The sequence below is a fragment of the Ochotona curzoniae genome, unplaced genomic scaffold (genome assembly GCF_017591425.1).
Source record: "Ochotona curzoniae isolate NIBS_2020 unplaced genomic scaffold, NIBS_Ocur_1.0 contig_4501, whole genome shotgun sequence".
NCBI lineage: Eukaryota > Metazoa > Chordata > Mammalia > Lagomorpha > Ochotonidae > Ochotona > Ochotona curzoniae.
Genome location: NW_024466307.1, coordinates 14894874 through 14966962, shown reverse-complemented (window position 1 = coordinate 14966962; position 72089 = coordinate 14894874). Strand labels below are relative to the sequence as shown.

At 36.8% G+C, this 72089-nt stretch overlaps 1 pseudogene; it reads right to left on the bottom strand.

The window, feature by feature from the left end:
• Nucleotides 1–26070: 26070 nt before the first annotated feature.
• LOC121160219 lies at nucleotides 26071–26676 on the bottom strand (annotated as a pseudogene).
• Nucleotides 26677–72089: the final 45413 nt, after the last annotated feature.

The window sequence follows — 72089 nt, the reverse complement described above, 5'->3', positions numbered from 1 at the left end:
CAGACAGGAGGAGAGACAGAGAGGAAGATTTTCCATCCTTAAGTGCCACAATGGCCGGTGCTGTTGGCATTTTCCAGGTGATCATAATTTTATGTGTCTTCCTCCTCATTCATTATTCTTTAAATCAAAAGAACATGGACATAACGCGGATAACTACTGGCAGAAGGACACACATATGTAAACCGGTAGCGTAAGACAGAGCTGAGCAGTTGAGCGTCTGTTCGTGTCCAACGTTTTCATAGGTTATGATCGCAATCTCAGAGTCTCAAAAGCATGTTAAAAGTCAGCAGTGTGAAGTGAAGTACCTTTGTACACAAGGAAACCTTGCAGTTAGAAACTTTAAAAACCCATTCTGTTTGTTTGCCATTTGCATGTAGAATCCCCATGCGTGAAGCAGAGTAAACAGTTTACTTGAGTTTGTCATGAAAAGGAAGTGTAATATTTGATGACAAAGCTTGTAATGTTAGCTTTAACACCCAAGAAGTTAAATTTGATTCGAAAAGTTAATTATATGCGTAAAGAGAGCTGAGATGCTAAAAGCTAATTACTCACAAAGGGAAATTAAATCTAATTTTCCAACTGACAGTTGCTACCTGGCAATATTTTTATTAAGCAAAACAAATTCCAGTAAACTGCAAAGGGAGCTCTGAAATGTTAAGGGGGAAATCAAATTCTTATAAATTATATTAGAGGGCAATGCACATTTATGATAGCAACAGGTTAGCCCATTTTTCAATAAATGTTTTTAGTTTTGTGTCTGCGGTTGTCGATTGTTAGTGGCTAAACTAGATCATGATATTGCAGCACAAAATTCTTTACCATTTCCATCCCCATCATTTACGTAGTATCCACTCTCACTTCATTAACAAGGCCTTGAGACTCTATTTAAAGCGTTTACTCCTTAAAGGTAACTCTCATTTCAATTCAAGATACAAATGGAACAAAGACAAAATTAACAAAAATGAAAACAATCCTATAAAAAAATAGCATCCTAATGATCTCCCAACTGTCTAAAAATACTGTGTAAAGGCTTAAAACAAACAGCTTTCCTCCAAGAGGCTGTCTCAGGAGAGCAATGTCCTCCTGCCAGATCAATGAGTTGTGCCAGTGGGTTTTATACTCTGAGCCTTAAAGAGCTCCCCTGGTCTTCTGCAGTTGAGATACTGGTGCTGAGCACGTCTGAATATGTTTCCGCGTGTTAGAGTCAGTGCATGCATTCGCGGTTATGCAGCGAGTGGTCCAAAGTCTGTTATCTTGTTTTCAAAGCCAGTTGCAGGTAACCACTCCAAAGAGCCCACATCCATTTGTGCCTAAGACAAAATGCCATAGCCAGGAGTGACCACCAATTTAGACACACTGCACACAGGCCTTTCCACTTCTTCAAGTGAAGAAGTAAAACTGCATTTAAAAATACATGATAAATACTGCCCTGTTGACTGTCATTTGTCACAAGCTTTCAGTAACAAAGATGGATGAGTGGTCCCTGTCTCCGTTTTACAGGCTCTAACAGTTGAGCTCGGCTGGTGGTTTGTATAATAGAAGCCTGAAAGGGAACAAGGAAAATAAAGCAAAATTAAGAAATGTTTCGCATCAGTGAACACGATGATACAGTTTGTCTCATGTGAAGCCACTGACATTCAGAATCATCTCTCACTCTGTCTCTCGTTCGCTCTCTCTCTCTCTCAGACACACCACTGACCTCACACTCTCTATGGCACTAGATGGAAGCATTCAACAATACTGCAAATCCAGACCCCTTTCCGGAAAAACCATGATGCCTCCTAGATTCTGAAATGTGGAATTTGCAACCCTCATTTTCTCAAAAAAGAGTTTTCCTATCAGCATGTGTACCTCTTGTTTGTCTTTAAACAAATCTTACTTCCCTCTTATTTATTGATTGATTTTTTACCTAAGTCTTCTTGAATTAGTTCGTACATGGACACGAGTCCCTCTAATACAGTTTCTGCAAGTCAGTCCCCCTGTGGCATTGTGCATTAGCTTTCATTTTTTTTTTAGCCAGTAAAAACTATTGCAATATATAACAAAAAATGTGATAACAATTTATTCATGGTCATATATGAAAGGAAAGCCTATGTAAAGATTGTGTGTGGCAAAGTTATGCTTGATGTTAGAAAGAGTTATCGACTCTATTATAATGAGTAAATATAATATACCTAATCTTGCTATTCTTTAAAAAAAAGAGAGACATTTATTTTTATTCGAAATGGAGAAAATGAGAGACAGGAAAAGCAATATCTTCCATCCTCTGAGGCATCTTCCATCCTGATTCATTTCCCATTTGGCCACAGGGGCCATTGCTGAACTGAGCCTAAATCAGGAGCCGGGGGTCTCTCTGGGGTTTGCAAAGTAGAAGGGATCCCAGGAACTGAGCCTTCTGCCACTGCTTCACCAGGCAGGCAGCAGGAACTAGGCAGGCAGCTGGAATTTAAGTGAATCAGCTGGAATCAGAAACAGTGCGCAAAGGGTTGAAATTTAGAAACACAGTATATTGGTCCTTTACATTCTAAAAAAAAAATTGAACATACTACTTTGCTATCTAAGACATTATTATCATCATCATCATTATTATTATATTATCTGAATGAACTTGCTGGAGTAGAGTCAGCCTCATTTGTACCGCTGTGTTACAATGCCTCACCTTGCCTCTTTGATTTCAACTTGTATTCAGGAAGACATGCATATGTTAGGAGCAGCTGGGAATACCAGTGTGAATAGAAATGTTCAAGGTCTTTTTACGTTGAAGAAAAAAAAACCAAGTCTACTAAGATCACTGCTAGTGAAATTTCTATTCAGGCAGGATTAATTTGTTTCTGGCTCTTGAAGCTTCACACTAGATTTAAGAAAGCAGATTGGTATAAGTTAAGCCTCTCGTTACATAACTACAGTCTTCATAATTCTTTCTATATTAGCTTTTTATAACATTTACTATTATCCACCATCTGCAGGTGTTTAGCCCTGGGTTATAATAAGCGTTTTTCAGAGATGTGCTGCATTCTCAAAGCTTGATGACAGCCTTTTTCTCTTGCCCCATTGTCAAATATGGTTTGGAGAACAGCTCTTAAATATTTTAGGAACGTAGATGAAATGTCTAAATCAACCAAATGAATAGACAAACGTCGTTTTCAGTCCATGTGGATTTTGCTTGAAGCTTCTTCACGCGGATTTCCTCACAAAGACTCCAGAACTACATTTTTTCTAGAATTTCTTTGTCAGAACCTTCACTAACTCTGAAAAGCTGAACTGCAATGGTGAGTCATACAATGGCCATCAATTCCATAGCCATTTGCTTCCACTTTAGCATTTAAATTTGTAGCAGAAATCTAAATGTTTAGCTTAATTGCCCTACTATGAAATACGGAGATTTATGAAAAGACGCTAACAGCTTGTCCCTGTACCATCATTGAAAAAGCTCACTGGGAATCCAATAATAGCATAGAGAAAAGCAAAAGTAGAAAGAGGGTAAAAATTACATTTAAATCAACATGGCCATGGGTTTCCATGGTACAATGAAAAATTAAATCAAACAGCAGGGTTCTTTTCAATTCAGGCCCATAAGAAATTGGGCAAGATGCAATGTTCTTTATTTGTCAGACAAGTGACGCAGTTAATCAGTGCTAATTGCCCAGGATTGGCCTCTCAGTTTAGTCAGTTAATTAAGGTACATTCTAAAATATACTGACCAAACCTCCCTATGTGGTAGGTAGGCCGAAAAATGAAAGGCATATATTGTGGGTCTCTCTCTCTCTCTCTTGGAAAAAAAAAAGAAATCAATACGGATTTAGTTGCAGCCGAATTGAGCCATTTTGTCTGTGGTCTTTTCATCTGCAAGGCCCCCCTGGCCATCGGTGTGGGAAAACATTCATGGAACGAATGCATTTAGCAGAAGTAATCATCATCGTCGTGAAATGCTTATCAGAAATGAAGACAAAATGCAATTAGGCCAGATTTACAGTTGGACCAATAATTACCACTCAGATGTTTTAGCTGAATGGAAAATACATGATTCTAAACCATGACATTTGTGTCTGATGGCTTTCTCCTCCTTTCTCTTGTGATCCCTAACACTCCTACATTTTCTTTTCTCTTTTTTTTTTTCATTTATAAAATATGTCAGTCATGATGTAGCACAGCTGAATAATTATCATAGAGTCAAATGCTTGCAGATGGTTAATGGAAACAGAAAATTAAATGAACAGCAGTAAAGAAACTCATACAAAATTAAAGAACTCTATTGCAAATTTAAAGGGTCATTTGGTTTCATCAAAAATCAAATAATATGAATATGTTATCCTTGGCATGAAAGAGACTATGTTAAATTGTTTTGAGAGCTGAAAAATGAGCAATCAATGATGTGATAATGAAATTTGTGAAAAAAAAAAATCCTGCAGTATTGAAATGTGTTATAAATTGTCATTTAGTCTCTGTAGAAGGACGCCCACATTGGGAGATCATTTTTTTCTACTCTAACTTATGATTTACTTAAAATTGTTGAGCTTCTGATGAACTTGAAACAAGTCACAAAGTTACAGAAAAAGAAAGGGAAGTGAGATTAATCCAGGAGATTCCTCTCTGAGTGACAGAAGTTTACCTAGGTATGCTTACAAAAGCCTTTCATTTATTTGAATGAAACCTAATGATCTTTAACGCATTCATGGTATGTCCAAGGACCAGAATCAATTGATCCACAGACCCGCAAGGACTTAAATTGGTTTAGGCCATCTAAGCCGTCATCTGCCTGATATTTTTGAAACATGTATTTAATAAGAATTCCATGAAAAGCAAAATTGTCATTCAGGTGAAATATTGCTATTAAAATGTGTGGTGCCATTCAGGAGTGAATTTCAGTTATAGAAGCTTTAAAAATAGCACATGTTTACAAGGCACTACATTCACCAATCACTCATTTTTTTTTTCATTATTCTCTACATACTTCAATATACCTGCAGGTCAATATAAAATATCTTCAGCCCAGTACAAAAAAGAAAAAAGAACAAAACGTTTTTTTCTCTTTTTTGGTTGCTCATATCATAAAAATAAATAAATAAAAGTAAGTATATATAAATGACTCGTCGTTGAAGATAACCTAGACATTTCCAACATTGCCATGAATGGGTTCTTAATGACTAACAAAATTTTAGAGGATGTTTGGAAGTGACTCAGTTTTTCATATTAAAAATAATATGGAAAAATAAATATTTCTGAAAGCATTAGAAAGGTTAAAATAAAATACTTGATAAATCCCATGAGTCAGTCTTCTCAAGTGCAAAACAAAATGTACCATGTCTTGCATTAACGAGAATGAAAAACTTAACAAATGTACTTGCTTCTCAGTGATACTTGATTTAAACAACTAAAACCTTTTTTAATGTTTTTTTCTTATTGAAACTGAATTTTCAATAGATTATATGCAAAATTAAGACAGATACAAATATCGATCCAACATTTCATCTCGCTGGTTATAAAATCCTTTACTTTAAATACATGTCAAAAAGTAAAGTTTAGTTTGTTATGGTAAGATGACAGGATACATAACTCAGTAATTTCAAATAAGTTGTACAAATAAAGTAAAATAAAATATTCAAATTTATTAAGTACTTTTTATCTATGGCTTCCAACCATTACGCCAGTTTTGCATTTAACACTTTCTGCCCTTTTTCCAACTAATGCTCTTTAATGCATTCACTTTTACAAAATATAAAGTTGCCATTTGAAATGCTGCTATGTTAACGCTAAATGTAGCTGCATTATCTACAGAATACTCAAATAATATGTTTTGTACATCCAACAATGAAAGGTAGGTGTTTATAGGTGCAATTTGGAGAAGAGGCAAAGCCATTAGTATTGTTTAATACTTGTTAATTTTCACATTTGCTTATAAATTACATTTTATTTTACTTCTCAAGTGACAAATGAGAGATACAAGTGGCAGAAGTGACCATCATCATTTTCATGCCTGAAAAGGATAATTTGCACAAATTTTTTTTTGGATTATTGAAATTCCGTGATGATTTGCTGTTCAATGAAGAGAAACATGCAGTTCTCCAATGCAGATATGACGCGGCTTGGTACCGCTGAAACAGTTCAGCATACACGATTTGATCAGCATGTTCTCTTTTCCACACATCCTTAACCAGGGTTATATCACAGGTACAAGCTTGAGGGAATGAAGGTAAAGCTGTATTCCTATTTCAGGTAACCCTGTGGGTTCAGAATAACACTGGAAACTGAGGAAGATGATTCTGCAGCAATTTGAGATTCTGTGGTTCAGACGGATGTAAGAAGCCTGAGATACAAAGGTACCAAGAGGTACAGAGTAAGGACAAGCATTCAGGTTTGCAGTTAAGTGGTTCCTCAAAGGTGCTTGGGTTCAGCTCCTCATTCCAGCCTCCTGTTTGTTCCCAGCCTGAGACACAGTCCTGATGGATCAAGTGATTGGGTTTATCCACTACGGAAGATGATTCAGAGTTCCTGTCTCCTGATTTGGGTCCAGCTCAGCTCTAGCAGTCCAGGGTGTTTGAAGACTGAACCGATAAGGCTGCTCCCAGACACACTCTTTCATCTTTTTTTTCCTTCTTTTTAAAAGCAGTCAACATTTATTTCTTTGACGGAAGAAAGTGAAAGCCAGTAATGTGTCACCATGACTGGGATTACTCCCGGGAGGACAAGAACATTGATTATCTAGATCGCTCAATTCACAGGTGGGTCCCTCCTGTGGAATTACATTGCACCTCAAGGAATTGCCTTAGGAATAGTTTTTTTTTTTCCTTTCTTCAGTCTAATGTGCTGAATAATGTGGGTATAGACACCCAGAAGCCTCATTGGAATTGCAAACATGTGTATAAGTTGAATCCAGTTTCCATGACCTGATGACATCAAAACAACTGTTATTACCTCCTAATTCTCCCTCTTTGCTTTGTGTTCTCATGACTGCCACTTCTGAGAGCTAAGCCTAGTCAACTCGCCAGCTGTGGATCTTAGTCTCAGAGTCTGGCACTCAGTAATTCCATAGAACATGGCTTCTTACTTGACTATTATTCAGCATTCATATGCAAAGAGAGATGAGAGAGAAAACCTTTACCTTGCTGCGGCATAGCTAGGTCTGAATTCAGGTGAAAAGGTGCAAGTGACTTGTTCATGTTTGCAAAGGGTGTAGAGACTCTAGTCAGACAACCTCGGGGATTTATTGGGCATTATCTGAAATGAGAATGAAGACAATGGGTGGCAATAAAATATGAAAGGCATTACAAGTTATGCAAAGGATTTTGGTTTTATTGAGAAGATGTTTGAGAGTCAGTCTAAGACAAATAAAGGTGCAATGTTGAAAGCAGTTTGGTGTGGAAAGGCTTTGCAGTGTGGATTAGAATCAGGGATGACATCACATATCCATGTCTTGGAAGTTTTTTGTCAAACAGAAAGGGTGAACACATCCTTTCCTTGTTTGTTTCTCCCTCTCTCCCTCTCTATTCCTCTCTCTCTTTTTCTCTCTCTCCTTGGCTTGTGCACTCTAACTCTCCTCATCACCTCAAGCCATTGTCTTTCTTTTTCCTTTTCTTTTCCCGTGTGTGTGTGTGTGTGTGTGTGTGTGTGTGTGTGTGTGTGTGTGTGCGTGTGTGTGCCTTTTAAGGAAATGGGTATATAACTTCATGTATACATTCTAACATAAATCTGGGAAGATGTGACAATCTCTCTAACATGAATTACTGTGCCATATCTGCTAACAAATATGCAAATTCCCTTGCATATGTCTCATAATATAACTTATATTTCTGTATCATGAAAATTCTAGTGAAAAATCCAAGACACATGGGAAGGCAGCCAGAAGAAAAAAGCAAAAGAGTGTGGTTAAAAACAAACAACTGAATGACTGGGTTCTGGAATCACCTGTGGTTAATTGCTTTTCTTTAATTCAACCTACACTTCCTGTTCCCACTATGTCTCCAGGATCCAAGCTGACTGACAAAACACCCAGTTGCAATAGTGACTTTTCTGTAACTAAATGAGTGCTTATAAAAGGCATCAGGAGCTCACCGCATTCCGTTGCACCCCAGAAAACGACTTCAGCATCCTTTCCTTCTAAGACTCAGTGGGATGTTGTCACTGATATGATACAATCCATCATCCTTCAATACGTTAGCAAATGTCTCAGCAGGTTATCATTGACATCCACATAGAAACCTAAGAAATAAATTCCTAATCGCCTCATCACTATTACCAAACACAAGAGGTTCTCCCATCACCTTCTTTTACTTTTTTTCGAAACGAATAAAGTGTATCATTCAGATTATCTTGCAAAGATCTCTGAGTGCACAAGCAAAACGCCAGCCCAGAAGGCAAATCACAATTAATATTAAATTATAGACAATGTATTTGTTCTTTAGAAAAAATCTGAAGTCTCACTGTCAGAGTGCACATTGTATCCTACTCAGTTTGGATTGTTCCTAGCCCATGAAATAAAAATGATTGTGCTTATATTCTGTCACTTAGAATCTGGTCTTCCTAAGAAAGATGTTATGCAAAGACATCTGTTGAAAGATTACCATGTTGGGCCTGGGGCAGTAACCTAGTGGCTAAACCCTCTCATTGTACACCCACAAGGCCCTGTTTCCCAACCAGCTCCCTGCTTGTGGCCGGGCAAAGCAGTCAAGGACTGCCATTGGGACTCTGCACCCACATGGGCGACCCAAAAGAGGCTCTGGGCTCCTGGCTTCGGATTGATGCAGCTTCCTCATTGCAGGCAGTTGGGGAGTGAATCATTGGACAGAAATTCTTCCTTTCTGTCTTTCCTCCTCTCAGTATGTCTGACTTTCCAATAAAAATGAAACAAATCTTAAAAAAAAAGATTGCCATGTTAAAAATATTTGAGTTTAGATAGCTGCTTATCATTTCTAATTTATCTTCTTAAATAAACCAATGGAGACCTAGCATGAAATTCTTACCAGTAAAGACGAGAACTTAGAGGCGACATTGCATTATTTAGATTTCTACACTACTTGCTAAGATGTTCACTCCAGCTTATTCATATACTGAAGTCCTTGATTTTGCTACATGACTCGTACTTCCTGCCAATGCAGGGGCTGGGAGGCATTCATTGGGTTAATTCCTCTCACCCTGTCATGCTGGAGACTTAGAGTTCACAGACAGTGGGTTGAGTCTGCCCAGCTCCAGAATCTGTGGGCCTGTTGGACAGGATGCCAATACATGGAAATAGTGTTTCAGTTCTTCTGTTTCTCTGGCTCTCACATAAAATGAAATAGTATGATAAACCAAAGGTTACATTCCCACTCCTGTGGGAGTCACTGCAAACAGAAGTGTGGGTTTCCTATTTTCCATAAATACTTTGTGTGATCCTGACAGAATTTTCATTTTTATTAAGCAAACAGCATTTATTTTAAAAAGATAATAATAAACTCTTTCAAAAGATAGATTTTTTTTCCCCAGGCACAGACGTGCAAGCATTATCAAATAGCCATAATATTTCAATATATCCAGCATAATATAGGCATTTAATATTAAACAAGAGTATTTGTTGTTACCCCTAGATTTCTAAGAGTACATTTTGACTGGACATTGCTAACTGTCAACAGGATTTGAACCCTTTTTTTCTTTTTTTTTTTCTCCATGTCTGTTGTTTTTTCTTTTCTTTTTTTTTTTTTCTGACACAGCTACACAAATTAGCTTATAAAAAGGTGAAAGAGACTTCTACTGTAATGTGAACATCATTTGGTGGATTCCATTACTACTCTTTAACGTGTTGGCTACACGGGGTTATTCTATTCTGTTCAGGAAATTGCTACTTGGAAATTCAGGTTTCATTAGTAGAACTTGGATTAAGCAATAAGACCCTGCAATTTCCTCCCACTCTCCAAAGCTCCTTGTTGACCAGCTGGTCCTTTCCCAGGAACTACTGCTGAGAAGATGGTGATAGGGGTGGGAACAAGATCAGAGCTCCTTTAGAATCTCTCACCATCAAGCCGAGAAAAAAATAGCTCCTAGGACAGCAAGGGAATTAATGTTTATCAGATGGAATAGTTGGCAGTGATTTTGTTCAATCGAGGTCATTTTGATGATGCAGCTGAAGGACTGTCTGATCAAAGAGGTTATCAAAGAAGCAGTGCTAAAAGTTTCAGAGAATTCTTGTTTGATATAATTACAGATTTCTACTCACAGAGGAATTAAATGATAGAGCCAGTTTAGTTGAAGCTGTGGACATTTAATTGCATAATAAGGGCTTAGATTCTAAATTGCATACTTAGGTAATTAACCAGATAATTTACTTTGAGAATCAGTGTTTTGACAAGGCATTTAAAATTATTCTTGTGAAAGTTTTAAATGTTAGCCTCGAGAATAAAATTTTTGTCCCGGTTTCTTATTTGTGATTGGGCAAAAACTTTCAAGGCAATTTGATTTAAGTGGAAAATCTCATACCCTTGTAGGGTGTAGAAATTTAATAATGAATAACAATTGCAAAGGCAATTTTAATTAATGGCTCATAATTTATGGCTGAGGCATAGCGTCAATCATGCCTTTACATTATCGCTATGTATTCCCCTCTTTTAATACAATTCCAATTCCCTTTAACTTTGGAACTGCTTAATTAACTTGCCTGAAATTCCTTTCCAAGAAAAAGAAAGTCATTCTGTGAGTTACACAATACAGACTGCGTGCCATTCCTGAACCCAATATTAAAGTCCCTCATTAGTTTGAACTGTATCTCTGAAAGAGATCTCATGCCTGATGCAGTGCAGAGCCTAATATATTGTTGATAGAGTAACAGGAAACTACAAGACAACTATGATTTTTGCATATGAATACAGGCTTCGCAATAAGCTAGCTTGTGGTTTAGAATACGTTTTTATGTTCTCCACACATTCAAAGTGTTTGGAATTCTATCAATAATATCTCTGAGAAGACTCAAAAGAACTGAGCTTCCTTTCAGCTTTAACGAGAGGAACCCGAACATGGTCGTGAGAATAGGAAAGCTGTGATAGTTCAAGATCTTGGAGTAATAGACCCAAAAAGAGTGCCACAGACCAATATCTAACCAAGTCTGCAATTACTTGTCAGAAGAGAATTTAGTCATGTGGTGGCGCACACAACCTACAAGATGAGCCTTACCTTAAACACGGGAAGTAGGAATGTAAACCAACATAACCATCATGGAAGACAGTCTGCGGATTCCTCAGAAATCTGAAATTCAATCTACCTTATGACCCAGCCATTCTACTCCTGGGAATTTATTCAAAGGACATGGAATTAACCTGTAAAAGAAGTGTCTACATCCCAATGTTTGGAAGCAGTTAATTCACAATACATTAAGTATTGGCCAGGCATACTGCTCAGTGGCTCAAATCCTTGCTCTGCACATGCCAAAATTTCATATGGGTGCCAGTCCGTGTCTGGCTGTTCCACTTCCCATCCAGCTCCCTGTTTGTGACAAGGAAAGAAGCAGAATACGGCACCAACCTTTGGGACCCTGTATCCGCCTGGGAGAGCTGAAAGAAGCTCTAGGCTTCTGGTTTTGGCTCAGTTCCAGCTGTTGTGGCCACTTGGGGAGTGAACCAATAGATGGAACATCTTCCTCTCTGTCTCTCCTTCTTTCTGTAAATTTGCCTTTTCAATAAAAATAAGCAAATCATAAAAAAGTACATAGACTTCTATCAACTGATTACTGAATAATAAAATTGTGGTATATATAAATGTGGAAAATTACTCAGCCATTGAAAAATAAATAAAATACTGTTCTTCATAACAAAATGTTTATTATTGGGTACTATTATTCTTAAGTAAGTGAGTCCTAAAGCGGCAACATTTTCCATAATTTGTGGTACCAAAATATTACATTTTCCATAATTTGTGCTAACAAAAATGATTTGTGGTAACAATTATACAAAGCACAGAAATATTTACTGTATATGAATAAAATCAGTGCTTTGAGACTTAGTTATTGTTTATAATTCTTTATATACTCCTGGTGAACTGTGACATTTCCACTCACTACATATGGAATTTTTATTTAGAGGGGAATTAGGCTTTTGATTATATGTTAAACCGAAGGTGTGTGATTGCAAAAATTTTATAAAATTAAGTAGGAGAGAGAGTGGGAAGGAGGGAGGAGAGGAGGCTAGTGTAGGAAGTATTCTTGTGTTATAACAGCATGTATGAAATTCAATAATCGGTTCATTTCTACAAATAAAAAAAATGTTTTAAAGGCTGAATGTCAAACTTCCATTCTATAAGAACTGTCTGGCAACTGAATCTGAATTTTCTTCCACCTTAAGCCACCATTTTTATTCCTGCCTGAGTTTAATCCCTGCACAACCAATGACTAGATACCAGAGTGTTTCTAGGTCAACCCACCTTGAGTAAGTGGAATAGCCACTAGCTGTGAAGATACAACAGGATATGGAACTACACAACTTCATAAAAGCAATGGCAGAACCCAGGTACCATGAGTCTCGAAAGTAATACTGAAATGATTCTCTAAAGGAAACTTGTTCCTGACCACACCCTTTTAACAGTCAATTGGATTAATACATAAAAACTTTAAACTTACTCCTTCAGAGTTGATGCATATTAAAATAAACCATGCACATTTTATTTTCACAAAAAGATGTCAAAATGTCAGGGTAAGTCATTGTGTGGTTGATTTTTCAGTTGAGTAGTCAACAAAAAGCATTGATTAAATATCAGCTATTTTCTAATACCTTCTGTAATAAGTATTACTTATTTAATCAAGTGGAATGAAGCTTTATATCTGGAATCTTTATATACTAGTGTTGTTGTAGGTTTAAAACCAGCCTAAAAATGCCTTCTGGATACACAAATACATTTTTTTTTACTCTGATAAGCTAGATGATAGAAACATACTTGCATAACTTCAGGCTAAATTCTAGGAATACTGTGGAATCAACTGAATCAACTGAAGACGCATGCAATATGTCTTCTGGTTTTTTATGTACATAAGACACGGAGTGGATGATATTAACCACGATATTTAAAAGAAGTGGAATAAAATATGTTTGTTTACTTTTGGACATTTTATGAACTAAGAGTTGAAATGTATTAGTTTTTCTTCAATTTATGCTTTTCCTAATTTCCCATGAGTAGGAGTCTGGCCAGCATTCATTTGAAGATAGATGGAGAAATAACTTTTATCTTGCATTAACTGTTTGGGATTGTAAAAATAGATACAGTCTCTTTGGTGCTTAGGCTCAAGGGCTAGGAAAGCATTTTGAATGATTTTGGTATATATGATCGGCACTGGTGACCCAAATCGTAGAGGATACTTCCAGTACAACATTTATATCTTAGCATTCTAAATCATTGTCAGACTGATTAATAAGATTCGGAGCGATTATGATTATTAATAAGATGAGATTTATGATCAACACTCTAAATCAGTACCAGACTCTCTGAGATGGCCCATGAACGTGGCAGTTTTATGAAAGTGACTAGAGAATCATGTCAGTGTACAGCTGAATTTACAGAAATGTAATCCACATTGTCCCATGAATCAACATCTATGCAGTATCTCCCACAATGGAAACTGTACACACTCTAGCTTCGATCTGAGAGTTTATTTCTCCAAGGGTTGCAAATCTTTAAAGGTAATGGTGGCTCCACAACCAATTAGGGCGTGCGCGCGCACACACACACACACACACACACACACACACACACACACACAGATCTATGGTATATATCATTTTCTTTTAATTTCTAAAAGAAGTGTGTTTTAAGTGTTATGCATAAGATTTGCCAATGGAGAGCAGTCTGTTTTTTGTGGTATTTCTGTTTTGTTGAGTTAATCCTATGAGGTTACTGAATGAGTGGGCATCACAAACCACTGAGCAGAAACATTGTTTCTGGAGTATGGATGTGACTCATTTTTGTGGTCATCACAAATGAAGAAACTATCTGAAAATAAAGGAAAGACATAAAGGAAGTAGGAAATATAAGAATCAGACGTCTGATGATGTGATTGGAGAAGATCAGTTTGGAAGTGAGGCTGAACAGTTATCATCAATTTGCATGAAACAGCATTTACTCGGTTTCTCTAACAAGAAATGCACAAAGTTCTGACTCACCAAGTTACACAAATCATTAGCAAGATGTAAGAATATCATGCTGGGCCTGGTGCAATGGCCTAGTGCTAAAGCCCTTGCCTTGCATGTGCAGGAATCCCATATGGGTGCCACTTTGTACCCGGGCTGCTCTACCACCCATTCAGCTCCGCCCCCACTTGTGGCCTGGGAAATCAGGGGAAGATAACCCAAAGTCTTGAGACCCAGCCACCTGTGTGAGAGACCTAGAAGAAGCTCTTGGATCCTGGCTTTAGATCAACTCAGCTCCGGCCATTGCAGCCACTTGGGGAGTGAACCAGCAGAGAGAAGATCTTTTTATGCCTCTCCTTCTATCTGCAAATCTTGCCTTCCAATAAAAAAAAAGTGGGCCTTTCAAACTTGTCTCATGTATTTTATCTCTTTGAATGATAGAAAAGAGCGGGAGAGATTTTCCGTTTTTCCATTTCTTTGTTCACTTCCCAGAGATCTGCCTCACCCAACACGAGTTCGGTGAAATCAGTCATTGGGATCTCAGCGCTGGTCTTCCAGGACCCTGGGTTCTGAGCCACAACTGCTGCTTCCCAGGGTACACACTAACAGGAACGCTGGAATGGGAAGAAGGTATGTGCCTAGAACCCAGGCAATTTAACACAGGATGCTGTGTGGAAAAATGTTTCGGAGCTGCCCCTCTAAGGAACACGACTCAATCACCCGCCAAATTATGGGAAGTGACCTCATCCATCCACTCGAAGAGTGGATTCAGACCCAAAAAGAGCAATGAATATAAGACTTTATTAACTAGTGGTCTTGGTTGATCAGCTGCTTGGCATGCCAACATATTTAGGATGGTTTACAGTAAAATACATATTCTCAGCAATAAGATTCCTCCCTCAGTTCCTACTGGCTGCACAAGGACAGGGTTGCAACCCTCCTGGGTTTTGTTTCAGCTATTTTGACTACTAATAACCTCGTTGTCCTAAGAACTTACAGCTGCGTGTAACCCAGCTGTTATCTACTCACAGCAGAACATCTTACTTTGAAAGTGAAACAAATGTTTATTTCACACATCACATTCCGACATACGGCAGCTATGCCCTTCCAATTGTTAGCGGAAGCATTTCCATTACCTTTGCTCAACTCAGTGTGTTTAACACTGGTATCTGCCAGGAACACAGAAGCAGAAAATCTAAAAAGCACATTCTCAAAATTCATTGTAAATTGAGTTTGTGGGTTAGTTTTCACTAAACAGAGTAGAAGACTTGGGAAATGAATGAGGTGTGGAGGGTTCTTTTTTCTTCCGCTGCTTCTTGTGCCAGCAAATGTCAGCGCTGGCGAGAAGACTCCTGCCAGGGAGCACTGTGCTGAGAGCAGTGTCTTCATAGACTCAGTAGGCAGAAAGGTCTGTCATCCCAGAAAACAGGAAGGCCAACATGCTTTGCAGGACAGCACTTGGAGCAGATTTTACAGTGTGCCCATCCAACTTACATTGCGATTTCTAAAGGGCCGATTTTCTGAATGTCATCTCCCAGGCTTTATATAACCGAACGAGCCTCAATTTCTGCAGGTTCAGGCTCACGGGCCGAAACAAATTACTACTTAAACACACGCATGCGCGTGCACACACACAGAGTGACACAGAGTGACAGAGGAATACTAACAGGAACGGACAGACAAGGGCTCCTCAGCAGGGAAGTTTCCGTGGTGTATTCACACCATCCCTCTTCAGAGAGTGGCCACGTTACATCACGTGCAGCAGTGGGAAACGATAATTTAGCAATTCTTACTAATGTTTGTGCAAGAGAATTTATGACAGAGACAAGGAGGAACGGAGGATAAATGAGGAACAGCTAATTTAGCAAATGCCGTGTAACCTTTGTGAGAGTGGGGACCAGTCCTGCCAGATTTATTCAAGTGAACATGAGTTCATATCATGTTGGTTTTACATGCTCATAACTATTGTTTGATCACATATTATATTGGAAAACTAAAGTGAAGTTCTTAGAATATGTTTTTAATCATTAGGAAACTTTATTTTCCATCCTATAAAGCACTAACCACTTCACAACCCTAAGTTTAAACAAATTCCTGTAAGTTTTTTGTACATTAAACCTATTCTTGGATTAGACATCAAGAAATCATGATTACTATTCTTTGTCATTATACTTTCAGAATTTTTATGTTGTTGGAAAGTATATTATATAGGTGATTAATAATCAGTCAGATTATATACATTTGAAACTTCAGCTTAGATGAGAGTATACTTAGGCCAATTTTGCCACTTCCCTGGGTAAATTAACAGGGAACTGAATTGGAGGTTAGGACTTGAACTGTCTCTCATCAGAGGCTTAACCTACATTACCACAATGTTAACACTATACTTTAAAATATAATATATATAAATAAATATAAAGGTAAATATAAAGGTCATTTTATGCTTACAAAATCAGTTTAGTGGCAATGTGGATAACGACTTGGGAAAGAAAATTAGAATAGATTAAAATATCAATGAGAATATTTTTCTTTGCTTCTGACTGCAGCTATAGTGACTATGGGACGTGATTAATAAAATACACTTTTCATAGAAACATTGCCATTAGTTTGTAGTGGGATGTTAAATGTTGTAACCAGAGGATACAAGATCAAGAATAGTTAATGGGACTTTGCTTTGAGCTACGAGTCAGATTGCAGAGAGATTGGACCAGTGGCGGTGTGGCTGTAGAACTGCAAATCTGAGTCCACTCATGTGACATGCACAAAGTGTTCACTGAGACCAGCGTGGTGGAAAGGAGTATTTACACCAAAGTGACAATCAAATAGCTGATCAGTTTTAACTCCCAGGGTCCCTGAGGAGTCAGAGCTCAGGATTAAGAACTGGAAGGAGAATGATGAGCTCCTGTCTAATCTCCCCATTGGTCAATGGAACTTGTGATCTTACTTTGATTGGTCAGTAATGTTGCACTCATCAAGGAACTTACAATGCCACGTAAGCCCCAGATGGCCTGTGGATTCCATGAAGGTGGTAACCACAAGCTGCCTGGAACTAGACTTCATACACAAACCACTTCAAGAGAAAGACAACAATCAAGGTTCTTACCTATTGGAGAAGACAATGGCTGTTTGAGTCCTGTGACTAAAAACATGTAGAACTTATGCATTGCTCCCACAGATTTTTTTTTTTTAAGGACAAGTACCTCTTGGACTAAGGGAGGCAGAAAAAATGCTGGCTCCCGCCTTTATATTTTAAGGCGTCAGTTTCAATATAGATGAAATGTGTATGAAGTTATAGCTCGTGGAATACACAGACAAGAAATGCTATTCAGAACAGGCTGGGTGTGTCCTTCCAGTGACTAGAGTTGACCGTAAAAATGCATAGTAAATTCACATTCCAAACAGGTAATGGAGTTCAGGTTTGCTGATGTAGATGCTACGGCCATGAATGCCTGGAGAGAGGTAATGGTCACTGTGGCATAGAATGTGGACACCTCTGCATTTAAGGGACCATCAGAAATGAACTTGAATCCAAATAGAGAAATATCTTGAGTTTCATGCTGCAACAGAACTTTGGTGGCAAAGCTGCTTGAAGATCGCAATGTATTCATAGTTTTGGGTCAATGTCAGTTTCTACATTTGAGAAAGATGCTGCAATTAATTAAGATATTGACATTGGTCGAGTGCCAGCATTTGAGGATATTGCTGTAACATTTCAAAAACATTTTTAAAAAGTTTATAAAATATTTATCCATGTGCTTCAATTAGTGCAGGACAATTTGAAGAAGTCAAAACTGCACATAAGTAGTTGATTCCATCACCTGATAAAACCGCTAATATATGCCTCACACACTTTCTTACAAGCAGGAAGCATTCTCGATTTCTATTTCCTGAATCACTTTTTTTAAACTAGTGTCGTTTACTGAACCTATTGCATTGTCTTCTACTACTTATGCGTGTGCTTTATACCTTAGGCCCATGTAACCACTCCAGATCTCCTTGGCTGCTCAATAACTATTTGTGGGATTTAGAAATAGAAAAAACAAATCATATGAAAAGTAAAATCTGCAGTGCAACATTAAAGACTCCAAGGGAACAGAATAACAAACGTGACTCATCTTTAAAGTTGAAGTGTCATTGGAATCATATTTATTTCTTCCAGAAAAGCTTTATTTAAGCTAGCCAAAGAACTTTGACAAATTTTGGTAATAACTAACACACAAATCGTTAGCCTGTGGCAGTTTAGATATCCAAGTATTATAGAGGTCATAGGTCATAAAGCTTTCTCCGACAATATTCCGTCAAATAAAGAACACGGATGAGAATTCTGTGCATTTTGGAAGCGTGGAATGTCCTGGTTACAATCTGCCATTTTCTGTAGAAGAACAGTGCCCTTTGAAAGAATCTGACAAATCATCAAGTGTTATTAAAACAATAAATCATCAGCCCAGAGCATTTGAACATTTCTTTTAACCCAACACTCAGACCATTTTCTTTCTCATAACTTTCTTGGCTATTTGTCTTCATGGTACACCAAAGACTTACGTACGAATCTTTTGAAAATTGTCATGTGGCGACTGTGGGCAGCAAATTCTTCACAACAATCGCAATCAGTGGGAATTTCAGTTTGGGTTTTCTGTCGACTTAAACACACATGCAGGCACATTTAGATGTGATTTATTTTTTATGTTGGAAAAGTAAATACTGTATTTAAAGGGAAGATTACCCATAATTCATTAGATGTTTAAAATAAGTATAAAACACAATGACATATGAAATATGTATTTTCTCATAATACTGTTTCTTGGGAGATTATAGCATTCTTTCACTGCAAGTCTTCTGCAGAAATAAGCTGGCAGGTCCCACTTATCTTACATAAGGTTAGCGCTGGTTTTAGATTTTTTGGTAAAATGTAATTTAATTGACAAAGTTCTATTCTCATTTTCTCAGCCGATCTTCATGTGCCGTTGCAATCTGCAATGAGATTATTTGGATTCCCTGTTTAAGAGAGTTTTTAAAAGAACTTTCGTGGCTGGTGTAAAAGCCAAACGCACCAGCCATTTTCATTTGTTACCATGGGCTAAGAAGGCTGAGAGCTGACTTCTTCCATTCCGCCAGCAATAGTCTAGGGGCCCGTGTGTGTGTGTGTGTGTGTGCGGGGGGGGGGGGTCTGAGTGACAAAATGGGCTGCGAAGATCATCTAGTTCAAAATTTCTTGACACATTTCTTCTATGAGATAATGCCCTAACAGAGGTACGTTCTCAGATACTATTTGTTGCAAATACGTGCTGTAAATTGAGCAAAATTTCATTGAAAAGGTGTAGATTAGTTGCAACATTTCTATGCACATATGTTTTTGCTTTATGGAATGTTCAACATTTTAAAAAGTGTGAAAGGTTATTAAGCTATTATACAATAAGAAAAACACATAACTATATATGTTTACGATTATAAACATTTATAACTAAGCTATCATATCAATAGAAAAATTTGAATATTTAAATACAGATATATTAGAAGTTTTCAAAAATGTATGAGAAACATTAGGAGAAAAATGATGCATGTGCTTAAAAATGTTCTGCACAAAAATAAATGTGTCTTCTAACTTCACTTCTGGGAACTTTTCGAGGTAATTTAGACATGAATAAATTCAACAACACTCTGGACCAATTCAGTTATTTTCTTTAGTCACAGATATTCTGATTTAAAAGGAGATATTGGCAAACACAGACTGTGGCTTATTCAAATAAAAAAAAAATGAATAGAATGCAATTGAGAATCATGTTTTGTAAGATGTATTCCCAAAGAATTGAAACACTTAACCTGAAACAAGTGAGACCTGAGCAGAGAGGTCAAAGGATGACGTAAGGAAAAGTAATTGGACCAATTTGTGCATCTCCAAGGCTCAGGGCTAGAAATGAAAGAGCAAGAGGAGTGCGAAGACCAGGTAAGCTTTATGTATGGCAGTATTTAGGGGTATTTAAGAAAACTGTGAAAATGCACATAGAAATCTTAGTTCATCATGACTTTTTCCATAATTCACATTTTTCATACACGTTTGAGAACTGATTGAGTGTTTGGTTTTCAATTTTTAAAATCAAATTTGACTTTCACTTTTAACAAATCAAAATTTTAATTAGTTTTTCACAAATACAATATAATTTTAAACAAAATTTGAAGAATATAATGAAATATGCGTATGCCGCCTTCTCACTCTCTCTCTTGTTCCTACCTTTCTGATCTCCCACCCTCCTTTTTTTTTTTTTTTAAGTTTTTGGCAGAACATATTACTAATTCACATTATAGTAAAAAGCATAATGCCCAACCAAATAAGAAAATTTAAAAGTAGAAATAAGCAGCCCTTTGTATATTGGGAATAAAAGCCAAGTGCTACGGACAATAATGATGAAGAAAGAATCACCATTTCACCCACAGCCAGTAAATCACTCATCACTACGCTAGAATAAAGCATTCTTCCATTGAGATGCACCATGTGATATGAGTCCTTTATTTATTTTCTTTTGATAAGATGTATTTATTTTCATTGGAAAGTCAGATTTACAGGAAGGAGAGACAAAGATTCTCACCAAGCTGCTCACTTGGCAAGCAGAAGCCTCTTCCAATCTCCCACATGGGTTTCGAGTCTCAAGGCCATGCACTGCCCTTCACTATTTTCTAAGATCACAGGCAGGAAGCTGGAAGGGAAGTGGAGCAGCCGGGAAATGAACCAGTGCTGAAACGGGATCCTGGCACATACAAGGCAGGGACTTCAGCCACTAGGCCATCATATCAGTCCCAATATTACTCTTTATTTTAATAGCTTTATTTATTTATTTATTTATTTAAAGTCAGAGTTAATGAGAGAGAAACGGAGTGGCACAGTAAGACAGAGAGTGATGGCAGGAATCCTAAAAGCACAAGTATCAATGTACTCTGATATAAGGCAACCTTCACATATACTACAAACAGTAGCAAGGAGGGATGAGGAGGGCGAGAGAGGAAATTCCTGAGCCTGTGCAACTGAATCATGAAAAATGGTTACTAGACAAAAAAAGTTTGCAGATAAAATCTTCAGTAAGTGAAATTTAAAAAACACACACACACACACACACTTTGGGGACTTCCCAGAAAAAAAATTTTTTTTTGTTTATTTGTTTTGATGCCTATTAAGGTAATTACTGACATAGCATAAATAAGTCTATTGACAACAGTCTTTTAAGCATTTCACTATCAATTAAAAATAATTGTTTACACTAGAATTGCTGTTCAGCCACACAGTACATGAATAATTGTTTAACAATAAATGAACATGCAAAAGAAGCCAAGAAAGGAGAGAGAAAATATAGTTCACTGTGGCTTAGGCACTTGAATACACCTTACTACATGAAGATACACAGCTGACTTGATGAAAGCTGAAGGAAAGAATGGGGAACAAAAAGGGAAATGGTATTTTCCAAAGAAAAATCAGTATTGCTTTTCACTGCAAAGAGAGAGAGGGGGCAGGGTGGAGTCTGCTGTGGTTGGGACACGTTTTGTCTACACAGTGCTGCATGCTTGGAAGCTTAATCTGCAGTCTAATCTTGTAGAAAGGCTCAGCCCCTAAATGGTGATTGGATCATTAGTGTGCTTTACTCAGAAATGATTGATATAGTTCTCCAAAGGCTGGCTTAGTTTCTGAGAATGTGCAATGTCACTGAAGGACTAGCTGATTCCTGTGCACTGCATGGCTTCCTTGCTCACATCAACACCCTTCTTTAGGCAGTCACTTCCATTCCCACTTCTACACCAGGTTTTGAGGAATTCACGGCATCCTTGTCAGATGTCAGCACTGTGATGCTTAACCATTAGAGCCAAATAAGCCCCTTTTCCCTATTCATTGTTCAGCAATAGGCATCTTGCTATAGCAACAGAATTAACATGAAACAAGGACCACTATCCAGTAGCCACAAGATTTATCAGAGTTCTGAATATCTGTAGGGCACACAAATCTATTTTAAATGCATTTCTTTGGTCGTCAAGTTGCCTCAAAATAAATGTAATGTTTTTGTTTAGCTTAGTTTACCACATTCACAACACTCCCAGTTCTCTGTTGACTTGGCAAAATTAAGCAATTGCTCTGTCAGCCCCCAGTCATGGAATTCATGACTTGAAAACATTGGGTAAATATTACTATTTCAGGAAAATAAGGCTGACATTATTACAGTAAATAAAAGCATATAAGTATAAAAGAAAAAGGTATGAATGAAGTTGAAGTTATAAAGAATATATTTTTCAACTCTTGTTCATTTGCCTGTCGAATGAAAGTGAACCCCATTTTTTATGTCCTATAGTGTATGCGGGCACAGGATTGTCTGACTTTGACTTATCTGCATCTCTCTTTATTAGTCCCTAATGATAGAAAGCCATTTCTATTCTAGAAGATGGCCATGGCCCATATCTAAATAATTGGTGCTCTGCAGCCAACAAACAACTTTAAACAGTTATAATCGGGAAGCTTCAGATGGTCCTGGATTCATAGTGGCTGATAAATGAAGGATGCAATTCATTGTGAAAAGACGACTAAAGATGCCACTTGTTATTTGAAGAAAGTTTCAGAACGCGAGTTGTGCTTAGAAACGGTTTCTGACAACAAGTTGTATATTGTAACGTTAAGACTTTCATTACTTGTGGTTCACTGCTCTTATCCCCTCTGCATGTTACTGAGGAAGATTCTCTAATGCTTCTGGAAAGTATCTATCTTAGATATCTTTTTGAACTTCAGTGGGGACCATTTTTTTTTTTTAATAACACAGTGTGCTTGTATAGAAGTGCTGATTTCTTTGTCTATCGATGAAGTATCTTCAGGATTAAAAAAAAAACACAGTGAATCAATGCCTATTCAAATTCTATTTATATGCTCAGGACTTTAATCTTAGCCTTCATGTCTACAGCCATTTTCATGTGCTTCCTAATATTATTTAACTTTCTTTTCATTTACTATGAAAAAGAATATTCACAATTACTTGCCATAGCAACCACTGCAGAAGTAGATTTGAATGCCAAGAGTGGCAGAAAGTTCACAGTTGGTATAATCATGCTGAACACTTTGCAACCTGACCCTGTGTAGTTATTTAATGCTTTTTTTTTTATCTTGATGAGAACAGTGAATGTACTAGGAGCAGGATTTGTTTTTCATCAGCACACATGACAATCATCATCATCATCAACAGCCAAAGCCACCTGAAGCCTTCCAGGTAAAACAGTGCTATACTTCATGGAATATTGGATTCCATGTTAAATATGAAATGTTCATTGCATAATAATATAGGCTGTTACCAGGGATTTTTTGTATGGCCCCATGCATAGACACGTAAATGGGGTATTACAATTTCTACAGAGGAAAGGTGATTTTTAACCTATATAAACAAAGTATTCTCAACATCAGAAATGCTTAGATATTTTAGCGAAACAACACAAATTTTAGTACAAGTTTAATAAAATAGTGAGAGCCTATTTTCTGTGATGTTTATACACGAATGTGCATTGTTTCAGTAAATTTATCTTTCAACTACTTTTTCTTGTGTTAGAGCTCTTCCAAAATTTATTTTGAATTGTACATTTATTACAAACTTGCCATTCAGCTGTTGTATAAGTAGAATTGCTTTGCTTCATCGTTGTATCTTACTAAAAGACGCAACTGCCATCCCTCCTTTTGTGCATTGAAATATCACAGCCACAAACACACACACGAAGTTTGCAGAAAGTTCAAGCAATATGGAAGGGGCATAGAGAGAGCAGTATCGTTCTCTTAAACTGTGTGTGCGTGTGTTACATAATGAGATCTGCTTCCTCTACAGACGCATGTATAGAAGCCTTCCTTTTTGTCTCTCCCCTCTGCATATGACATTTCAGTACAAATGAAATAAGTCTTTTAAAAATACGTAAGAATTCTAGGTTAAAAATATATCATTCATTTTTAAGGTCCTATTTATTATATGGGATTAATTATGTAGAAATTTGCAGTGTGAATCATGAAACGAAAGGGAACAGCTGACTTTAGGGTTTCCTTTAAAAGGCACTAGCTTGGCCTTAACACAAAATGCATACCTATAAAAGGAATTCCTGTTAAAAGGAATATTTCTCAAATATAAAGTTGTACTGCAATTGAATGTTTTTCTCTTGCTGATGAGAAATCATTTCTTAAGATTTATTTTATATTTTATTGGAAAGGTAGATATATAAAGAGAAGAAGAGACAAAGAAAGGTCTCTTGTCTTCTGCCTCACTGGATGATATTCCAGGCTCCTAGGTTTAACCTGGACAAAACCCTGCTTCATGTTGTGGCCATTTGAGCAATGAATCAACTAATAAAAGATTTGTTTCTCACCCTTTTTCTCCTTTTTGTCTTGCTAGCTTTCTTCTGTGTGTGTGTGTGTGACATCAAACACATTAATAAATCAATCTTACTTTATTTTTTTGTAGAATTCAATTGTAGAGTTGTCAGTTCCTGGACTTTATTTGATGGAAGACTTTAAACTACTGCTTCAATGTAATTACTTATTAAGAGTATGTTTGCATTTTTAATATCTTGATTTAATCATCATTCATCAAAGTTCAGGCATGTTTTTGAACATTTGATGTTTTCCAATGTATTAACCAACTTAAAAATAGTTTCTTACAATGCTGGTTATTTCTGTGGCTTCAGCTACAGTGTATCTTTAATCTGTGTTTTACATTTTTTTGAGTACTTTCTGCTTATTGTGTATCTAGGTAGAATATTGTTTTTTGTTTATCTTTTCAGTTAATGATGTTAGTTTGTGACTTTCTTTTAATCTTATGTATCTCTCTTCTGGTTGTTACTCTCACTGCACACTTCCATTTTAACTCAAGCGTTACTGTATCCCACAGCTTGTGGCACCCAGTGTTTTCATTTGCTTCAGGGAATCCTTTGCTTTATTTACTTATTTTTGCTTTTTGTACTTTTTGTTTAAATATTTCTTCATTTTTAAAGTGATGTTGATCACCGCATTTGAGAGGGAGCATCTAATTTCTCACAAAATAGAACATTCTAAAATGCACTCAGTAGATTTTAAAAAAAATGGAGTGATTAGAGTGTGACAGTTTTCAAGTGTAGACCATAAGTACTATGTCCCTGTGAACACATTGCCTCCTACGCAGCTGGAGCTCCTGTGGGGCGTTTCCCACCGGATCTAGAGCTGTAAGCCACAGCACAAGGAATTCAGTTCTGGTATTGGACTCAAAAGTATCTAAGTTACCTTAAATTGGTGTATCAGTTACAGCTAGTAGACCACTCAAACTATGTTTGTCATAAAAGTGGAAATGGTAGAATGGGATGGAAAAATCATGAGACTGTGCCTTAAAAGTCTCTTTCAGCCTATACTCAACATGTCATAGTACATTTAAATGTCAGAAAGTTATGAACAAGTAACTGTATCAAGGGTCTATACTATTTTGATAACACAGGGGAAAATGGTGGGAGGAGAGGATGGGAGAGAAGAAGGGAAGGGAAGAGGAATGAATCACTAAGTCTACAAAACTATATTGTGAAACAGAATTGAAAAAATTAAAAATTATACCTACACATTATCAGTTTTGACGCACATCAATCTCCACAATCAGAAAGAAATGGTTCTTCTCCAGAGATAGTAAGGAGGTCCCCGAAATGTGCGGCTGCAAGGACCTCCCTAGAGGTAAGATTTCCTGCACACTTCTGCAATGGTAACTGCTTAAGGTTGAACCATCTGTAAAATATGGCACAACAGTTGCATCCAGATGTACATCAAAAGTATGCTGCAAAATAGTTTAAACTGTATATAGTATTCATTTGTGTTTGACATTCTAAGTCCCAGACCAAGTTTGTGAGCAGTCATCAGTGTCAACCTTGTAATTCAGGAAAGCTGCTAGCAACTGTTTAATAACTGGAATTAAGATCTGAATATACCACACACTTTCAGGCTATAGCTGTTCACTTTAACAAAGGAGGTGGCATGAAGTTCAAACTAATGCTTGGCTGCTATTCGGAGTACGTGCTAGTGTTTCCTGCTGTTCAGGCAAGATTGACAGCAGACTGTAACTTCTTGTTCTCCTTCTGCTAAATGGAGCTGCCAAACTCTATTCCATCATTCACATTAGTGTGAAGCTGGGAACCGTTAGTCTTGTGGCCAACTGCAAAACTGCTCTGGGTCACTTGGGACTTTACAGACTCAAGGGTTATCTAGTAAAAAGTCAGCCAGCACAAGCCACCTACAGGGCATCCCAGATGGAAAGCCCTGAGATGTGAAAATGAACATCGCAAACGAGGAATATATTCTCCCACTTGAATCCTGCCTTGAGTGTAGCTTTTTTTTTTTTCAGTGTTAGGCAAAAAGGTTGAATTGAAGGTCAACTTCAGTGAGCATGAAATTTGGCCTTCTGTGGTGACGTGTTGTCAGTGTTCCAGGTCTGTGTAAACTTCAGGCCATATTTGATCCAACTGCTCTCGATTTCCTGAGTGCCTGGTGCTCTGGTGGTCTCAGTGTTGACTGTGTCTTCGCTTGTAAATGTCAATCATTTTCAGACTCGGCTTTCAAACCAAATTGTGCTAATCCAATTTTCACAATCCTCATGAACACATCCCTGTCTTATTTGCCAAGATCAGCATGCCTGGAAAGCACAGTCATGTCTCACTCAAAGGAACGAGCAGAGTTATCATATAGACTCCAATGCTGGGAAACATGATTGTTTTGTTTGTTTAATGCTTAAATGATACATTGATGATTTGAGAGCATGTTGCACAATTTCTACATGCTTATAAATTTTCTATTGTTTTTATTGCTGATTTCTGGCTTTATTTGTTTTTGATCTGAGCAGACACATGGCATGGTTTAAATTTTTTAAAAGTTATACAGACTTGGTTTGAAGCATTAAAGATGGTCTGAGGAAAGGTTTTATCGGCTGATGAGATAGATTGATATTCTCTAGCTCTTGGGTGAAATGTTTCTGAAAATAATATTAGGTCCTTTTGCCCCAAAGTATGGTTCAATTCTGGTGTATATTTCTTGGGTTTCTTATGGATCATCTATTTACTGTGGGCAGTGGAGTACTGAAGTCTGCAAATATTACTGTATGGGAGTGTATTTCTCCATTAGGGGTGATATTTGCTTATTTTATTTGGTTACCCTTGTGTTGAGTGTATATGTGTAGTTAAGAATATGATATCACCTTGTTCATTTTTATCAATATACTGCATTCTTTGGTTCTTTTAATAGTTTATTTTTAAATAATACACTACTTATATATGATATAGATCATATATTTGTAATTTGTCTCATATAAATGTAGTTACTACACACAGACATACTTCATTTCTTGGTTCACTCCCCAAATGGGGAGTCAGCTATTTAATTCACATCTCCCCAACTTATGAGAGCAACCCAATCATTTGACCCATCTGTGCTGACCTCTGAGCTCTACGTTATCAGGGAGCTCGGTTAGGAGCCAGAATCAAATATTGAAGCCATGCAGTAATATCTTCTTTACCTGTTTGCCATAGAAAGCATGGTATTTGGTGTGAGACAGCATTTTCCATTACCATACATCTACGTGATTTGTCTTTGACACAAACCTATGCTTCTTCATTCTCATCCAGCATTCTACTCGTAGTGTACAGAATCAGGTGTGGTTTGATTAAGTTTGTTTATTATTTCACCTGTTTGAGGGGCAAGAGAGAAGAAGAAGAAGAAGAAGTTTCTATTAGCTGGCTGTTTTATCCTCAATTTCCACAATGACCTGAGGACAGGTCAGTGACCTGGAAGCAGAGAAATCAGTCTACATTCCAGACCTGGTCAATAGAGACGCAAATATTTGAGCTTTCATTTGTGACTCCAGAAGAGCAGAAATGGCTCTTAAATTCAGGCCCTTTGATATGAGATGGCAGTATTCAAAGGAGTAGGTTACATTTATGAAGCCTAAGTAGATTTTGAACTAAAACTAACAATACTATTGTAACATAATCATGCTAGTATAAAAAAATCAGATAAATGAGAAGACCAAGAAAAAGAAAGAATAAGAAAAGAAAAATGCAGGTTGATGAAGGTAAGCTGCTTGGATAACAACAATAACAAAAAAATCGAATTAATATAGATAAAAGAGTTATTACATGAAAATATCAGGGTATGTATGAGCTGGCACAATGGCTTAACCAATCTTCCTCCCGCCAGTGCCAGCATCCCACATAGACACTGATCTGATCTGGGCAGCTCCACCTCCCATCCAGCTCTCTGCTTGTGTTCTGGGAAAGCAGTGGAGGATGACCCAAAGCCTTGGGACCCTGCACCAGTGTGGGAGACCTGGAAGAGGAGCCTGGCTTTGGATTGGAGCAGCACCGGTTGTTGTGGTCACTTGGGGAATGAATCATCAGACAGAAGATCTTCCTCTCTGTCTCTCCTCCTCTCTGTATATCTCACTTTGCAATAAAAATAAATAAATCTTCAAAAAAAAGAGTATACCAGATTAACAGAAAAAAAGCAGAAAGAATGTTTAATCTATTGGATTTAAGAAAAAGATACATATCAAGCAGAAAATAAAAAATCAATACAACTAATTTTACAAGAAGTAAGGGAGAAATGTGCCTAAATGAACAAGTGCAGGAACCGAACAAGTGCAATTTGGGAATTGGTGTTTCGAACCTCACACAGAGAAAGGACTCTGGTTGCTCTCTGTGTGCTCCTCAGGAGGTTACCACCCGCCTTCTTCTCCTGTGAAATGCCCTTAGTGGGTGCCTGGGACCCACAGGGTGAGGTCTGCAGGCTATTTTGCTCAAGAAGAGTGCAGGCACTACTCCAAAAGGGCCCTGGAGTCTACTGTCTCTCCTAGGTTCTCTGGGAAAGTTTTAGTGCAGAAAGGAAAGCTGTTATAGATTCTTCCATGAATATGGATGAGTCTTACCAGCAATGAATGTTCAACACACACACACACACACACACACACACACACACACACACACAGTGGACCGTCTTTGAAGCCAACAGGCATGATTCATAGAAATGAAATTAAAAGGAGGCAGGAGACGCTGACTTCCTAAAGTTTTGTGGTAATTTTGTTCTGCGTTTTAATACATCCCTCCATGGTAAAACACTTCTCTTGCGTTCTGTTAATATCGTTTTGCAGTGAGCCATAAGTGTCATCCAAATTGTCTCATTGCATCAAAAAATCACTCTGTAGGTTCCTTCTATTCTTCCTTGTTTGTTGTACAACTTGTTCTTAATCATCATCTTGTAGAGTATTTTAATTCAAGACTCAAGAACCATTATCCTTCAGTTATTCCGCAATGTAATGAATCATATTTGCAGCATAATGTTTCCTTAAAACTGTGAAAATCATCACCACATGCGTTTTCAATGACTGCTGGAACTGTCTCCATGTAGCAGAAGTTACTATAGTTTAATTAAATTAAGAAGATTTAATTACTGCTTACCAGTAATAACTTTAACTTTTAACATGCATTAGAATAGGACAAAATCTGAATATTTGTCTTAACAGCTCCAATGTACTATGAAATTAAATTGCACTGTACATGTGTTCTTTGAATAAATGCATAGATGATAAAATGAGATCAGAGGCTCTGAAAGCCATATTTGAATTTATTAATTAAAAAGAACAATCTTTGATAATGATCTTTTCCTTGAATAATCATTTCTCTTACATTAATGAGCCTAGCAATTATTTTCTTATGCTTAGTTTTGAAAAATCAAGTATTTATTTTTACTAGCTTCTCCGTATAGGTAAAATTCTTTTCTTCTACATAGGTTATAGTAGTTGCAAATATTTTACATATAACTTCTGATAGAGTTCCATTTTGAATAGTTTCCTTAAATATCATTTTCTTTTCCATTTTTGCTGGATATGGAATTTGAGGACGATTTAATTTTGATTATATTTAAAAAAATTTTTTTCTACTTTTTATCTATCAGCTCCTTCCAATTAAGGTATATTTTGCTATGCCATTTATATTGCTAGAGGATAGCACAGAATTTAAGGAAACACGGGTTCTCAAACAATACACATCAACAACATGATGTTTGGAACATGATATTGCACTGCACATAATCAAACAAGTGATTTTTTAAATCTAAGTTCTAAATTACTAATTCAGTATTCTCTGTTCATCGTATGGCTATTGTTACATTCTTTTAGCTATTCATAAAACGAAAAAATGTTTTTCCCATTGTTGAAGCACACTCTACAATCCAGGTTAGGAATATTCTTCCCGAACATAATATGCTGAATTTTTGTTCAGTCTAAAATTTAGGTTGTGAATTTAGTTGAAATTAGACATTTTATTTTGATCTGGAAGTATCTATTTTGAGCAATTTTATACTTTATGGAGATTAAAAGTAAATCTGATGTCTTAAACCAACCTGAACTAAAAGTGAAATCACCAAGATGATTCAGATCAAACCACCACCACTCATCAATTGGAGTAGTCAGAGAAAGGCAACAGTCACAGCTAAATTATGCCAGCAGTCAACGGTAAGGATCGTGTTCTTACACGAACAGTAATATTAAAAATCATGTTTTTTATGACATTTCTCCATGATTTGGGATAGAACACATGCAGTTTCTTAAAGAGTAAAGCAGCTGTAAAGTTGACTTACATAACAGTGACTGTCTCCACACGTTTGAAGATATCAAACATGTAAAGTGGTATTTCTTCCTCCTTATTGGGAGCAATAATATAATATAATCAAATAAATTGGAAAATGGACGCTACAAATTAGTTCATCAAACACAGACCTGCCTAAGACAAGAATATAGTCGGAGATACAAGAACACGGTGGGATGTGGGATGATTTGTCAGTTAACTTACTTCCAATATTAGAAGGTATTTTTAGTTAAGATGTGAACTCTTTAATTATATGAAGTCTCTTTTAAACATGTCATTCCTTGTTCAAAAGCATAGAACTCAATATTTGAAAGAATATGTAAATTTCTACTCCAAATGTTAATTCACATTGGTGTAAAAAATGCATTAATATTAAACATCTCCATTTAAAAAGTTAGGTTAAATAAATGAAGCTTTTGCAGATTCATATGTGTCCAAATATTTTCCATCAGACAAGAATTATAAACTTTATAATAGATGCTATCTAATGAATACTTCGGACACATGATCTTTTACATGATATTTGAGTTATTGGATTTCTTGAAGTGATAAAAATTTGTATTCACTTTTCAAATTAGGACAAAAAAAAAAAACAAAAGATAGTGACAAAACTGCCATTCTGTGCAATCATGGTGTACTTTCAGCTTTGAATTGCTTCATACACAAAAGACGCTTCAAGGTGTCATTTAATTGTGGAATCTAAAGTTGATTGCATAGAACTTGAGTAGAGTAGCTGTTACCAGCGAATGGAGACGAGAGACTGTTGTGGGACACTGCTCAAAGGACACAAAATTTCAGTTGCATGCAGGACATAAATTCAAAACATCTATTATATCATATGATAGTGATGTGGTATTGCCTTAAAAATGTTAGGAGAGGGTTCTGCGTGGCAGCACAGCAAGCTAAGCTGCCACTACCACGACCTTTGTAAAGCGGATGTTTGAGTCTTGACTGATCCATGGAAGATCCAGCTCTATGCAAACGTTCCTTGGAAAGAAGCAGCTAATGGTCAGAATTGTTTGGACCCCCGATGCCGACACGAGGATTCAATGGAGCTATGGGTTCTAACTTCACGTTGTACAAGCTGGAGTTGTTGAAACCGTTGAGGGAGTGAACAGTAAATTGAAAAGTCTCTCTCTCCTCTCTCTTTGTCTTTCTAACACAGTCTCTCTCAACACTGTCTCCTTCATTTAAAATAAATAATTTAAAATTATTTTTAAAAAATGCTTGAGGGTAAGTATAATATATCCTCATCATAAAAATCATGACTATGTGAACTCAAACTAAATAGTCTGCTAATAAAATACAATCGTTTTATTCAAAGCCTCCTATTGAACATGGCAAATACATAGAAGTTAAAGGCTTCCAACATGAATGTGAGTTTAGTGCCAGTGTGACTGATCAGATACCTCTATACTCTGAAATGCAATCACTTCGATGTTTTGAAAGTGAATATGTATACAAAATGATGGATTTATGACTATTTTCTTAAGGACCAAATTATTGTAATAAACTAGGGGGAATCAATTATGGGGAAAGCAGCAGGGACTCCCAGAGCCTAAAATAAATTAAGAAGCGCCTTTAAAAATTTTTTAAAAAGTTAGCATAATCTCAATAGGAGAAGAAGAAACTTTGAAATACTTAACTAGAGCCTAACGTTCCATAAATAAATTTCATAGAATATTTACAAAGAACAAACCTGGAACATGAGCTTGTTTCTTTCCGCATAATGCTGTCCTTTTAAGAATAGAGGTCTATATAAATAAAAGTTAAAATAAGATTGAATATTTTATTTTCCTGCACTAACTATAATATCTACAAATATCGGTTCTTTCTATCCTTTTAGGAAAATTAGCAAAGAAATAAACTCAATGTCCCCTACTTTTCAGAGGTTGATATTACATTCCATTAATAAACAAAAAACGTATCACTGATGCTAGTGCCATTGTGAAGGTCGTAATAATCTCTGAAGGTCAATTTGCTGAGCCACACTTCAGTGCTTTCACTGTACACTGGGATGAACTTGGTGTTTTGCTGCAGCCTATTTCAATCAGGAGTTAACTTGTGAATAATCAAGAAATTCTTCACAAATACTTCTAAGCTTTGCTTTCCTCATCCAACAGTGTGATACGATGCAGTCAACCATGATGATGTGAGTTGGAACAAGTTATTATCAGAGAGCAAACAGGATGATCCTCTGAAAGATGCAGCAATTTTGAAGGCATCCAGTGTTCTGCCCACAGCATGCACCTGTCTATCTGTGCTTTGTGCACAAAACATATCACGTGCGCTCTTCAGCTGACCATCTCAAAGCAAAAGCCCCTGACTGCAAAAAGAAAACAAGAACAAATATGTTTGATATTTGGTATCATTCCCACATATTTAGCCATGCACTTGATTTTTTTTTTCTTTCCATCCAGGGACAATTTATAAAAAATAAAACTAACACAGTTTGGCAGAAAAAGAAGATCACAAAATTAAAAATGTGTTTAAAAAAAAGGCGTAGGAGTTAACACAATATTGATGTTGAGTTCTCCCACTTACATATTGAAAGAGCCTAGTCTTTTTTCTTTAGAGACACTGAGCTTTTCATTATCATTGCCAGAGAAAAGAACTCCGTGAACTTTCAGTTTCACTGAAGTCTTTTCAGTATATTCTTAGAGTTCCAATGGCATCTCTGCTACGAAACAGCTACTCTGAATAAGCTTGAAGAGTATTTTGTGTGTTACATGCAAATCAAAGTATCAGACATAACTCGCTGCTATGGTGGTAACTGCCCACACTGCTTATCTATTCAGGAATGCAAGTATTCCTCAATTGAGCTTGAATGGAAGACTGTGAGATTATGAAGTTCCCAGCAAACAGACTGAAATAACCTTTAAAAAAATGCCAGTTGATCTTGTTCTGTGTGCAAGCTCTCGAAAACATTCCGATGTTTAGAATACACAGCAATACGTAGATCAACAAGGGTATTCCATGAAAACAGAAGAAGTTAGGTTTCTGTTACAAAATAGGCTACGTATTACCTTTAGGTGACTTGAATTCTGCTACTGTATTGGAGTAATAGTTGATAAACAGGAATACTTCCTGACATATGCTGTTTTAAAACAATTCAAGGAATCTCACATCACTAACTCCTTCTGTTCCTTCATAAATTCAGTATCTTTTTAGTGTATTAGGATGTTATTCAGTGATGAACTTTGAATTACATATTATGATCTTTTGATAAATTTGAGGATATGTAAAATAAAATCCATTTATAATTCTTGATACACACACATTTAGATAGATAGATAGATAGATAGATAGAGATACATTAGCTGCTGAATCTTTTATGGAAAATAAAGGATGTTGTAGTTTTCTCATAAGACATCCATTGACTTTTCCATTAATTACTGCTTTAATAATTTAGAAAATGATTATATGGACTCCGTACATTCCCTGGTAACTTACTTTCTAGTTTAGAACACATCGAGGGAACATACACATTTTTGGTACTGCTTGCCACATCACTGTGTCCACAACAGCATGAAACATAAAAACCAGAAAACCACAATGAGGTATAAATAGAAAGAGGAAGAAAAGGAGAAAATTAGAATCAGGTGGAAATTAAAAAAAAAAATCAGAAAATTTAATTCTGAATTATAGTATCATTATTTGTAATAATTTGACTGAATTATTTTTACCACAGAATTTCAATATATCTAATATGTCACTCCTTATTGATGTGTGCGTTCAAGGCGAGGACCTTAACTGCTACACTATTGCGCCGGGTCCGGCATTCCTAAATTGTTCAGGCGATTCAAATATTTAGCAAATATTAAAAGATCCGATTTTTTTTTTAAGTAAGGGAATATTTATATTTTGTTTTCTCTGTCGATTTGGCTAGACATTCAAACAGCAGAGTTGAGATTTTCTCTGCTGATTTGTTCTTTGTGTACCTGTTCTGGAGATAATAAAGCAACTGAAGAGATTTTGCTTCTAACTTCATACTTGCGAGAATGTTTCGTTTTTCCTTTCCTTCCATTATTTTATTTTCCCTGTTTCATCTTGAAAGCAGCACAGAGCCTCAGTAATAGATATTCAGATTCCTAATCTCTGTGATGAGCAATTTGATATGCCAAATAGTGTCCACACCATCGATGTTTTAATTAATCAACCAATTCGTCCTGCCTTTCAGTGGCTTATTTCAGTCATAATTTTAGTTTCCAACCCTTCACTTTCCAGTTCATAAAATGTCCATTAAAATCATGGCCTTCAATTTATACAGAGACTCCCGGATGACAACCGCAATATTTTCAATAACATTTTTTAAAGCTTCATTTCTTCTGTTGTTCCCTAACTTAATGATTCCAAGCACAAACACAGCAACACCCTCATGCATATTAGATGAGCATTTCTGTTGTTGCTTTTCCTCAGAAAGTACCACTACACAGAGAGAACATTAATCACACCGATGAAGCTTTCCAATAATCAAGATTATTTTTCTTCTTAGTAATGAATCTGTGCTCCAGAATACCTCAGCTGCATTCAATTATTAATATGAGATTTTCTATTTGTTACTAGCATCATTGACTACTGCCCGGACAGGTAGAGCAGACTGCCAATGTAAGAGCAGTGTTGGAGGCCAAGACTAAAGGAACTGATTCTGCTATGTTCAAGGTCAAGATACATGAGTACAAAAAAATGTGAAGAAAATGTGCTATTTCCAATTGGCTAGCATCTGCTTTTATACTCAGAATTTAAGTCACTTTTTTTTTAATTTAAAAGTAAAAACAAATTGGGCCTGGCGTGATAGCATAGTAGTTAACGTCCTTGTCTGGAAAGCACCTGGCTCCCATATGGGCTCCGGTTCTAATCCCAGCGGCCCTGTTTCCCATCCACTTCCATGCTTGTGACCTGGGAAAGCAGTGGAGGACGGCCCAAAGTCTTGGGACCCTGCACCCGTATGTGGGAGACCCTGAAGAGTTCCAGGCTCCTGGCTTCGGATTGGCTCAGCTCCAGCCGTTGCAGCTGCTTGGGGAGTGAACCATCAGACAGAAGATCTTCCTCTCTGTCTCTCCTCCTCTCTGGATATCCACCTTTCCAATAAAAAATAAAATTAAAAAACAATCTTTCAATATAGTAAATGATTATGCTAACAAAGAAAAGTTCAGTAGTATTAAATATAGCTCTAATATAGCAAAGGGGATGAATTAATGTGTGTGAGATTTCACATTTGTAAAAAGTGGGTTATTGGCAAAGTTCTGAGCTTAATTTTCCCAATTTCACATAAATATAACTCCTAGAACTAATATTTAGAAATAGAAACTGAGAGAAATGTTTTTGGTTGGTTAGACGAAGAACATTAAAGTACTAGAAAACTGGATAAATGTATTTTGTTTTTAATTTATGCAGCCTTGCATCACATTGTATTAGCAGTTCACAACATAACAACTGCCTTCGAACTTTCCCAGTTCTTTTAATGGCTTCCTGAAACACATTTTAATTCATCTTCAAAAGCTACTTTATTCTCTGAGTTTTAGAAAGAACATGAAATAGATCCTCCTCCTGTCTGGCCTTCCTCGGCTTTTCTTCTATCCAATGATTAAAAATAAAATTTTAAATAACAAAGAAGAATCGAGTTAATTCATCTCTGATCATGTCAAGGTTCTTTCAAACTAAATTATTTTCGTAATATTCAGCTTCAATTACAAGTTAACTTTGATTTGTTGCTGTTCTTGTCTGTGGCATTTGACTGGAAAAGATAACGTTGGCCTATAAATTCCGTTCTCATCCCTGTATCTGGCAATTCATTAGGAATCATCTTTGAGAGATACAAGAAGGCATAAAAAGAAACAAGAAAAGCTTTCCATGTGAAGTTCGTTTAAATAGAAAGGCCACGTTTTAAAAAAAACAGTCTTTTTTCATACTTTAACTAGAATGTGATTAAAATAAAAGTGTCCGTGTTTTTCTCCTTTGATGGCTCAAATAGAAGCCATTCTTTTAGAATGTAACTTTAAAAGCACTTTTCATGATCAACAAATGTTTTAGCTCACTTTTACTTTAAACCCTTTTCTTTCAAAGATTCGCCCTTTGACCTTCTCAGCTACTTTTAGAAAAAGGTGAAATGGAATTTAGAGTCTGCGTCTCAGTAAAGCAATCGGATGCTTAGTGACACCGTCCACGTGGCGCTGGAGCCTTCCTTCACCAAAGCAAATGTGCTAAGTCAAACCCACAGGTTATCCCTGTCTTCTTATCTTTGTCATTGTCCTTACAGTTTTAGAATCCTTTGAAGATTCATAATCCGCGTGGTAAGGGCAATCCCTTTAGATGCATGCAATGAATTTGAAGTCTGTCGTGTAGCACAAATGCTCCGATTTATTGATGACGCAGAAGATGGTACATTGAAACCATCGGCAAGCATCCTCTCAGATGCTTGGCCTTGCCTGTTGGGTTTCAGATATATATATTTTTTTCCTTTTAGCTTCAACTTAAACAGTCTTGGCCATACTACTTAACACTTTGTTAGCACACAGAAAATCGAAATTCTGAAAACTTACATACTCATAGGTCATCTCTCCTTCCCCACACATTGTCTTTCCACTCTTACAACCTTGGTTACAGGCTCTCAGAAAACGCTGACAACCGACCTTGACCTAGCTTCCACTTTGTTACCTTGCCAAATGTTTTCGGTTCTTTTTCCATAGTGCTCAGGCATCCGCGTATCTTAGCTGGTTTAAAAAGTGTTATAAGGAAACGTCCCTTTTGTTGCAGTAACCCGATAGATCTTTATAATCAGAGCAATTTAGTAAAGATGCCACTTTATGTGTGGCTCCATTTATACTGCTAAACTGGGGTTAATTACCTGATATATACATTGTTGCCTCTGTATGCTAAGCACTTCATCCTTATGCAAATTAATGCTGTTCATCTCTTTTCAGTTGTATCAAGAGCTGTTGGTCCTAACCTCTCTCAAGCCTCAAAGCAGTCACTATATTGAATTTCCTAAGTAATGAGTACCATAATTGACCTTGTAGGTATCTTCAAGACATAGGAATATATATTTGAGGCCACATGAACATGAAAATCTCCCAACATCCCTCTTTCTCTAACACTTGTATTCCTCCCCAAATGTTGTCCATTTCAACAGAGAAGTATATGAGGTGCCTCCAATAAAATTTCTACCAAAAATAAATGATATTTTGCTATTTTAATATTGTCTTCTTTAATTGTCTAGCTTTTCTCTTAAATAGTCCGTCTCACTAACATCACCATTGCGCAATCAGAAAGCTGATGACTCAGCACTGGAGAACAATTCCAGATTCCTACAGGCAAGGTGGGGAAGGAACAACGTGTATGGTGAGTCAGTCTCCACACCAGGTGTCTCCATCTCCTATCGAGTACGCACAAGCCGTATTGTTAGTCCTTGAAAATTTCCTGTCATGTAGGAAAAGTACCTTGTAACTCTAAAAGAATTGAAATAAGGATGTTTAGATGGGTATTGAGTCCACCTAGACTGAGTTTGTTCCCTCTCGAAATTTCATTAACGTTTTTTAAATACCTGTGTTTTCTAACTCAAATACAATGCTTCAATTGTCATAATTAACTCACGAAAGCATGAATTACAGATTTAGCATTCTGATCCATTGATTAATTTATAAAGCCTTAAAAATATCCTAGCACTATAATTATTAGGGTCTTTTAATATTTATCGGAATTTGGCAGGGTAGTTTCCTTAATATCACAACCGCTCTTCAGAATTACCAGGCAATTAGATATTCAAAAGTAATTATTTCACTGAAACTTCTTCAGGTCATGTGGGACATCGTCTAGATCTGAAGATGTAGAAGAATATTATTTTATGCTAAATATGGAAACTGCAAAAATCTCATGGATTTCAAGATTTAAATTAAACTTTAATCATCAAAGATTCGAGTTTAATTTATTCTTATTAAATCACAGAATTTCAGATGTGGAATGACTTTTAAAGATCATCTGGTTGAACTCATTTCTTTTATCTGAGAAAACTGAGAACCCTTGGAAGTGAAGTAATTTGCAAATCTCCACATACTGAGTGGGAGAGTATGCGCTAAAATTAAATGAATTAAGTGAGTTAAAGAGAAAGACTCTAGGTTTAATTCTCGTTGTATTTAAGCTAGCATTTGTTTTTCATGACTCCAGAATCCATTAACCAAAGATCAATGACTATTTATTGTATAATCGTAAGTTGACATTAGTTAGCTCACGAAAATATTTCAGGGACGTATCATTAAATATTTGAATATACTTTTGGATATTTGTATTTTAATAGTTAAATATAAATTGAATGATGTGGAACAGCAAGCGTGAATTCCAATTTTAACATAACAGTAGTAGTTCAAATGACTCTATTAAAAAAATAAAAATCTAACTGCAACTAATTTGAAATACACTTAATTTAACAGATACATGACACTTGCATGAGAGTTCCAGAAACTATACATATGAAAGCTGGCAAGAGTTGCAAACGAATCTGTCCTTTCCCAGTCTGTACGCAGAGGAGTGGGTTCATGATTGCAGGCTGAAACATAACCACTGTGACCCCAGATCCATACTGCCTGGATGGAGCCATCATGCAAGCTATGTTTCTCTTATTCTCCATCCACTTCCCCTCCCATCCCAGTTATGATCTCTTTCTAAAGTTTTCATGTTAGTCTCACTTATAATTATTTCCTGATCTCCAAAGATTTCTGGTGTCTTGTGTAAACTTGATTTCTGTATGTGAACTCTTGAAAACAAAATGCAGAATCGTCAATAGAGGAGAGACAGATGAAGAGAGGGCTTCCGCCCACTGATTTAATCCCCGAAATTACAACAATACTCAGGGCTGAGCCAAGGTGAATTCCATAGCCAGAAACATTCCCCTGGTCTGCTATGTGGGTGGCAGGATCCTAAGCACTTGACTGATCCTCAGCTGCTTTTCCAGGCACGTTAGCCAGGAGCTGCTTCAGAAGTGGGTCCGCTGGGACTCAGCGACTGCTCATATCAGGTTCTGGGGCTAAGGGAGATGACCTAACCCATGGTGAGACAACACAACCCAATTCAATTCTCGACTTTGAAGATTAGCTTTACACTAGTACAGGAAAACAGTATATTTCTTGGTAAATATTCTTGAGCCAACAAAATAAGTCAAATTTAAATAAGCAAACACTGGATAAAATGAAGGAAACGAGATAAGATGTGTGTATAAACTGGAGAGTACAACATCCTGCACAGAAGGGAAGAGCACTAGACTGACATTTCAACCGTGAATCTCAGAACTTATTGAATACAAGGGAACTTTTGAAAGGCACAAAGCCCGGTACAGAGTGCTTCCATGTTTCAATTAGACTCTGATATTCCTATTGTCGTATAGTGAAAGCTTTGATATTTATGACGCTGGAAATAGAGCAAATAATCACAGTATTTTCAAGGAGACATGGAAGAACTGAGCGATCAATGACGAAGAACTTTGTCTAGACTGATCGCAAGAGGGTGGGGACATCACAAAAACTGGAAAACTTAGAAAATGTAAAGAGCACACATTAAAGATCCCACCTAAATGGAGAAGTCAATTTGCATTACGAAAATGTGAATGCTAACAACCATTACAATGTAGTAATACAATGGAAAAATCTCTCAAAATAGAATATTTAGCAACACTAAAAGAGGAATCTAACAAATCATGCGCATTATTTTATGATCGTTATGCAAGCCAAACAAATGAAGAGACATCAAATAAATGCAAACCAAATCAAAGCAGAAATGATGTAGATTTCCTTTTTGACGAGTGACGTATATTCTATATATCTGGATATATTCTTGGAATTTGGAGGTGGCTTCGTATTAAAAATTCATAAATATATTCATCTCTCCAACTTATTATAAAGGAAAAATCTATATTCTAATCTGAATTTATGTTGAAAAACAATTAATTAAAATGTATGATCAAATGAAAACTTAAAAAATAAAAAACTAGAAATGGGTGCAAAATTCTATATTATAACTGTATTTGTTAAAAAATAGTAAGTATAACTGCCTGTTATAAAATGCTGAAGATATTTCTTTTAAATCAGCAGTAAGATAAAAAAAAAAAGACTATTAAGAACACATCATGTCCAGAAAAGCACAGAAAGCTCTGAGGTACACAAGGAAAAAAAAAAAAAAACCTTGATAGGAAAAACCAAACTCTTGTTACTAACTAATAACATGAATATTAATATTAATATTAAAAAAAACTCTTGAAATCTACCTATGGAGAGACTGCATTTATTGGAGTTTAGAATTTTGAGTAAGTTTGCATGTTTGCTTATGTTGGCATGAATAATAAATTGCATTTTTACTGATTCATAAAAAATATAGTCATGTTTATAAAGCAATATTTAACAAGAATAACAAAACTATAAAATATTTAGTTAACAGAAATGTGCAGGAACTTCATAGCAACAATGTGAAATGTTCTGAAAGCTCTAAGATGGGGTGCATGTTAAGCTTATTGAGTAAGCCCTGTCCTCTTTGCCTAGGTTTGCTATTTGGCGCTGACCCCTATGTCCAGTGTCCTATTAATGTAGACACTGGGAGCCTCCTGTGAAGGCTCAAAAAAACATGGATTCTGCCATCTTCAGGGGACACTTTGAGTTCCTAGCCCATATGAGTAAAATCCCAATTATTGGCAGCATTGAAGGAGTGAAGCAGTCCATGGGCTCACACCTTTTCCCTTTTTCTACTCTTTTTCTCCCTCAAACTCTGACTCTGTGTTCCTTCAAAAACAGTTTTGTAAAAATCAAAATAAATAAAGCAAGGTGCAGTGTCAAAGTTGAATGTAATCAAGTATAGTATTAGTTCACATTTACAGCTAAAGCTAAATATTTTTAAAGAAAAGTAATGCATTCTGGTGTGAAATTTGAATCTTCTAGAATATTTGAAATGCAGATCATACATCAACCATCAACAAAATCAATTAATATAAGCTATTTCATTTGTAAAAACAAGTTATTTTTCTAAGATATCGTGGCACATTTTAAAATTTTCATGCCAGGGACAATTTTGGTTTATTAAAAACATAAAATGAAAATAAACTGCAAATATAAATTATTGACTGCAAGATTTATGTTCAGCCAAAAGCATCATCAAAGTTAAAATGCAAGATGCATGTTTATAGAAGGCATTTGTTTAAAACAATCTTTACGGAGACTTCAAGAAGTTTGTTGAGAAAGCATACTATGAAAACACTTTAATAGATTGCAACTATCTTGTACAAAATACATTCCTTTCTATTTAACGAGGCACACACTTTCTGAAGTTCTTTCCCACGCTGAACTGTGTGGAACTTCGAGTTCGCTTTAGTGGCAATCAATGTTGCATATCTGAGGTGGAGCATTGGATCAGCAGCCCCTCATGCCATGGACAAGCGTGTTATTATGTAGAGACCAAGTTTTACATATGTTATGTGTCAGATACTTCACATGGTTTCAGTATTTCACAAAAGTCCAGATTTGTATAATTCTAGATTTTGAATGTCTCAAAACGCTGGGAAATTTGTGCAAAACAAGATTTAAAAAGGAAAGAAATTTAATGGTTGAGTTGCTAAGGATTTTGAATTTCTAGGTGCATTCACATATAAAATTTAAATGCATGCAAATATTGCATCAAATCATTTTTGACTGTTTTTTTTGATGTGCATACTGATTTTGCAGCTTATTGCTGAATTTCTGTGTACTCCTTTTCAGCTGATATGTCATCCTGCTGATGCGTCTGGGCTAATAGATACAACATTTGGCACACGGACATCCATACACACGAAACACACTGCCAGCACCAGTAGCTTGCACAATCTGTGCTTGGAAATTCACATTGATCATAATTACTTTCCATCTGTATTAAATAAAACTCCCATCCTCAGGAACAAAAGTGGTCTACCTATTTATTGCCGACAGCACCTTCAGTAGTTGCAAAGAAATATAAGGCAAAAAAGCAATGGTTAACGCAATACTTACAATCATGTAGTAATACTAGCAGATCTATATGTTTTTAAAGTGTAATTTAAGTATGCCACTAATGGGGATTTTTGTGTATTCATCAAAAATGTTTGGCTGTATCTTGGTTGAGTGTGGAAAGAAAAAAAAATGCCTAAATCTTTGTTCTCTATATTCTTTCAAGAAAGAAAAAAAAAAGCCTGTACGCTATATTCTTTCAAGCAACAGTTACTGAGCATTGCTGGTTTAATAGTGAAAGTGGTGTGTATAACAGGAGGGCATCTGTTTGTCTGTCATGTGTTCCATAGCAGAAGAAGAAATCAAGCATCTTTCTCATTCCAGTTTACCTGTTTCTTTACCTAAATTGAAAGACTATTTGAAAATGTATCGTACAGATTTGATTATCTGCTTTACCTATGAAAGAACATAGCCCATATGACTCAGCACATATTTTCTCATAAATAACCAACATAACGCGTCAAATAGTGGTTACTTTTGTTTTAATCAACATGTCGAAATTCGTGGTCAGCCACAAGCATGAATTTCCTTTAACTTTCTACATGTTGTGGCTTTGTAGTAGGCTAGGAAATTGCCAGATAATATAGAGAACAGAAGAAAAAACTAAAAACTAACAAGCAAAAAAACCCCACAAATTGTATATGAACTTACAGAAAACAATGAAAATGTTTTATAACAATGAATGGTGCTTGAAGGCTGTTTCTACTCCTTTTTTATTATTGTTCCCTTTCATATTTGCTCTACCCTTTTCCTCAAATATGATTTCTTCTTCCACTCTTCTTTTGCCTCAGCCTGTTGGTCCCTCTGCCACAGACCCAGCCTTCCACTCAACTCACAGATCACAACTCCCATCAGCACTTCACCGTGGATTTGTTATTCTCCCTTCTGGTTAATGCCTGAAATACCACTATATTGAAGAACCTGAAACACCACTAAGTATCTTTGAAGATAATTTTGTGGAAATCTATACCCATTTGGATCTTTAAATCAACTTATGAACTCGGAGATAATTTGCCTTTTGATATTTTCTCAGCATTACCAAATCGCGGGCTATATTCAAGCCGCCTACTGTGTCGTAAGCAATAACATGATTGATGAAGTTAAGAGCTCAGTAAAATTGATTCACAGTAAGTTGACTTATCAGTAGACTTGGTGTTTTTATAGGCACAAGTTCATAGACTTGGACTTTAAATGCTCTAGAAGCAGGTGCCATGAATGTTCATGCTTGTAAGACATTTGTACATAGCCACAACAATAAAAATAAAATATGTCATTGAAATATAGGTCCTAACATATCATTATTTTTCTTCATACAATGGTGTGCAAAGTTTACAATTCCATTTACTGCCTTTCAGTTACAAACCCCTACTGATAAAAAGCAATCAAGCAAACAAAGCAGGTAGCACTGGTATTATACGCGTTATTAGCCTTTTCTTGGCAAAGCACTTTACTTCCAATAGCAGGAAACGCAAGTTGAATTCCTTAGCTTGACCAAGAATACAAACCTCATGTGTATACTAAATTTGCTAAAGATTAATTTTTTTTTCTACAGCAATTTTTTTTGCTTGTTCAGATGAAAGTCTGTGATATAGAGCTAATACCAATAGCAAATTATCCATTGAAATTAAACTTTTACTCAGACAAAAGAAAAATAGCCTGTTTGTCAGATTTTCTCTCTAATAGTCTTATCTTCAGGTATAGGATTTTGTTTCACTATGAAAACCTTCAAACATGCAATGCAATTTCCATAGTAACTAAACAACATGATTATACATAGTCATCTATTGTGCAGAGGGGAGAAAAGAAAAGAAGTAACAGAAAATGATATTTGTCTCAAAGGAACTCTAAAGAAGTGACTTTGGACAGTGTTAATGAATGGCTTTGAACTGAAGCCACTATCTTAGGCCATTCAGATAATGTTCTGTGTTTTCCATTGTGTCCAACTATGACTGCCACATTATATGCACACCTTACACGCACATTTGGAGCCATTTTTTTTCCGGTGTCAGAGCTATGTTACACATGTAAGCTTTGTAGTTGGCCATGAACTTCTCATTTATGCAGAAACAACTCTACAGTTATTTGTTACACAAACCTGTGGAGAGCACGCTAGCCTGTTGGCGTCTGTAAACATTTGCTGAACAGCTGCTTTGGCTTCAAAATTTGGACTTACCAAGTGCTCTTTGAAATACCAACAGAAAATGTAGAGGATGCAAGACATCATTACAGAAAATATCATCATTACCCACTTGAAATGAAAAATTAGTAATGTAATTGTGAAAATGAATTTCCACTAAGAAAGAAGGGATTATACACTAGATTCATAAAACAAAACCCGAAAGCTATCTGGAGACATTTGGCTTCAAACATTTAAAAAATATGTGGCAGCATATATACATACTGAAATTGGGAAATAATAAAAATCACTGTCAGAATATTTATAAATCATTTAATATAATAAAATCACTATTAATTAATCAAATACTTTGGAGAGACACATGTGGCACTGTGGGTTCAGCTGTCTGCAGGCAAGCATTCCAGAAGAGAACAGATTCAAGTCGCAGCTGCTCTACTTCTGTTCCAACTCCCGGATAATTCACCTGGGAGGCTTGCAGAAGAAAGTTCAAGGCCTCTAGCCGCTGAATCCCTGTGGAATACTGGAAGCTCCCAGCCCATTGTGATCATTTAGGGAGTAGACTAGTCAATGGAAAAATCTTTCCCTCCCTGTTCTTTCCTCTGTAAAGCTGGCTCTTAATGAAATAATGATTAAAAAAAAAAAGAAAGAAAGAAAAAAAGGAAATTTTTAAGCCAAAGGATGCTTTTCAAGCATTTTGATTCTCAAAGAGTTATACAACATAATGGTCCTTCAGAGAGGTCTGGCATAAATAAGTAATGTTTGTTTAAACGATGCATCCACATTACATGAAAAGACACAGCACTGATGGTAGAATGGCAGACACATTTTTAGTAGCATACAAATATTTGCTCCAAAGTCCTGAGTTATTTAGTTCTCTTACAGGATAAACGAAAAGATACTTAGTGAAAGGAGTCTTTTCAATACAATCTCTCTGTGCAATGACACTAAAACTGTGAGTGTGAACATATTAAGCAGACCTCTGAAGTAGCAACATAGTCTCCAGTTTATTGCACTGTTTTTTTCTCTGTTTCAGTTTCTATGTGCTGGTGGCTATAGCTCCATGTTATATTTCTGTCACTGAGTTACCCATAAGTTGGCTTCACAGAATACTTACCTTTCATCTCATAACACTGCTGGTTCAGCATCGGAGGACTCACTCAGTTCTCTGGTTTTTATTTATTTATTGTTATTTGTAAATGCTCTTTCCATTGTTAAGAGAGGTGCATGCCCATATGGATCTGTGATTAGACTGGGGAGGTTCAGGTACAGAGGAAGGCAGTAGATACATGTTTCAGGTTTTGTTTTGTTTTGTTTTCTCCTGCATTCATGGGATGGGGGGGGGGTGGATGCTCCTTGCTGTCACATTTCATCAGCAGCTTGGGATGAGGCACAGTAATTTGATCATGCCTTAGAGACCCCAGTTTTGGGAAAAGTCTTTAAAGAGTGTTATTTGAGTGGTTTTGATAGTTCTGAGCAGCTGTTGGTTTCATTGCTCCAAAGTTGAGAAAATCTTTCTAAGATCTAAGGTCTGTTGGTTGAAACAGTCTACCTTAGCGCATCTACAGATCCAAGAATATGCTGCAAAGCTTGGTCAGGAGAATTATCCAACTTGTTCTGCTTTCCATCCTCTGAGGAGGCAGTTGACATCCCCTACTGGCTTAGATGAGCAGACTGTTTTGTCTCCTGTGTGCATCTGGACATAGGCATCAGCAACTGACGAGGCCCAGTCTCTATGCTTTTACTCCAAAACCAAGCTACACACCCTGTGATTGTCCCTGTGGGCAGGGTCTTAGTCCAGTGGTCAAGGTTTGGAGTTCCTCAAGAAGTTCCAGCCGGGCAACCTCAGACCTGACTCTTGTGTATGCCAGCCAGTGTAGAATCAGGTTTGGTCCGTAATCTGAACTAACCAACACACATACCAGTAGATCAACTGCCTGATCAGTTCTGTCTGAGACCCATCTCTCATTCCAGCTGACAAGTACTTCAGCCCAATGAAGCTATCATGCTATAGACCTGGTCCCCAAGTACACATCAGGTGCCATGCCTAGCCAGGAGAACCCCCAATAACTGCCACCAGGCCTTCTCCTAGACCCAGCTTTGGCATGTACCAGCTTCCATTACAGCCTAGCCTAAACCGGTCTGCCATTCCGGTAAGACTTTCAGGTTAGGCTAGGCTTTGGGGAAGCTTTGCCTTCCAAACTGTTACATGGAAGTCTGGCAAATCCTATTAATTCCAAAATGCAAGACATATCTCTTCGGCAGTTGAAGGTGATTAGTTTGAGAAGTTTTTGCCACTGTCCTGTGATGATGAGTATGAATAAGGAGTATATGTAAACTGCATGTGTATGTGTGTATGTGTGTGTGTGTGTGTGTGAGTGAGAGAGAGAGAGAGAGAGATGCAAGTTGAGAAATGCTTTGAGAAGTGGAATTGGTGAACTGGCCAGTGATATCACAATGTCTCCCTAAGACAAGGGTTAGGTCTGGCAAGTACTCCTCACCCTGGCCACAGTTCTCACCTACACCATAAGTAACTGGAACAACTTTATGCTTGGAAAAAGATCAGCATCATAGTTTCCGTTCTAATCCCCTCTCTACTATAGAGATCATTGTTCCCATTACTAAGTTGATTGTCTTTCAGCTCTATTTTTTTTTTCAGGGCATAAATGTTGTTATTGAATACACAATGGTGCAACTTTTTACTCCTGATAACACTTAACTCTTCTCTCTGTCACCTTATCAGGAATAAAGACAGAAGGTACTGGGATCCAACTCTGCTTCCTTCTCCTTTTACTTACTGTGGTTGAATAGACTGTAGAAAGAAGCATTTTTGTGTGTGTGTACTTTAAGTTAAATATCACAAAGTTTATTTTTATTATTATTTGAGGATTTGCTTCTCTTTATATCCCAATAAAAAGTAAAAGATAAAAATGGAATGCTTTTGGTCACAATATCCTTGTGTTTGTGCTTTTGTTGCTGTTGCTGCTCTTTGGAGAGCAATTACTGTACGATGGAAAGCTGTGAAGCATCTGGCTCCTTGGCAAGTCCCAAATACAACTGGCAACCCAGAGATGCTGAGCCGCTGCTGTCAGATGATTCAGATGCCGCCTCAACCCACCTCCAACTGCCTCCAGTCCTTCCAGCTTGCATGTAAAATAAACGTATCCATGCTTGCATGTAAAATAAAAACTGCCATTTACACAAAACATATATCCTTTGTTTATGAAAATGCAACGGATGATCCATGCCTATAAAAATGATGGAACCACGGCATGTATGAGGGCACAGAACCCAGTACGTGTCCATCCGCGATCCTGGTATCTGTAGGTAAACTTTTTCCTATATGAGCATATTCTCCTCAGTAATTAATGCATCCCTTTGCCTCAGGATAAGAATTTGATTATTTTAAGACAACATTTTCCAAATCATGTTATGTTTCATTTTCTTAAAGACTCATGAACTTTTTTTTATTAGTAGTAGTAAATAATTCAGATTCGAGATCTCTGTACCAAGATGAGCTTAACCTTCCTCCAGGTATTCCATGCTGAATTCCCCACAGGAACAGACTGCTGAGCCAAAGGCAAACAAACACAACTGGCCCGTTGCCTCCTCATAGCTCTGAACCCGTGGTCAGTGGGTGTCTGCCAAGTCGGAGCAAGTGCTCAGACAGCAGGCATGGCATGCTGCTGGGAGGAAAAGATGGTATGCACTAAAGGTTACTTTAAGTTTTAATTATCAGTAATCATCATATTCAAAGATGTTCAGAAATTAAATGTCTTTTGGAGAAACCATTGTTTTGAAATACCTAAAGTGAGAATTATAAATGTAGTCAAGTACCATGGGTTTCTTATTTTGCCTTGAAAATTGAAAAACTTGTCATCTTTATTTTACTGGCACCAAATTGATTGTACTTTGTGCTAGTCCTTGCCAGTTTTGATCAGTAATTATTTCTGTGATTTACACAATATTTTTTTTTCCTGATGATTACTTCATTAAAAGATATTTGAGTAGATTTTGAAATTGTTTCTTCTGTTGTTATGGGTCCGTGTTTTTTTTTTTTTTCATTGATCTGCCCTAAGTGATTCGGCGTTGAAATCACTGTGAAATTTACTTTCAATTTTAAAAATATAAGATTTGCAGCTCGCTTATTTATTGTTGTTAAATGCCTATTCGTTGACTTTCTCTTAGCCTTTACATGTGGGGAATTCAAAGTAGAATTTGTCAGTATAAGTTTAATGTATGAAGTATATTGTGTGAAACTCCCTGGATGGTTAAGGCTACTTCCTTGAAGGAGATGTCAAAAATTAGGTAGTTAAGGGAACAATGATTTGAAATTTTAAGGGAATATCACATGCACTGGAACTGGGTTAATCGTGAAGTATTTCCCTCATTGTAGCTATAAAGCAATTGAGTTTGTGGGTTTTTTTTCAGTGTTAGTTTAAGTTTTTAAAGATTGCAGCCAATGATGAGAACTTTATTTACACAACTTTGTGTTAATGTAAGAGAAAACTCCGTTGACTCTGTTTTCCACTTCTGACCATGTGTACAGCAAAGGAAGGTACCAAATTGGCAAGCTGTAAGATAGCATTAAGGGTCATACTCTCATTACAGATGAGAGTAAAAAAAATTTCTTTTTGCTAATAATGTACTTAATTATTTTAAAAGCAGATCGACAGAATGAAAGTGGAAGGGTTGGAAAAACAGAGAACAAGAGAGAATCTTCCACAATTCAAACCACAACAGTCTGAGCTGGGCAAAGGTGAAGCCAGGACTGAGAAATTCAGTTGGATTTCCCACGTGAGTAACAACACCCACCCACAGGTGCAATCATCTACTGCCTTCCCAGACATAATACCAGCAGGTAGCTAAGTTGGAAAAGGAACTACGGCTCCGAACTGAACCCTGATCTGGGATGTTGACTTCACGACCGTAGCTTAAATAACTGTTCTAGTACACTGACCCCTCGGTTTAATAGCTGAATAATTATTTTATATCAAAGGAGGGGATTATCTATTGAACCAGTTTGATGCTTCATAAAGATGATACTCTCTTCCGAGTGATCTCTCAATTCAGAATTTCTTATATTTATTTCCAAAGTTATAAAGTATGATCAATCACAGGACAGGTAGATGTTGATTCTTGTCCATCCTGTTTGAGAAATAAAGATGCATTTGAAGGAACTTAGGTGATAGGTGACAGAAGTTTGAAAACAAAAGGAAGTAAAATTGAATGGAAATGAGTGAAAGGTTTAAAAGTGTTACACACTATAAGCGATTAAAAATAGTGAACAACCTAAGAGCTGCATAATTAGTTTTGCAACAAAAGAAGTGCTAAAATAATTAAGTATTTAGTAAGTATAATTTAAATACATTTCTATACATAAAGAATATTTACATTCAACATTCATATGAAATGCTATAAGGAACACTAATTTGATTCAGATGGTGAATTCCAGCATATCCACACATAAAATCTCTTAATTTCTAAGTAGTTAACGTATAAGGCAAGACAAATTGAGTGACATGAAGATGAAAGTGTAAAATTAGTTTATACTCCTTTTTAGGACCATGCAATGATAGAGAATAGTGAACAATCTATTCAACATCTTCAGGAGAGAAATCATCGCAAGTATTATATGTGCAAATCACCCCTACTTTTAATCTTAAGCCTATACATATTTTTTAACATGCTAGAAATTGGAAATTTTTAAATTAAATAAATGTCAGTGGTTCACTTTAAAACAAATGCCATGGTGCCATGGTGGAAAGGTGGATTAAGATGCCCGCTGCAAAGCCAGCGGCCCACATGGGTAACAGTTCCTGTCCTGACTGATCCACTTCTGATCCATCTCCCTGAAAATGGGTCTGCTAACGTAGCAGAAGATGGCCCAAGGCCAGTGTGAGACTTCGAGTTCCAGATCCTTCTACATGGCTCAGTCTCAGCTGTTGTGGCCATTGAGGGAGTGGACCAGAGGCGAATGCAAGGTGGTCTCGCTCTCTCTCTCTCTCTCTCTCTCATATTGCTAATCATATAGATGGACAAGGTTTTTTGTTGTTTGTTTGTTTTGGATGGGCAATTTTTTTTAAAAAAAAGCAGTAGATAATTTCAGAATATTATAGACAATATTTTCTATTTCTTTTAAACATCCTTAAACGCAAATGGAAATGCAAACGTTACATATCCATGAGAGTGAGAAAGCAACGTCCTGGAGGATGAGTGTCCTTTGCGGTGACCAAGGAGCCTGAGCTGTGGACCCCTGCAGCCACATGCTGAGGCCAGCTGATATGTCAGCATTTCTCCAGGACTGACTTCACCCAGGGTGTGTGCAGTGCAGCAAACACATCTGTCACCAAGTCACCATGCTGGCTCCCAGGCTGCATCTCTCCACTGCATTGCTGGGAAAGGGGCCCGGGCTTTGCTCCCGTGCCTGCTTCAAGTACTTATCTGACTCCATCCTGTGCGATGGGCGACTCCTGGAGGGTGGGGCTCGCTCTCCTGGACCACCAGGGCCTCAGACATGTCATTACTGTGTTCACTACACGAGACATCACACAAAGCTGCCAAGGCAGGCCTTCCAGCCGGCCCCCTGCTGTGTAAGCTCTGACCTCCCTGACTTAAGGCCTTCAGAAATTACTGTTGGCCTCTGCACTCCTGCCATTCAACTCACTGGAAGCAGGATGTAACCCATGGAGGCCATTTGGTGTACAAACTTCTTGTCCAAACGACGAGGTTATTTTCAGAACTGAGTCACTGGGAAGAGGATTGAGAAAAAATTGTATCCGGTAATTCTGGAGAGTGAATGTTGAGAGTCACAGTATAACTAATCATTTCTCTGACCTTTGCCATTTGAAGCCATCAGTCTTTGAAAGCCAAATGCGTACTGTCATTATCAACACAGGACCAGCGTCCTTTCACTCTAGGGATGATGGACAGATGACTTTATTCACCAGCAAAGATTGCAGATGTACTTACAGTGTTTAGTATTTGCAAACTTCCAAGCTAGTGCTGTGGCTCTGGCAGTGAAACTACTGCTGCCAGGCTAACATTCCCATCCGGTCATGAATTTGATGTTCTGGCTGTCCCGCTACTGATCTGCTCACCTAGAAAATGTCCTGGGAGAACAGTGTTGGGTCACAGAAGTTCTTAGCATCTAGATAGTCACATGGGAGATCTTAGGAACCGGATCAGTGAACAGAAGCTATCCCTCTGAGTCTCTGACTCTTTCTGTTATCTTTGCTTTTCAAATAAGCAAAGAAATCTTGGGGAAAAAGATTGTGAATTTCCCTCCCTGTTCAAATGAAAACAGTATTGACAGTTACACATTTCAGGGAAATTATGATGTTGGGGCATGTTAATTTTACCTGTTACAGATTTGAAAATTCTACAAGCAAAAGTTTAAAAAACTTCATATAGACAAATCTGATTAGGAAAAGTGTTCCTATAGTAAATGTATTGACATATGGCAAACTTAAAGCAAGATTTAATATATATGCGATTTGTCCTAATGGAATCTGTCAAAAAATATAAAACTGTGAGTACTCACAGATTATTTCATTTGGAAGAGTTAAAGAGAGGAGAAGACACACACACATGGATCATCTCCTCTCCCTATGAACATTATCGGAGCTGGATCGGAAGAGGAGCAGCTGGGACTTTAGTCCAATACCAAATAGGATGCTGATACCGCAAGCAGCACTTCACACCATGTGCACCAATCTCAGCCTCAAAGTCCATATTTGTACCCAGTGTACCACATTTTGTTTCAAAATAAAAACCCCCAGCAAGGGCTAGTATATATCACATCCATAAGCAATTCATTTAGTTAGATAATCAAATAAACATATGAAACAATAGGTTATAAAGTTTTTCATAGACAAAGAGGTATGTCATGACTTTAAAACCCACAAGGTCAAAGCTAGAAAAATTAAGATTAAAAGAGATAAAGAATCACACACTAATGTGCATAATTTATTTACATCATTAATTTTCAGGAGTTATGTCTAGTATTATGAAATCTTAAATTTGATAAACTCACAAGTAAATATATCGCTTTTCCAAACAACAGGCTGGTGTTTCCTGTGACTATGGCAGTGAATCCCTATGACTGTGTGACATGTTTTTGGTTGTGACATTCCAGCGTCCACCGGACAGCCAAGACTTTGCCAGGATTGGGCACTGCCATGATCCGACTTGCATCGGTGATTAATGTAACGGCTCACTCAGTCTTACCTGTGATTCAAATCCCACGTCACTGTGCCCTCTCAGACCTTCCCAGAGCAGCAGTGCCTCCGAGTCGCCTGAGCCATGCACGGTTCATGACCAGACACCATCTAAGGGAATTCTTCGCTTTCTTGTTTCATGCGTCACCCTGTAAATCCTTCTACTCAAGGTCTCCCTACTTAGTGTCTCACTTTTAAGATACACAATGTTCTGCTTTCATGGTTTTATTTATTTACTTCTGTCTGTTTAAAATGTTCCTCAAGTTTTGTGCTAAAGAGCTGTCTGGTCGTCTTAAATCCAAAAAGGCTACCATGCCCCTTACAGGGCCAGTAACAATTTCCAACCTTCTTTAGGGCACAAGGTGCATTGCTGTGTGTTGTGAGCTCAGTGTCAATGACTCAGCAATGTGCATTTTATCAAATGTGCTGAAACAAATAGACATACAACAAGATGTTTATTGATTCACTGATGAAATGTGACCATAAGGTCTCAGGAACCTCCTGCCGTTTTACCACAAAGAGCAAAGGTTTCGCATTCAACAACTCGGTGGACACAGCAATCGTGGCACTCCACTGCCAAAAATAAACGGGTCAGCAGTTTATTTGTGCAGAAGTGCATTGTGATCTTTCTGTAAGTCACTTTTTTGACAAAATAATTTTAATGAAGAATGGTAAAGGGTTTATTTTAATCTCATTTATTTATCATTAATTTGAAATAGTGAAAGAGGCAGAAAGAATTGACATCTGGCACGGAAGTCAGGGCAGGCCTAGATTGTAGTTGGGATCCTGGAGCTTCGTCAAGATCTCCCAGGAGGATTGCGAGGACCCAGATGCTTTAGCCATCAGGCTTCCTGTTAGGGTCTGTTACTAGGACACTGTCGTCTGGCACCACTGGAGTTGCATGGTGAATCCACACGCCCTGATGCGGCATGTCAGTGTCCCAGCTGGTGCTGAAACTTCTTGACTATGTTCCCACACCCAGAAATGACTTTTGTAAATGGTTCTGGGTTAATTATAAATTCTTCACTATAAAAAAAATGGCTGTTCCTCTTCCTACCTAGAGCATAACAAAAAGAAAAAAAATGTACAAATGTTTAAGAATTATGAGAGATTCTGGTGACGTGGTATGGTAAGCCAGGCCTTTACCTGTGATGTCAGCATCCTATACGAGTATAGATTTTAGTCCTTGTCATTATCTGGGCAAGCGGCAGGGATGCCTCAAGTTCTTGGGCCCTTGCTCCCATGTAGGAGATCTGGAAGAAGTCCCTGGCCCCTGGCTTTGGATTGGCTCAGGCTCAGCTTTTGAACCCATTTGGGTGATAAGTTGGCAGATGGAGCATCTCTCTTGCTCTCTCTCTCTTTCACTCTGTGTCTCTCCTTTGTTATGTAACTATCCAATTTTAAAAAAAGATTAAAAAAAACCAAACATTAGGAGTATATATTTACAAATTTTCCTGGAAACATTTCTTTAGAAAGGCTTCACTAAGTACTAACTACAAAAAGAAAGCAGTAGAGTCAATTAGACCTCACCAAAAGCATTTTCTAAAAATTAATACAAAAATAAGCACAAAATGTAAAAAAAAAAAAAAAAAAAACAGGAGAATGTATTTAGAATATTTGCAAATGTAAATATTTTGCCAACTCAGCAATTAATGGACAAAAAAGCCTTATCCTCAGTAGTAATAATACACAAGCATTTATAACACTTACCTATCTATTGAGATGATTATATATTGTGTTCTCAGCACAGGGATGGGCACTTGGAATTTTAACCATCAAAAAATAAAGACTGAACTATGAACCAGTGCTATCTTATTGCTAGAAAGAATAAACCAGGAGAATTCTAGGAGTCTTTTAACGTGACTTTAACTTCATCACTTGCTTGTGAGAATGTTAAATGATACACGATCATTTTGTCCTGTTGCTTATCTCTATACAAAACATTATATAAGAAATTTCACATTATCCTAGATAATAATACCTCCTTTTGAGAAATACCTCAAATAGCTATCTATCCTGCTATCTATCTAGCTATCTATGTAGGCAAATATTCATCAAAATTTCCATACAGGCATGTACAAACACTAAATTGGTACTCAGCCATAGAGTTGAAGACAATGATTCACGCAACTTGCGTGAATTACAAAAATAATCATGTCAGATAGAGAGGCCAGTTTCGAAGTGGACGGACTATGCAGGTTCATTACAGAGCACATGAATTCAGGAATCTGAACAAGACAGTCTCAAGATGATTGAGAAAGAGGTAGAGTCATGTTAGTTACAAGAAACATGGCTGGGACATGGGAATGATGTAATATTGAGTATGTTATGAGTTACATAGACGGATATTTCTGCATCCCACAATGGCTACCTGTGTGTAATAGTTTGTACCATAAATTTTGCTCTGTTCACTGGAACAATTGGAACTGTTCCCTGTGACTTAACATTCAGTCTTTCAAATCCATTTTTAAAGGAGAAATTTACTTGTTAAAAACAAAAGTGAACATAAGTCATTTTCAACAACATAATGTTTGTACTTATAAATCTTCTTATTGGGCTTTTTGCCATTGCCCTGCCAATTGCTTAACACTGCAGCATTTCCTGGCATTATACCATGCCTTCCATTTGTGCTATAAAATCCACAACTGCTTGAAATGCCTGCTCCCTCCAGGATCCTCTCACTGGTCTTTGCTCACATTGTTTCTTGGAGGAAGAATTCATCATATGTTTCTTCATGATTTTTGCTTCTGTTTTAACTTTTAGTTCAGGAGTCAGTTTCCGAAGAGTTTCTTCATCTCTTTCTGAATTAGAGGTTTGTGCCTACTCAGGTTTAGGCCAATATAATGAAAATTATGATGGGAAAGATTATATGCTATTCTTTTTTTAATATTTATTCATTTTTATTGGAAAGTCATATATACAGAGAGGAGGAGAGGCAGAGAGGAAGATCTTCCGTCCAATAATTCACTCCCCAAGCAGCCGCAATGGCTGGAGCTGAGCCAATAAAGTAGCTAGCAGCTTCTTAAAGGTCTCCCCCGCGGTGCAGCGTTCCAAAGCTTTGGGCCTTCCTCAACTGCTTTCCCAAAAAAACTCAATGGAAGTTGGATTTGGGATTGACAGTATAGTGATTTTAGATATAAATATATACTTATCAACAAACACTACTTGGGTAACTGCTCCTGCACAAACTTCATGCTATGCATATTATTAATTTGAAAGTAATCATTAGACAAGTTTGTCTGGTAGCAATGTTTTAATTAAGTGTGTGAGTGAATTTTTCAAATTTATTTACTGACTTGAAAGATTTAGAGAGAGGAGACAATGCACTAGGATTTTAAAAATGTGGATTTACTTAACATATGTAGCACTGTTATGCTTCATAAATATTTTCCCAATAATTATTGTATTCTTTGATATCAGAGTATATGAATGACATCTTATGGTCAAACATGTAAAAACGTTCAGGTGATAATATTTTGTTTGTTTAAGAGTTTCCTGCAGTTTTCTCCTCAAAATGTTCATGAAAAATATGTGCTGTGGGTTTTGGGAAGTGAATAAATCTGTGATTCCATTTTTCAGCACATTTTGGGATGGGACCTTGTATTGAAAACTGTAGCTTATCTCATAGTACACTGTTTGGATGTTATATTTTAGTTACTGTGAATTAGGCTGCAGAAAACATGGTCGTGCTGGCAGAAAACATATTCATCTACTTGTTTTATTTCATTTGATAAACATCCAGGAGGGGATGGCTGGATCGTATAATAAATCAATTTTCAGATTTCTGAAGAATTTCCATACTGTCTTCCACAATTTTTGTACTAATTTACCATTCCTATCAACAGTGGGTTAGGATAATATTTTCCAGTTGTCTATAAGAAATGAATCCATTCTTAGTACAAAATTACTGATATCAAAAAACAAAATATAATCATTCTAGGGCTACTTGACCCAGCTCTCTGCAATACATAAGATAATTTAAATTGTTTAATGCTTGCAAAAATCTGCAGCATAACCAGAATATTAAATATATATGAATATTTGTGTACATGCATATATATGCATATTTATATACACACTATGCATATACATATATATATATACACATGTATATATACATATACACACCTACTATGAGCATTGTATAGCTTTAATCCATGGTTAAGGAGGAACTATGCATGGTCACAACTGGAACAAATTCACAAAGGAGGCACAGCTGATTAAAGTTCCTCCCCTGTATTTGGTTCTTGTTGTGAGGCTCAATGTATGTTTCCACATGCCTGCTCCCAAAATTATAACGCAATCTCCCAGTTAAAAAATAATGCCTTAGCTTTATATTCCACACAATTGCTGAAGTACATTTGTCAAATAGATACTATTCAGTGATCATTTGACAAGGAGTTATATGAAAAGTGGCAGCCTTCCCAAGCATCACCTTAATGTTTTCTCCTTGTGAATCAAAATTAGATACGTTCATCCAAAATGCCATCAAGTTATACTTAGGACACATTGACACTCAAAACATCTTTTATACAGTTTTTTTTTTTTGGAATCAAGATTCTATTCAAATTGCCATTTTTTAAAAGAAGTTAGTAATTGCTAATCAACATCTGAATTAATAAGCTGCTTATAAATCAGTTACAGCTTTTCAAAAGTTTAGAATACACTGTGCCTCATATTTTTCTAAGAAAACAAGTCTAAGAATAATCTAGTGGAACAATGTACTTACACTAACGGGGCAAATTTTTAAATAGTTCATTCTTTGAAGTCCAGGACCAACTATATTTCATTTTACTTAAGTGCCTAGAGGTCAATTTCTCTATTGAAACACATTGAAGGGCAGCGAAGTTTCAGCAATATAAATAATTTATGTATTCATTTAGCAGACATTTATCAAGTAGCTAAGTAATGCTGTGTGGGTCCTCTTGACCATTGAAAATTCTGCAGCTTCTGGCTCAAGATTTTATATTCCAGAAGAGAAAAATTGTTGTCATATTTTCAAGTATTTTATAATATGACATTAGCAATTATAATAATGAGTGATCATAAGAGTATTTTATATATGTTTTCATAAAATACAATGAGTTCACCAAGAATGGCAATCAATTTGCATTTTATGGAGTAACACGTGGAGACCATTATTTTGAAGATGTACAAATTATATCAGTTTGTGTTTGTCACTGAAATTCTTATTTATACAGTTGCTACAATAAAAAAAAATTCCAGAATTTCTTGCTATTATAAAAAAGGTCCAAATTCTGGACTGGGGTGAAGCTAAGCCATTAAACTTTATTCCAGGTGTCCCATATGGGTGTCAAGCACTCAAACGCTAGAGCCATCAACTGCAACTTTCCAGGGTAAGAAGTAGAAGCAAGGTTTAAACTACAACACAAGTAATAATCAGACCCTGGGATTCTGAAAAAACATGCAAGTGTCCTGACAACATCTTAACTATATTGCTAAAGACCGCCTCTCAGAACTTTATGTAAGTTTTAAAAGATTTATTCATTTTTATTGGAAAGGAAGGTTTAAGGAGAGAAGGAGAGATAAGAGAAAGATATTCCATCCATTGGTTCACACCCCAAGTGACTGTGATAGCTGTGGCTAAGTCAATTAGAAGCCAGCAGTCTTGTCTGGGTTTCCCATACAGAAGCAGGGTCCCAAGGCTCACGGCCATCCTCCTCTGCTTTCCGAGAGGATGGCAGAGAGCCAGGTGGAAAGTGGAGCAACCAGGACACAAACTGGCTCCCACCTGGGATGCCTGTGCTTGCAAGAGATGATTATCCAATTAAGCCATTCTGCCAGCCCCAGACATCTGTATATGCAAGACAAAGCACTTCCAACATGTTTTCGTTACAATTCATGTTTTGAACAAACCTGAATCATTTCAGTTGTCTCAATACAGAACATTTTTTTCATTTATTCTGCAAAGTGGAGTAACTCTTAAATGAGCCAGCTTAAGAAATTCTCTTGTTTCAACCCAGTTTTCTTTTCTCTAGACTACATTTGCATGAATAATTCCAAAGATTATTTATTAGAAAGTTGCACTTTATGGAAGACCATTAGTTTGTAATCTCATATATACAAAAATAAAGACATATATAATATTTTTTCTCAAACTTAAGGCAATGATTTTTCAGTGTTGATGCTCAAAAAAAAAGAATTATCATATATTGTTGGTATAACAATTTAACATCTCAAGTTACCTCCATAAATTGCAATATAAATAGCACTATCAGAATCCTCAAGATCAATTATATCATAAGCAGTGTCCCTATAATCTTTATATGAACATGCTATGTTTTTTAAAAGAGAAAGATTTGAAAAGAGCTTGTAATAATTTTAATAGAAGAATTAGTTAATGTATAATTGACATAAAAATCTTATTCAAATGCCTAGAATAGCTTTATTCATAATCACCATAATTTGAAAGCAAAGTAAACATGAGAACAGTTTAATCAACAACTAAACCATTGTATGAAGATCCCCCAAATTTGCTGAAAATAGAGCTATGTTAATCATGGTATAACATTTTTTGGAATCCGTATATATTTTTTTTCTTTTCTTTCATTTTTTTAATCCACATTTTTCTGTGAGCTCTTGGAAAATCACTTAATGAATTTATGCATCATAATACTACAAAAATGCTAAGAAGGAATGAGCTGTTTTCACATTATGACATTGGATAAATTAAAAATCATAACATAACATTTTAGGAAAACCTAAACTACAAGGGAAGAATTAGAATCTTTAGATTGCAGCAGTCAATCCATTTATGATGATAATGACGATTGAATGTTTGGTTATAAATAGATATAAGGGAACACTTTGGAGTGATGAAAATATGTCAGGGTGGCTACGTGATTGCAAAAGTTGATCAGAAATATTTAGATCCGTATGCTTCAATCATATTTTGCATATTGTGCTTTACTAAAATTGAAAGTGTGAAAACAATCAAGTGCTTTAAGAAAATTATTATTACTCATAATTGTAAATGATTTCTGGAAGTCTATTACTTTAGCTTATACATTACTTTTGGGTTTGCTTAGCTTTTTAATTTTCTTATACTCTATATATTAACTATAACCAAACAAACCAAATTTATGATGTTGGTCTTTTTGGATTTGGCTTATTTTTTTAATATAATGGTGTACAATTGCATCCTTTTTGCTGCAAATGGTAGAATTGCATTTTTTTTATGGCTGAGTAGTATTCTTTCATAGATGTGTATCGTTTGTTTTGTCTAGTTATAAGTTGATGTACATCAGCATTGGGTAGAAATGACTCATTCTCTGATTTCCTCTGCTTTTGATGGATTATCAGGAGTTGGATGGCTAGAGGATGTGATTTTCAGACTTATGGTGAATCTCCAGACTGTCTCTCACAATGTTTTGCTAGTTTATATTCTCATCAACAGCTCATTACACAGTTTTCTGTACATTTCTAACTTAGTTGTTAATTTAAAATTTTTGGATGATAGGCACTCCTATTTGGGTGAGGTAAAATCGCATTGTAGACATATTTGCCTTTCCCTGTTGGTTAGTAATCCTGAACTTTTATATGTCTGCTAGACATTTGTGTTTCATAATGTGGATGGATACTGCCTGTTCACGTCTTTTGGCCATTGCTTAGCTGGAACTATTTTGTTGTTGATTTTCCTATGGTCCTTATTAAACAGGGTGCTAATTCAGCACTGTATAATTTGAAAATCTATTCTCCTTTTCCTTTGATTGCCTGTTCCTCTGTGTGCAGAAGTGTCTTCGGTGGATGCAATGCCTTCTATCTATTGGTTACTTTAATTGCCTGAGTGGCTTGGGCCTCAGCCAAGAAGTCTTGGCCAATGCCAATGCCTTGTAGCATTTCCTCTATGTTTTCCAGCATTAATTTAATGATTCCAGATCTTCCTTTGAGGTCCTTGATCCACTGGGAGACGGTTGTTTTGTAGGGTGTAAGGCCATTATTTCATTTTACACTTTTGCATGAAGAGATGTGATTTCTTCCCCCACCCCATTTAGATCATTTGTCAAATATTTATTGTGGAATACACATGGATTAATTACTGATTCTTGTGGCTGTATCAAACTGTTTTGTATATAACTGCCTTGTAGTAGATCTTGAAATCTGATATTGCATTGCCCCAAACCTGGATTTTATTTATGCTTTATCTGCTTGTGGGTCCTTTGTATTTCCACATGAAATTTTGCATACTGTTTTTCTAGATCTGAGAAGACTTCCTTATATTTGGAATAAGGTCCTATGGAATCTACATTTTTGAGGGGAGGGTCAGTATAGTTTTCTGATTGTATTAATTCCTCTGATCCTTCAACAAAGATTTTTTTTAGGTGTGTGTGTGTGTGTCTGTGTGTGTGTCTTTTATTTTCTCTAAAGTTTTGCAATTTTTATTGAAGAAATATTTCACATTCTGGGTTTGATTCATCACAAGGAATTCAATTTTTTGGTAACTATTTTAAATGGGGCTCATCTTGCTAATTGTTAAACAGCGATGGCGTTGCAAATTTCTTTGAGACTGACTAGCATAAGCAGTGTTAGGAGGGTGAGCATGTGTGGGCACTTGCAAGGTCAGCAGGTCTGGGTCATCTTCTTCGGTTCATCTAAATGATAAAGGATGTGTGTCTGGCTGATAGGATGCGGTCAGGGTGTTCAAACAGAGTTGAAAACCTTGAGTGTTTTCTTCAACCCTGTTCCATTATCTTGACCAAAGAGGGTAACTAGGGTTAATACAAATTTAAGAGCACTCAAGGGAACACACTTGGTCACATTATGGAAATTTGAATAACCAACACACATAGTCTGTGAGTGAAATATGTCTTCAGTATATATTTTATCAATTAATTTAACTGCGTCTGTCAGTTTCTTCACATAATTTGTGTATCTTGAATTAAATCAATTTATGACTACAGGAAACCACCTTGCAATCATGATAGCTATTAAATTTGGTCAGTGTCAGCACCTGATATTGCAATGAAATCAAGTTAAGAGTTTTCGTTTAAGTTTTTTTTTTTTTGTGCAAAATTAATTAATTCATCGTTATTTTAGTAGAAACATTTCAAAGAGAAACAAGTAAAACTATCAGTTCACATAAAATCAATTTTAAGAAGGCATAAACAATTTTATAAAAGGCAATAAAGCTGGAAGAATATATCACGAGGCAACGTTTTGTCATGTATAATTTATGTTATGGAAATTTCAAAATACAAAATTATATTTTCATTAGATAGCTTGTTCAAAGTAAAATAAGATCATATGTGTGAATAATGCCAAGATTATCCAAATGTATATAAACACATATGTATATTTTATAACATGACCTGACATATGTGCAATATCCTTATATTATATATGAGAAAATAGAAGCATGGACATGTCGGTAATGGTTCAATGTAATTTTTACTGTAAGATAAGGTTGGAAACAATCCAAGCCATTTATCTTCAGATTAACATCTTGTTTTTAACATAATCTCACCTGAAACTTTTTTGGTGAATGCTGTTCAAATTAACCAAATGGTTAAATGATCATAGGACAGGGGCGCTCCGAACTGGGAAAGGAGGAGAAGTGGCACAAAGCATCCTTAATCTACCCACCTGTGTGGGTGTTGGGAGAGGCAGCTCCGTCTCCCTGAAAGACAAAGCGAGGCATCTTACCTGCCGGCCCCCAGCCCTCGCTGAGGAACACAGTCTGCAAGGTGTTGAATCTCCATTCTTCTGGGAGGCTCGTGTACGCATTCCAGTCATTTTCCTCAGGTATCAGAAATGGCAGAGGCGTATGAAGTTGGCCCTGGACAAAAACAAGGTGAGGTGGTTTTCAAACAAAACTAAAACTGATGTTTTTTGAGTCAAGCTTTCCAGATGAAACACAGTATTGCTTTTGAGTTTATATCATAAAATTGGCAGTTTAAAATGACGGCTGTCGGGCCCCGGCGCGATAGCATATTGGTTAAGGTCCTTGCCTTGCTTTCACAGGCATCCCATATGGGTGCTGGTTCTAATCCTGGCAGCTCCACTTCCCATCCGGCTCCTTGCTTGTGACCTGGGAAAGCAGTTGAGGACGGCCAAAAGCCTTGGGACTCTGCACCCACATGGGGACCTGGAAAAGTCCCTGGCTCCTGGCTTCGGATTGTCTCAGCTCCAGCCGTTGCGGCTGCTCAGGGAGTGAACCATCGGACAGAAGATCTTCCTCTCCATCTCTCCTCCTCTCTGAATATCTGCCTTTTAACTAACTAACTAAATGATGACTGTCTTGCCAATATATTTTCATGAGATTAATTTGGAATGGATGCTGTGATATAAATATTTGCTGACTGTATACATTATATTGTGTATGGAATATAAATAATGGTACACATGATTTTGTTATAATCTTTCTGAATCTCATATCAAAGATGTAAATTACTTAGGGCTAAAACTAATCATTGTCCCCTTGTCAGAACTCAAAAGCAAAGTCTGCTGATTTTGCAAATAGATATATAGGTAAATTATATTTGGAATAAATCATTCTTTGGCCTCGAGATAGGTAATAGACTGCATTTTAGCTCCAGCTACAGAGCTGCTTCTGGGTGTCCCACATGGTCACACGGCCCTTTCCCCTCCCTTATTTTTGCCTGTATTTACCTGGCAACTTTGCAAATAAAACATTTCTGTCTACACTCTATTCCCAGCATTGTATTCTACACTAAGCTAAGGAATACTGGTAACTCAAGGACTTGAGCCATCCTCTGCCACTTTCCCAGTCCTTAAGTAGGGAGCTGTAACACAACCCGAATGACCAGAACACAAATTGGAGCCCATATGGTGATGCTGATGCCTCCTAGGGAGCACGAACTTGCAATGCCCAGGCAGCAGCCCGAAGAGGCAGGGTTCTTTTGACTGCAATTTAGCCTTCCTTCAAGTCTAGCTAATGAATCTTAGGAGAATGGGAACAAAATGCAATGCTATTCTCTCAGATTTAAATGAGGCCACAGAAGAACAATACTTAAGGCTTCAAAACCGCTCTTTCTGTTCAAAATTGCCTTGGAAAATAATATATTACAATACCAGAAAGGGTAATCAAAATATTCTGGAAAAGCACCGTTGTTTTTAAAAGGACAAATAATAATACATGCGAATGACTTCATTAAATACATCCATCAGCGAGCTGGAGATCTCAGCTGTGGTCCTTCCCCTGATTGTCAAAAGACATTCAAAAATAATCCAATAACATGGTACATTCATTTGAGAAATCATTTGCATGGATCTGTACAGACCTTTTGATCTCCCTTATTACCTTACAAGACTGTTATTGCAAGAAGCATTGTGCTCCATGAAAGCTGCTTTTCCTACAATTAAGCAGAATATGTGACTTTCTTTTTTAATTTCACTTTAAGGACTTCACTAAAACAGAGATAAAGGACCTTCAATATTTAATGTGTTGTCTTCGAGTTAAGCTTCTGTGAGAAGCATTGTCCCAGCTGGGAGTGTGCTATTAACCATAAACAGAATGGACACCTCTGCCCAGCTCATTCCTGAAGCTCCAGCCTAGGGTTTACGAGATTTCCAATACATTTACTTTGTCTTTAGAGCCAATGTTTAAATGCTCAGGCTTCGGCTTGGACAGCACAAGCCGATAGAGCGTCAGTAAAAATCAGAGCTTAAATTTTGAATACAAAGTATGCATCTTTAATGGCTGTGAAGGGATCCTGGGAATGTTAAAACTCCACAGCTTCTCATAGGATTTAAAAGAAGATCATCTGAAAATATAATATTTATTTTCAAGTAATTTTGTTGTGTGAGATTTTAAGTCTTTATAAAAAATAAACAAACAAAACAGTATAATCAAACCACTGTCATCAATCAGGCTTAAAAACAATCAGGTTTAGGCCCGTGCGGTAGCCTGGGAGCTAAAGTTCTCACACAGAACAGGATTCAAAATGGGCCCTGGTTCCTGTCCCAGCTGCTCTCCATCCCATCCAGCTCACTGCTATGACCAGAGAAACCAGTTGAGGACAACCCAAAGCCTTGGGATCTGGCATCCCTGGGAGACCTGGAAGAAGCTCCTGGCTCCTGACTTTGGATCAGCTCAGCTCAAGGTGTTGCAGCTACTTTTGAAATGAATCAGCAGACAGAAGAGCTTTCTCTCTGTCTCCTTCTCTGTGTACAACTGCATTTCTATTTAAAAAAAAAATCATAAAAAATGTTTCTACACAATCGAAATTTGCGCTGTACTTATTCCTATTACTGTATGATTTTGAAGCAGAATTTATTCATCATAATACATTATCAATACATATTCAGTCTATAACATAATTCTAAATTTTATTTTTCTGGATGTTGAGAATCTGAATAGAATTAATATAACAAACCAGAAATCCAGGCTATTTAAATTATTTAATGCATATAAATAGGGCAATTTCTGGAAGGATGTAACACAAGCAAACAAAATTTCTTTAAAAAGTTGATCTATTTATTTAAAAGGCAACTTTCATCTGTGCTTGAATAGGCTCTTCAGTGTTCTTTCTGTATAAGTTTCAAGGCCTGTTTAGAAAATAAAATTTCCCAGAGTCCTCCAGTATTACAGTTGCATGTATTTCGTTAAATTAAAACTATCATTTTAAAATTGGTGCAGGGTCAGAGATGCGCAGAGACAAAGAGACTGAAAGAGAGAAAGGGAGAGAGACAGGGAGAGAAAGAGGTAGAGAGAGATTTACCACACTCTGTTTTAATGCCCAAATAGCCACAATGTCAAGGATTGTACCAGACTGAAACACAGACCCAAGAATTCCATCTACTTGGGCATTGTCCATTTCCTTCCCAGACACAGTAGAAGGAATTTGGAGCAACCAGGGCTTTTAAAACAGCTTCTGTGATATGGAATGCCAGCATTGCAAATGATGGCTTAACTCACTGTGCCACAATGTTGGACCTAGTATCATGTTTTTCATATTCAGCATTTGTATCTTCTAGAAAAAGCAGAGGGACACAGAGAGAGAGAGAGAGAGAGAGAGAGAGAGAGAATCTTGCGTTCCACTTCCCAATTTTTTTGCAATAACTAGGGTTAGGTAAGACCAAAGCCCCGAGTCCAGAACTCTATCCAGGTTTCCTGTATGTGTATCAAGATTCCCAGATGCTCGGACTACCATCTGCTGTCTCCCAGGGTTCAACAGAGGAAAGGTGCATGAGAAATGGAGCAGGTCAAATCTGAATAACAGGTTTCGCAAGTAATGACAGAGTTTGATCAGAGGTATGATTTTAATTTATCATTTTTCTGTTCTTGCCCCCCAGTGCAGGATCTGGCATATTATCAGCATTCAATACTTATATTGTCTTGCGAGTGAGGCACATTGGGATTTTATTTAAGTAGGATATTCCTTTAGGAAGCAAAATCAGTTTAAATGTGTCATTATCCTCTTGACACCACAAGAGGATTAAAATTAATATTGCTATATATTTCATCCACTTAAACACTATACACATAAAATAATTTATATGATGATTATTAACATTCATACTTTGTAGCATTTCACAAATATCATGCAAATAACCCCTAGAATATAGGACACTTTTCAAATATTTAATCTACTATTTATGATGCAACTAATAAATACTGTGTTCATAAACTTTTATTCATTAAAATTAATAATCATACAAATGCTTATTATTTTGTTGAAGATATAAGTGAAAAGAATGTTTGTGATATGTTCTCAAAGGAAGTAAACTTCTTAAATTACTCATAATTTCTGCTCAATGTTTTCCTTCCAAGGAAAATGATAAATTCAGAGAGGGGCTAACTGAAAATTGTCCATTTTTTCAGGTGGTCTTGAACTTTATTTCTTATGTTTTTCCTTTTGCCCTAGTCATACATTTAGCGTTTATTATTATATGTGCTATCATATTCCTAGTACCCACTTAGCATTCCAGACTTGACATGATGCTGCAACCGTGTAGGAAGTGTTACCGAAGACAATCATAAAGGTGACTTTTAGAGGATTCCTATTTTGCTACATGCATTTCTGCAGAAAGCTCCCAAATTTAATTCGTTTAAGCCTGAGAATTTTAAGAGTGCCAAAAAGACTTGGATAAAAAAACGAGATTGCTATTTAGTGCTGTAAGATAGCATAGAATGCTTTCAACAAAGCACGGTAGCCCTCACCTGGGAACCAAATTAATAATTTCCAGCATACACAGTCCATGAAAAAAGGGATCAAGGCACAATTGGACACTACCAGGATGAATTCCCACTGATCAGTTTTGACCTACTGAGTACCACTTCTGTGTGTTCATGTCTGTTTACTGTAAGGCACACACCAACCTACATAGACTAAGAAAGGAGGGAAGGCAGAGGCGCATCTCCTGACAGTCCTCCCACGCAGCCACTGCACTGTGATTGGCTAGAAGACATGCCTATCTCTCTGCACCCTCCAATTGTGTCACAGGTCATGTATAACATAGCTGGCAGGTAGGCTGTAAGCCATGTATACCTGATAAGGTGGCAGATAACATAGACCGCACCTGACTCCTCAGCATTCTTTATCATGGAAGATTTCTTTGATGAGTGTACAAACAAGAGATTTCTTCCTCAAAGAATTCATTTGGCTAAACTCCTGGATTCTAGTTATATATGCTAGTAGGGTTCATGCCCTCTCTTTCATAATACATAGAGAGCAGATCTATAAATCCAACGGGTCTGGAGACCCGTCATTTTTATGGCTATCATTAGTGTCATATTTTTTCCTTTAGTTCTCCATTACAGTCATATGAGTAAATTAATGTGGAATAGCAAATGTGCAAATCATGAGTTTATCAACTACCATACATGGAGAGTTCACTAAAGTGGGCAAGCTAAAATTCACAAAATCTTTAAGTGCAAAGCTTTAGAGTACAAAATGTGTACTCCAAGATTGAGAACGTTTTTATAACCAAGGGCTTATTCATGTAGCATATTATATTCATATGCTGTTTTGTAATTGCTTATTAAAACTATTATCATAGGGCCCTGCATGGTAGCCTAGCGCTAAAGTCTGCCTTGAACACGCTGGGAGCCCATTTAGGCACTGGTTCTAACCCTAACGGCCCTACTTCCCATACAAATCTTTGCTTGTGGCCTGGGAAAGCAGTCAAGGATGGCCCAAATTTCTGGGACCCTGCACCCATGTGGGAAAAGCAGAAGAGGGTCCAGGCTCCTGGCTTTGATTGGCTCAGTTTCAGCTGTTGCGACCGCTTGGGGAGTAAATTATTGGACAGAAGATTTTCCTCTCATATTCTCCTCCTCTCTGTATATCGGCCTTTGCAATAAAATTAAGTTAAATCTAAAAAAAAAAAAAAAAAGAAAAAACCTATGATCACAATAACTGCAAATTTCCTCTTTGATTTGCAGAATAACATGAAAGATTGAGTTGATCATTCAGCTTCTACACATAGAAATCCATGCTTGGCCCCACACAGGACTTTCATGTGTACTTTAATGAAATACTCCATGTTGTGGTTGTGGTTGTGACTTTCCCAGCTGTTAAATTATACATTCCTTTGTGTGTTTCCACGTTGATGCAACATCCACAACTTAAAAGCAAACTGAGCATAAAATGTTAAAATTATTTTCTCTTCCATGTTAAAAGTAAATCATATTCATTTTTATCTTCCATGTGTTGGTATATGGAGTGCCTTATTCACTACATTGGCAGTGGAATTTTTAAACATTCATTAGACCTTAACATGGACAATGTTACATATATTTTACATATATTTTCTAGAAATAATGGATTAGCTGAATAGCCTTGATAAGTGTTTCGTCAATCCCCAGCGCCTCTCAAATGTCTATCACATGGCATTCAGAAAGATGCAGAAGTCAGAATGGCAGATAGGATAAATGATAGGGATGAGTCATAAAAGCGTCCTTTTGAAGCACATTCTCTATTCTCTTGGTATTTGAACATAGGCTAGATTTGTTATTTCACACTTTCTATACCAGTGGGTTATTTCAACCTGAATTTTTTTTGTAATATAATAAGTCTTCATTTTCACCAATCATTTATTAACTAAAATGTGCGTTGTGGCTGGCAAAGTGGTAGAGTATGCTAATTATCTACCCTGTAGTGCTGGTATCACACAAGGGCATCAAATCATGTCCCAGATCCTCCACTTTCATTCCAGATCCATGCTTATGGCCTGGGAGAACAGGGCAGGACGATTTATGTCCTTGAGCTCCTAAACATTCTTGAGAGAACCAAAGAATCTCTGGACTCCCAGCTGCAGATCAGCTCAGGTTTGGTCTTTGCAGAAACAAACTCCTAGCCTCAGACTCAGTCCACAATTGCAACAGCCAGGACTGAGCCAATCTGTAGCCAGAAGTCAGGAGCTTTATCCAGGTCCTCCAGGCAGGTGCAGGATCCCCAGGCTTTAGGCTTGCCTCCACTGTTTTCACAGACCACAAGTAAGGCACTGGATGGGAAGTGGAGCTGCTGGGACACAAACACGCAAACATGCACCCATATGGGATCCTGGCGTACACGGGGCAAAGATTTAGCTACTGAGCTATTGCATTGTGCCCTAAGTTGTTGTTGTTGTTGTTTTATTGCTTTTGCTTTGTTTTCTTTTGTTTGAGTATTACTATTTACTTAAGTGTTTTTGTAAAGGGTTCAGGAATCATGTACCAAACAAACCTCATATTTCAATGTATGTGTACTTCTTTTAAAATAATAGTGTTGGTTAAATTATTGAAAGACTCAAACTACCATTTTTAAAACTAAAATTGGCTCTAATTGTTTTTATTATTTTTATTCACAGTATCATCTGGTTTGCTGAACAGAGGTTTGAGATTAAAAAGGAAAAAAAAACCCAGGGATGATATTCTGAAGGTACAATCCAGTGGTGTTCTGTTGTTGTAAAGAAGTAGCTTTAGAACACAGTCCCACCCTTTCTTTTACCAATGTCTGTGGATGCCTTCTTCTGCCAATGCAGTTGAACAGTTGCCAGATCGGCTGCACAACACACTATCCTAAACTATGTACTGTGTGGCCATTTTGAAGATAAAGATTGCCAAGCCATCATTGTTCTAGATAATCGAAGTGATTTCTAAATAATCCTGTCTAATAGTTTACCATTTAGAAAACTTATAGAAGAGAAAAATGTAAACAAAACTTTCTTTTCTCATGTGATACTTACAGATTGCCTAAGCAAAGAGAACAGTGTGCAGCGCCTTCCAATATTAACAAACTGCTGTCTTAGGTACAATAAGCAGCTGATTTATTGAAAGTGACTGGTGCAGTCAATATCTGAAATGAAACAGCTAGTTTCATCTTGTCCAATTTTTGCATTACTCTTCATTTTCCCTGAGAACTACATAGCTGAACACTTTTAGTAAAGCACTTCCTTGTAAAATGATCAGTTGTATCTGTCACCAGGAAGAAATGCATTTTCCTGCTTTATTACAGCCATCTGCATCCTTCATTTTCTTTTAATTCAGTCACTGGAGCCCTAATGATCGCAGCCATTTCGGGAGATGCCATCAATTACAGCAGGGAGCTCATTCAGCAGTGAAAGATGAGTTCCATTCTCTGTGACTTAGAGGTCAGTGATCATTCCGCAACCTCTTCCCAGTGAACAAATAGTACAGGAACTTTCACAGACTCCCTTCATTTTTCTCCAGTTGGCTTCTTCATGACTTTTTGTAGACCTTGGTTATAATAACTTCATATGTTTGATGCTGGCAGCCCTGGAACAAGCCTTATCTAACCATTCTCTTAGGCTGCAGTATAAGTAATCAAATTAATGCTGAGCTTCATGAGAGATATTAAAAAGAGTATACATTTTTAAAATGAAAGTTGATTAATTAATGTTTAAAAGATCCTAAGAAGTGATAGCTATTTGCCATCAGTGAAGTACATTTTTTATGTGCCAAGCATATGGAAAGATAGGGTAGATTCCACATTAGTGCGAATGATTGTATCATTACGTTTCTGTGCCTCTTTGGAGCCGTGTTGGAGTACAACTTGACTGGTAGTATTCCGGCATATCTCTTCCTGAATGAAAGAACTATTAGTGAAATAGTTACATATACCTTGGCAATATCACGCTAGATTCTCTATCCTTGTCTATACCAACAATTCCTTATGGGGCTTAAGTAGCAGAAGGTTAAGATATTGACAGTTACTAAAAGACTGTGCCATTGCAATGATGTGGAGGACAATTGTAGGAGGGGAAAGAGCAAGAAAAGGAAGAATAAGGAGAGAATCCCTGCATTATTTTGTATCCCTCGATACAAAAATAACACATGCAACATGGAAAATGATAAAAATAATTTTAAAAAGTAAAAAAAAGACCCACTATATGCAAAGATTTATAGCAGTTTTATACAAAATTATCTAAAATTTAGAGCAATCAAGTGGCAAATGAAAACATGGATATACTCTGGTACATCCATAGGGCAGCAAAGTATGCAGAAATGTAAACAATGAAAATTAGGAAAGATTGATTTAGGAAGTTGAAGAGTCTCTGTTTGGAAAGGAACATGTGACAAAAATCAATATACGATAAATACATGCATTATTTTTAGTGTGGTTATGGGGAAAAATGATTCTGACTAACCGAACTCCGAGCCAGACAGCATCAGAAACCATCTGAAGCACTGTACTGTAGTGGATAGAAGTTGTTCTCCTAGCTGTATTATTTTTGAATTTCCCTACTTACCCATGAACATCTTGAATGGGAACAACTCGATAAGGGGAGAGTGCATAGTGGGATAAGTTTCTAAATTTTGGGGATGAAGTTTTACAAATTAGCAAGAGGAAGTCAAACTATCTGTGATGCAGAACTTTCCATGGAGACACCATTACTGCACAATGAATTTAACAGAGATGCAAATGGTCACAAAAAAGATCTTTGCATCCATCAATAAACTCGTAGATGAACACACATTCACACGTTTTTTGCCTCGTCAGCTGCAATGTCATAGAAACAATACTAGCTGTAATACCTCATTCCAAAAGACAGAAACCTATACAATTTGAAGTGCATTGAATGTAATGTACATTGACTGGGTCAA